The following is a 68328-nucleotide window of genomic DNA, read 5'->3' as shown; positions in this document are numbered from 1 at the left end:
TTCGTCAGTCGGCGCATATCAGGCTCAAACGTGGTGCTCGAGAACGAATGTCTCATCTTTCAACGGTGCCCCATCATCAACTTCACTAAGCCTCGGACACCGAACTCTCGCTGATTTCATCGCTCGAACTAGAGCTGTGGATTGAATCGCTCGCCATGTTTGTTGATGTTGTTGTTCTGTAAGTTACGTCACACTTCCGGGTTCACCGAGGTCGAACTTATCAACTTTGAAAATGGTCCCCAAATAATCATTTTATTGATTCATCCACGAATTCTTGTTCCATATCGAGGATGAATATCATTCTTATAAAAAAAATAATTATTTGAGGAACGTATTTCGTACAAAACTCCTCATGATGTTGGAATTGTTATCTTCCCTCATCAAGAAACCTGAAGCCAATTCAGCAACTTTGACCAAACGATTTCGTCAAAGCTGGACGCAGCAACGTGGTTTCTCAAGAAATGTCTTAGTAAGAGGGCGTGGTTTAATTTGAATATGATAATATGACTACCTACACTTTAAAAACCAACACTTCAACAACCATTACATCAAGGGACTAATCAATTAATCTACTCTTGATTACTTGTATATTCAGTACACTCCAAAATTGGCTAAACTGTAAAACTGATTACTCTCATCGCATCCCTTATTGAAAGTAACCGCTAAAATGAAGGTTATGGTCAATTAGTACACCCTATGAGCTTAACGCTCCCTGTGCATTGTATGTTACTCGTATTTACCGATGTAACGGTATTTTTAGGTAATGGTTCATGGAATGAATATGTATATGAAAAAGATTACCACCTACCTGGTATTTCGTAGATGTGGTTATACCGTGCTCGGATTGGTAATTTTGATACAAGGCGCCAATGAGATCGATATTTTCAAATAAAGAGGAAACAGTGATTCGAAGCTGAAAGATGTGAAGCGAGGAGATAGAGAATGTAACTAGTAGTGATAGTAAATAAGGAAAGCAAAATATGATCAAAAACAGAACAAGTGTTGGTGTCAATTAACTCGTAGAAGATTTTGGAAGGTTGGGAGAACAAAGTAGACGGAGGAAGGAATGGTCAAATCATCAAGGTGCAAGACACGATAGACCCAACAGCAAAACACTGGTGGAGAACACACCGGAGGAAAGGAAAGGAGGAAAGAAAGGAATGATTCAATGAACGATTATATAACGAAATTAATATCATACCCTTTGTCGATGTAGTAATGCCCTCTGTCGGCTGCACGGTGGGAACTTTAAAATCTATGTTTGAAAAAAATATGAATCAATTTGAAAAGAATGTGCTTCTTTTAGTTTTCACACAAAGCAAAGCGGCAATTGACCTATAAACACATGTGGCAACTGATATTTATTCCAAATTACACGAGATCCAAGATGGCCGCCTTAATGTTCAATACTTACTAGGGGGCGTGACAGTTGGATAAGATAGTATCTGCTCATCACCGCTATACATCCAGTCTTCTTCACAATTGAATGTATAAGTGACTTTGGTTCCGTCCACATATCTCATCAATTCAATCTATCGAAAAAAGGGTTAACATCTCAATGGGGAACCGGCTCACCAGCTTTCCCGTCAGATGGCGCCACCGAGATATCAGGCGAACTTGATCAAAATGACATAATTTTCAAGTAATTTTTATCTCAATTTTCGGTCTTCTGATCAACAAAATTAGCTAAATAAACTCTGATCAGTCGTGACACGAATTTCGTACCTCATGCTGAGAATTTGAGAAATTATTGTTCGCTTGCCACAGTAACAAAAATACAAAATGGCGCATTATGTAGATCTAAGTGATCTTTAGGTAATCTGATAATTCTATCGGAATCATGTTTTCTGTAAGGAACGTTTCACGCAAGTTTCATGGTGGGGTCTAAATAAAGCTTGCATTTAGTAAACTCGCAAGCAATAAGTCTTCGTCGGATTGCATTTTTTCATCAGTATAAATCATGTGCTGCCATCTATTGAAGGCTTCATGATATAAGCGGTGGATTCCCGGAAATCGCATCGAAAAAATGGCGTCTCTTTCATTCGGCAGTAAAGTTACATCATTCATGTCTGAACATCGATAGTCGTTGTCTCCAAAAATAGGAAATGATCGGACCGCGATATCGAACTTCCACTAGACAGAATGTGGAATGAAAATTTGTGAATAAGCAGGTTTTTCTGTCAAAGATCAGATCACCCTAATCAACGTATTTATGATCGGCTTTAATGAAAGACATTTTCTCCTGGAATGCAACTTTTTCACGACCGATAGAAACAAACTGATCCCCTCTAAATTTTGGACAAATCCAACTACCCATAACTTGAACAAACTGTTTAACGTAAAACAAAAGAAAACACTAATCAATTGGTGTAAATTCATTAAAGTCTGTACCCGTGTCTAGTGGAAAACCCCTCTTTATATATGTAAACCGTATCCCCAACGACTCCAATGTCGATGCTGCAACCAAATTTAATCTATATATGATAACTCGGTACCGCATTTATTTTTGAATCTGAATGTATTTGTAATTGTTCATTGCAAATTTTCTTTGTGAACAATAAATGAAAAATGAAATGAAAATTTACATAAATAGATACATTTATGAGAGCAAACGGATGCATCCTACCTTTTTTGGCACCCATCCTTTATCAGTCGCACTGTAATGGGATTCCACTTTCAATACCACCTGTTCAGGGATTAGTATGTTCGCGTCGTGCATTGAGCTCACCAAGTATGCGTTCCTCGTAAATGTGACATCTATAAGATCTATCGTCTTTGCTTCTTTATTTCTTCCGGTTATCTTCAAAGAAACATGGCCAGTAAACCCGGCAAAATTCCAGTCTCCAGTGTGTACAGCTATCGTCCAGTTTACTGAAATTGATTTTCATACGCAAAATTCATAATTTAGTCAGCAGTATCAGCACAATGTATAAGATAAATTTATTTGAAAAATGATATCCCCAATAACGCATTGTTGATCTAAATAAGTTGATTAAAGATATTTCGTCGTGGCTGAGGGTGAATTTAAGTTAGTAAGTAACGATGTTATCAAGAATTACGAAGTACCTTATTCAAAACCCCATGATTTAAGAGAAAAAACTAAATTCGAGCATTCGACGTTTCTCGTTCCTTTTGATTTTAATTCTTGATTAATATAATTCGATTTTAATCTTTTGAATTCTGTATATAGCCGATTATAAACTCATTATCTGCCAAGTCTGAGTGTACGGGCTATTCTACTTAAATTGTAGGTTTTAGAACCTACAGTTTTCAAAGATTGTTCCAAGTGAATGTATATATCATTTTTTGATGAATTTTTTCAAACGTTCAGAAATAAATCTTAACGACGTCACTTCCGGTAGTTGTTACTCATCAAATTCCCCCCAAAAAACTCATATGCACTCCACCTTGTTCCTTCATCGACCAATTCTATCATGGTGACTTGGTGGACAGGTCAATCTGCATGCGTTTGTGAGGCGCCATTACAGACAATATGAACAGAAAAAGTGTATGTTTTGTTACGGCGTCGACTGAAACTACGGGAACATCGATATATAAAACAATGCGCTGTGTACTATTAAACACGCGAGGTCGATTGATCAATATTTTCTTCCGTGGCCTCGTGGAACTACGTTGTCACCGATGAAAATTGCTATTGGGGCACAAACTTCCGTTTTTTTCTATCGGATATTTCGTTGTAAGCGATCTCGTTAAAACCGATGGAAATGAGAGGAAATAACGACTTTTTGACGCGGTAATTTATCAGGCGAGACTGCATGTGATGCCTGTATCTTTTAGGATGTAGTGGCTTTGGAGTTGACTTTTCTTTATTTTGGTGGGGGCAGGGTGGTAGAGACCTAAAGGCGAATTTATCCTGTCAAATCAAATTTGATTATGGTCTGAATTCTAATTTAACGCGGCATCAAATTCAGGTCGATTTTATCAAATCATTATATCGCCTCTGGACGTTATTTGATACGATTTAAAGATGGCGGACTCAACAGTTTTTTTTTTCGCATGATGGTCTTGTTAGTAGTAAACCTGCTCTTTGCTGCGTTTGTAAACACGATACACACGGAATCATGAACGGAACGTTTTGAGTCAATGAGCAGTGTTGTTAAATGGATTGCCTCCTCATCAAATGGAAAACTGGCTAATTAATAGGTCGAAACCCAAAGTGAAACTGAAACTCATCCATAGAAAAAGATGCCAATAACCAGGGGCGGTATTTTCGTGTCAGCAGTTTTGAAAAAATCGTCAAATTGATCTTGTTGTGCAAATATTATTTGATTAGTTTACACGTAACTGACTTATGTCAATTTCAACTTGACTTGATAGCACATCAGGTGGCCTATAGTCCAGTCAGTTTTGGTGGTACATACCTGATAAAAGTCTTATTATGACCAGAAAGCACTGACAGTTTACACAAAACATTGATTTTTAATCCACTTTAAACTGTATCGAAGGATATCAAAAAAGTCTTCATTGAAAGGTTTGAAAAGAGAAAAGTTACTCCATGATTTGAAATTTAACAATATGTTTCCATCCTTACGTACCAAACTTCAGTTGAAATCTATTCCTTTCAATGAAGAATTTTTGCAATCCTTCAATAAAGTGAAGAATGGATTAGAAAACGATGTTTTATAGGTCAACACTGCCAGTGCTTTCTGGTCCTAATATCTTATCAAATATGTAACGCTAAAATGACCGAGCTAGGCCACTGTAAATGCTCTCAAGTCAAATTGTAATAGACATCAGAAAATTATGAGAAGGAAAATGAACTGATCTGATTTGACAGGAAACATTATTCACTACACGTTTTTTTTTCAAAAAGTTTACTACAAATTGTATTAGGCAATGACTCGGTCATTGGATCCAACTTGACATTAAGGAACCCCATCGTGGCTGGAGCGACTACCTCAATTCTTAGTAATAAAGGTGGACTTTTCCGGTTAAGATTTTATTCTTAAGAGTTGAATATATGAAAAGTGGGTTGATTCTAAAACTGCTGAGTCAACTCTAACAGGGCATGGCTGGTAGATCATGGCTAGATCATTATGGCTAGATCAGCTGCCCATTCATTCTGGTCCTGATAAGACCTATATATCCAGGTATGATCTTCCACAAGCCAACATTGCAAATAATACATTTAGACATTTAGTACTATGGTAATTTTGACAAATCGGATAATTTCAAAAACATTTCCTCGGTCTTATAACGCGAAAGAAACTTACCGTTGTAACTTCCACTACAAGCTGTTATATTGATAAGCCAAAACAGCAGACCTGCGTAAATTCTCCAATCCATCGCTGCTCTTCCGCGCGGATCAGATCTGATCAGATACATTAATGTACGCATATCACCCAGCAACTACTGATGTTTGGATTTTCACCATTTCACGACTTTACTTCCATGCAATACATTATTCATCGACAAACACGTAGATATGACGCCTGTCAGTACAGCCCAGGCACTGAATGATTTCACTGGATATCGGAATTTCAATTCTACCTGTTTTTATTTTTTTAAATTTCTAATATTTTTTTGATTGTTGTTCTCCCCTTCACGGCCTCTGCAGCTTCACCTCCAAAATCGATTCAGGAATATGTCAATTATCGTAAAAACTAAATCAATTCCCCGGTGACGTCACCTTAGGCCAGGGCCGTAGGAGCCGTAGCGGCAGCCGCCCCAATATTTTACTGAGTTACGTTTTTAATGTAACATAACATTTTTTGGGTTTCCGCCTCGGCAAAGTTATATCGGCGCTGATCGGGATGAATTTATCAAAAAATGATTCGAACATCAGCAAATAAATTTTGTCATTCAATGATCGATTGTGGCCACGCTGGTCATTATTAGATAATAGGTATTTTACAAGAAACTTATATCTAAACGATAGATGAGTCTTATGAGAGTCCCTGACTGGTTTTTATTTGAAACATTTTGATGAATTGCAGTTTATCATATAACTTGACACATCTATCTATGATAGAAATTTTCAGAAAAATTAAAACAGATACTCTGCGAGCAGCACACGCTCAAATGAATAAGAGATTCCATGGCGGTAGAGGTAATACGGGTGTTGTTCGATGAAAGGCAAGATTTTTACTAGCGACGATGCCTATGCGGTCTTCGACCATAAAAACGCTCTCAAAATATTTAACATGTAGATAGATATAGGTACCGCACATCAATAGAGCCATATCAACCAACAATATCGTTAAAGGGTATAAACCCGTTTCATCTTGGACAATTTGGTAACTTTTTAAGGGATATTGCAAGTCACTCAATATGAATCGTAGGTCATATTTGCTTATAAATTAGTTCATAAAATAAAGCCGTAAATGTTCTGAGAATACAGATTTTTTTACTCTATTTATATTTTGCATCCTGGTATTTTGGCGGATTTTAGGGAGATGGCCTCTCCAATGAAAAATTGCTCCATACGGGCCTGTAGGCGTGACGATGTAATCCGATAGATTTGGGCGCGGTCACCTCGTAGGTGACTGACCTACTGACCTAATTTTCTGCTAGATGGCGAACTAGTCGAATGTGGCTGCACGAACTACACTGGCACGCTTCAGAGTTGTCTTACAGTCGTTGATATGGGCACTGATTGGGCGCGTTCAAATAGCTCGTACGGATTTGGGGAGGGGTCAACAAATAATGTACTAACTCCGTACGGGGGAGGGTCAAAGAAAAAATGTACGTACTTTTACGTTAGGCGGTCTCTTAAAAATTCAAATACTTAGTGGATGAGAGATATCCAACCTTTCTAACCATACATAACTTAAATATTTGTGGCAAAAGGCCACAGGATAAATCGTGCTAAAGACTTTAGTTTAAAAAACGATAAAATCTGTCCAACAATGCGATATCTGCAGTTCTGACCGCGTCAAAATGGCGCCTGGTAAATGAGAACTTCTCTATTGTGAATCCGAGGTTCCCGCTTTTGTCGTTTTCCGTAACCCCAAGTACTTATGATATTTTATGTCAACGGCCGATATATGGTTGCTGTTGCTGCGACGACAGATTAACGCGTTCTGCTCTGACACCACCGCCTAATTGGTGGTATGGTTTTTATTTATACAGTAGAGTTCGCCGCTCAACTCGGATATTTTGGGTCCGTAAAATGTGTCCCACTTTCAGAGTGATATCCGAGTTGGTTTTTATGTATTTCATAGTGTCACAAAAATCTTTTCAGAAAACAATCGAGTCGAACAGTTGTATCTGAGTTGATTGGATGCGCCTGTATTTATGTATTCTGCTGGATTTTACCAAATCGCTACGTATTTGCTTAACGCCTAACGCGAGTCTCGACAGTTTTTAGGGCCCACTTCGAGCCGAGGGGTAAAATATGCCGCAAACCAATCGGAATAGTGTTGGAAAAAACCAAAATCCAGACGTAAACAACAAAATAAATGGCTCCGCTGTGGGTATAACATGGTTTGGGGCGATGATGCGATTATTTTGTGTTACATACGTTTGCTCCTGCCCAGACATTCGGCTGGGCCGTCTGCACCGAGATGGAAAACATCATTAGTAAAAATGAACTTTCAGTTGACGATGTAGCAACCAGTTTGACGATGTAGCAACAACACTTTCACTTTTACTTTCAGTAGTCGATTTTCGCGGCAAGAATCGTGGGTTTTTTCCGCGGTATACGAGCTATAAATAGCAATCGGGAATACCATTTACTTCTGCTTTCGGTATTCAGCTTTCGGTATTCCAGGATCATAGCCGCTGGAAACACGGATAGGAACTGAACACTTGCCTTTTTAGTGAGTAGTACATGCCTTATGACAAAATTCGTTCTCAAAATAATAGGACAGGTTGAATAAATCTGGGCAGAAAATAACCCCTGTGAAGCTGGCTACCGGTTCCCGGTTCCTAATTCGGCTCCCGATTCAAAAACATTTTGAATCGGGAGCCGAATCGGGAACCGGGAACCGGGAGCCAGCTTCACAGGGGGTACCCGGAATAAGTTACGTTTCGATAAATTCGCCTTCATGAGTGAATTAGGTCGTCCACCGCTTCATAATGTTGAATGCAGAATGGTGAAATTCTGGTTTTGGTAAAGGTAATTGATATGGTGGTAGATTCGTTTGGCGGCTGATAAGGGCCATAGCGTAAAATTCCTGGAATGCAAAAATTACATTTCCCGAATCAGCCACCATAAAATGGCGAAAATCTATCTTCAGAAATTTATAGATGCATTTATAACCTATCCATTAATGGCATCCATTTTGATTTGTCGCAACAATACGTAATTTTCGCCATCAACTTAGTCCTGTTTTATCTCAGTTGGTTACTGGGCCTTACCCCGATTACTGGTACGTGGCATTTGGTTTTCCTAGTATGCGGTTCTTATATCTATTAAATAGGCCGTACATTTTTCAGACACGTCACTCAACGGCGAAACGGTTCCGGGAGAAATCAAGGAGTATTCATTGCTATATTCACTGATACATATAATTACAGGTACGTAAGGGGTGTGCAACCGACAACCACTGTGGTGCTGCGCGAATATTATTTTCTTGCAGTGAATTGCGGCCGGGAGTAGCGGTTTCAGTGGGGTGTTGTTGACCAGCACCGAATAACAAGTTTGAATGTAAAAATCCTACAATGCACGGGCAACACTCGTTACTGCTCTTTGAAATATGACAGGGAAATCAGTGTCGAGTTGTACATACGATTTGTATTTGGTTGTTTGTGGAAGGAGAACAGAAATTTAAGTGCAAAGGGACGTTATTGCTCTTATAAAAAAAAATTGACAGTCATGTCAGAGCTAGTCAGTTACGCGGAATATGAGCTATAAATAACATTCGGGAATACCGTATTTTGCCTCGAGGAAAATAAAACGCGAATGGTAGATGAACACACGGCGCCTCAGAAGGCCTTGAGCAATGTTCCCATGATCGGGCGCAGAGCTATGTCGCGCTATATCGCGTAGTCGTAAACCTACTAGAATATCCGAATTCTTAATGACATCCAACTCTAGCACACCCCCTTAATCTAGCACACCCCCTTAATTCCTAGGCCGCTCCAATCGAAAATTCCTTCCGATGCCTCAGGGGCGGGATGAAAAATCATCCCCGTAATTTGGTTCAACTATGATGATGACATGACAAAGTTTTCCCCCATGACTTATATGCAGAGGGTTGAACAATCATTCCAATGAATGTTTATTCCTCTTCAACATTCAACACTCTCCCCTCCTTTCCCTTTCCTCCCCTCCTATATCGCAATAGCTACGTGTGTCTAAAACTGGTGGAGAACCCATGCCAGGAGACTCGACAGTTTTAAGACTCTTCGGATTTCTTAAACAAAACATCTAGAATTCTCCACAAAATGAACTGATGATCGAAACTTATTTGCGAAACCGATTTATCCACACACTATTTCGACAGCACTACAACGGACTTGGGCCAAACTTGTATATCTCACAGTGTGTAATCTAAATATGATACTGTGCTTGTGCCTACCAGTACTTAGATCTGCCACAATCCTTCGAAAATGTCCATCTGATGATGATACGTATATCTATACTCATAAGCACCAAGACAGTGACATCTAGAGTATAACTCTTCTAGGAAAAAATCGCCAAGGAAAAAATGGCCACGGAAAAAAGGCCAAGGAAGATTACATAGAAAACAAACCATCATTTCATTGACTTACAAGAAATCAAATGCATTCATGTTTTGACGTGTCATTTTTTTGGAGATTATTACACCTAATCCTGGATTAGTTTAGGTAAATTTATGATGAGCATATCTCACTTCGATGTTATCAGACACTACACCAGTTTGCGTTATAAATTACCACACAATTTCAATGCATTTACCTTTGATAAGACAGTCTGTGCCCTAATAGCTTACTTAGATGTTTTCAAGTATTAATTTAGATAATTTATTAAGTTAAAGTTAATCACTATTAAGTTTATCCATTGCCCACTTGCATGCTTTAATGATAGTTCTTTATATATTCATTATATGTAATGAAATTAAATGTAAGTTCATCAAACTTCTGAACTCATTATACCGATTTTGATTGTTTTTAGCCCCATGAAAAATAAATGATGTCATTAAATTGAAAGCTTAATGTTTATTAACATTGTCAGCAGTTCTCATAAATATTCCTTGGCCTTTATTTCCGTGGCCATTTTTTTCCTGGCCATTTTTTCCTTGGCCATTTTTTCCTTGGCTATTTTTTCCTACATTCAGATTTTATATGTTGTATCGTATTTGAACGGTTTATTGTTTCAGGTATTCATGATGGCGTGCAGTTTGTTTACTGGTGATTTCTTATCGAAGCCGATGAACGACATAGGTAATTAGTGACGTCTTTATGCAACGTTGATACTTGGGTCTTGAAGTGAGGTTTGAGTATTGATTATTCGATTGGTCCTCTATATATTTTTCCGATATATATGCAGGCACCTGTTCATTCTCATGCGAGTGACTTATCTATGCACATTTTGTAGAGCTCAATAGTTACATCACTACCCTAAAGATGCCGACTAGCGAAGGAAGGTGCTTCAGTGATGCAGTTGACGAGATCGTTCAGCTGTTGTACACTTCCAGTTCATTGTCAATCCAAGAAATATATAAGGTACCGTTCTATAAATCTTTTATACATATTGCTTGAACCTCTATAACGATGAGTATATTATCATTGCTAGGGCGGTTCGCTTAAAAAAGGCACGGGCTTGAAGAACAGAAGTGATGTCGATTTGGTTGTCTTTTTGAACGGCGTCGATTCCATAAGTGATCTTCAGCGTAACATGTCGAGTTTTAAAGACCAAATAAAATCCGCCTTATCCTGCTCAGACAAGCCGTATTGTAATCGTCAATTCGAGAAAACAACGAAGTTCTCTGTACAAGTCACGTTGAGACCAAAAAGCTGTTGCAATATTACGGTGAAAGTGGACATCCTTCCATCGTTGGATATTGTCAGAAAGAAAGGAGGTACCTTTTTGGAGTACCATTTGATATGAATACATTATAAGTCCTTTATGATGCCACTATGGGGACAATTGGGAAACATGGCGTTGTAAAATTTGGCGTTAAAAAAATGGAAATTTCATTGCATTCGAATTATGAGTCAGATTAAGCAAATTTTGTCCTCTGAAAATGTTGAAATTAAGTGGGCAGCAGTATCAACATGGATGGCGTCATATTGAACTTGGCAACGTGCGTATTATCGGCATTTTCACAGACGTGTAACGTGAAACAGCGAAATATATTATGTCGATGCTTTTTTAATCTAGGGCTACCAGGTGTATACAGGGAGATGCAGGGCCACGATCCAGTTCTGAGGCGGTACTACTCGGCTGCCTTAACGAAGCAACAAGCCGAATTCATAAAGCACCAACCGCCAGGAGCAAAAGACTTGATCATTCTGGCGAAACACTGGGGAAAAGATGTGCTACCGGTAGGAGATTCCAGAAATATAAGCATTTTTCTAAGTCCATTCAATATGAGTCTTTTTTGCTGAAAGTTTTACTTTTTTGAATATAAACAGAAATGGCGCACAAGTGCGAATTTTACACATACATCACGACCTCGAACTCACTAAGATTTGAACCTCAATGTGTCTGGCGTGAGTCCACTTGTTTTCGTACCTTTGCTAAGTGTTAATCTTTTTTTGGTTAATCATAGAGGACGTCGAATAAATGGTATCCAACGTCTTATTTCTACGAGGTGTTGTCCGTACACGTTTATGAAAAAGCTGCAGGATCCAACTTCGACGTGAGAAGAGGGTTCAAAACGATCCTGTATCTTTTGAGGAACCCACATAATCTGGACGTGAACTGGGACTACTCTCTGGGTATCAACGTAGAAAAGTAAGTTCTAAGTATTCATTAGGATATTTTAATAGTACAATAATGGCACACAGGAAGTTAACTCTCCTTTAAAGCCGTCTTATCCCAAGAACGAGGTTGTATGTTCCGCCGTCTACATGCGGCACTTATCGGGTAGTATAATTGGTTTCACGCCACAGCCCCACAGACATTAACGGAGCAATCGATGAAAATTTTGATTTGATAAACAATCGATATTGTTATCAATTTCAATGAAATATATCCCCTCGCCAAAAGCCAAAACAATCGGCTTGGTAAGTCGTCGGGACTCCAGCGAACTTAGACCGCAAACTCAGCTTCATCCCAGGCGCTCAGGTGGCAGCATAAAACGGATTTTTATGTAAATTCCGACGACGGATGCAGCCGGTCTGGTTTAGTCATTTGCCGTCTTAAGAAGATGAACTTGCCAGCTTCTGATGGATTTCGTTATCATGAAAAACCCTTCGATATCAGTAGCCTGTCGGCAAGCGCATGATTTCGAATTTCTAATTACGGCCGTCTCTCCAATGATTCTCAAATTTGCTCTATAGAAAAAAACACAAGCGTCCATTTTGAGAACTTATAACTTATTTTTTTTTCTGAATGTAGCCATGGCGTAGCGAAGGTTCGATGAAAATGATGCGATGAAAATGCGTTTCATTTGCTTAACTGTAAATGAATATTATACGCTTGATTTCAGACCACCGCGAGTAATGGACCCGGCGAACCCTTTCAACAACCTGTACAATTCGGTGACTGCATGGGATGAAGTTAGATCGGCGGCCAAAAAAGATTACACATGCCCTTTGCTCAAACATGTGGCGCCATACGTATAGCTACAATCCGCTATAACAGGAGCGTTCATTGACCAATGACGCCCAGATGCCGGCCTTAAGAAATTTGATAACAATTTCGAAAGATTCATTCATTGTTAACACTTTTTAATACGTTTTCGTTCAAAATGTGCACACGCTTTCAAGCTTACTCGATTTAAGGTTTACAGTAGCCACACAGAATATCGATGAATGTTAGATTGCTTTGAACATAGACGTATAAGCTAGAGTTTATACGTCCATGTTTTAATCTATATTTGGTGATGGTATTCACATTATTCAACGTTATTCGACGTTTGCAAAAGTAATCACGAGGAGCCTTTGCAATTTTAATTATGCACCAACACGAGGGCACCATACGCATGGATCAATATAAAATAAATTTTGCCCGTTGATATTATCTAATGTAGTATAGTAATATATCGTAATATCAATCGTTTAACCTTGAGACACATTTCACAAAATAAACTATTAATCAAACATATCCTAGTGCATGTTTACCACTATTAATGTTATATGATAAATTGCATCTCATTTACATATTATGAAAAACTGTAATTGACCTATCTTAACTTAGAATTGTGGAACTAGGTATAAGGGATTGACCTAAGTGTTCACCTATCGATTTACGTATTTTAGGAGTTCTGTCTCGTTCAAGCATGTTTATTCCAAATACAAATGAATATAATCTAAAAGCGAACAATTTTTGTACGACTTTCTAATTGATTTCAAAGCGGATCTTTAGCCGTATTACTAAGAACCATGTTCACAGTCTACGCCAAGCATATTTTCCACTTCTTGCTATCCGATTCCTTTTTGTGCGTTCCCTTTTTGCTACTAGTTTTCATCCGCCCTCAGTTTTTCAAATTTCGTGAGTTCGTCAATGTTTATCTCACGAGACAACGAGGTCAACACGCGCTGAACCGAATGCTGACGGGGCAACACCGGCTAAACCGAATAACGGGCTCTTTTTAAGCCACCAAACACTGGCCTTTATTTTACGTGATCCTGTGAACGAGAAAAGTTTAGTTCTAAAAAAGATTATCGCCGGCAGTAGCGCACGCAACATACGTTCTGCAGAAGTCCCGCGTTACTTTGACAAGTCAAGTATCAATTCATTTTCTACTACAGTTCAAATATAATGCGTCCCATTCCAGGATCGACTAGAGTTTATCCTACACTTATCGCGCGTTGTCAAACGTCAACGAAAGTATTCTCCCGCGTCAGAGCGAGCGCTCTGTATTCGCGTCAGTACCAGCGTTACATCGAAGTGATACATTTAACATTTAATAGAACACCGATTATAGTTATAGGTCTAGACAATACACAAAAGAGGATAACAGAAATATCGCCGAAAAAGATCTCTTGGTCGTTTAAGACGGAACGAACGCCTTCTTGGTCGGTATTGAACATCGTCACCGACCCGACAGTGCAAATTCGATCACCGGTGAAAGCTATCCTCTCCAGGGCGTAAACGTGTGTCAAAGGTCTAGGTTATGCGTATTTAGCCGAACTCCATCGATATAAAGAAATCAGTAATTATGACGCGTATAGGGCTGAATATCTGGACAATTGTAATTCTGCTCAGCGACCTGGGAATAGTCATCGCCGAAACACGAGAAATCAGCTTCAAAATGTACGACCAATTCGTGTTGCCCGACCACGATTCATTTCTGGAATTTAACGCAAGTTCGGAGCAGGATTGTGGATTGAAATGTTTGTCCGAATCCGCGTCGACCTTCCAGATGAAGACGAACAGCTCGGACAATAACTGTCAAATAATCAAACAGTGGTTTAACTATCCACTCGACAAGACGTCGTCACAAATACATAAATCGACATTACTGTTCATTAGTAAGTATACAACATTCTTATTAGTAATGGCGATCGCTAGTGCTGACACATTCAGTTGAGTTGCTTTTGTTAAGAGGTGCAAGTTACCCCGACAACCCACGAAATGCTGATACAGACATGTTATTTTGACGGTTTGGTGAATGCGATTCGAACAGTCCCAGACTAAAGTTTTACCATAAAAAGTAGTTTTGCTGGTTTACAGTAGTAAACTATCATTTCTTCTATTTGAGAAATGAAGAATTGATCAATAGATCCCGAATGTGAGTGAAACGATAACGTTGAATTTTTTCGAATTCGGATAATCGTTATTCGTAGTCGGCGCCTTTGACATAACACCGCGACGATCAACACAAACGAAATCCGACAACCATAAGTCAATTCGCAAATAAAACACACCTTCATCTGACTGGAAAATTATACAACTTCAGTCAAACTCTTTCTCAACCTACCCCCCGTGGAACTATAAAAGCAGTATGTTGTTAACACGTACCAATAATTAGAATAGAAAAGTCCATCATATCTTAATTTATCAAACTAACGCTTGGAAATCAGGCTAAATCTCTTACATTCTGAAGAACGATGATTTTATAAACGAACGAATCTCTAACGAATGAATTTCTCGTGTAGAAGTCTTATAGCCAATATGATATGCAATAAGATATACCCCTCACACATGTCTTTTATTTTCTGATGGTTGTGTAAAGGCTCTGACCAGGAATTATTTCAGCTGGAGGGAGTGACGTACAACCTGATAGTCATCGGTACTGATACGACATGTTCAAACGCCAGAAGCACCTGTTCGAATATCGGCTGGTTCGTCAACTATAACATCATAGACGACAAATCTTACGCGATGTTGACGAACGAAATAAAGAATTTGATGCGGAGTAAGACATTTTCTAATTCGTCGTAACAGTTATTTGTTGGATACGTCGTAATACACAATTTATAACAGCAAATCAGGTTATCTTTTGAAAGCACACAGAAAGGTCATAATATACTTATTTGCATGGTTATGCTTGTCAAAATGAGTTTTAATTTTTTCATCTTGCTCGGAAAGCTAATCAGGGTTACGAATGCTTGGTCCAAAATACGTTTATTTAGAAGTCGGCAAACAGGACCAGGATATTTCATTTTTTAGATATGTAATATTTTTCAGACACCGGAATAAAGTACGTCTGGAGCGCTTTCGATGACATAGGCGGTATATGTCAACACGGAGTATACAACGGCCGAACTGGAATCATCAATTTCTACAATACAACTATTCAAACTGGTGAAGCACCGTTACCGGACAACGCCTCGGTTCTCTGCACAGCACCACCAGTGGGATGGTCTTCTGTAGCTTTTTATCAATATCTGTAGCTGCGTTTAAACTCATGCATATGCAGGGACCGAAAGATGATGGTTGTCTCAAAAAGTAGATATTTATCTTTTCTATCGCAGCAATTCCTTTGAAATTTACACATTTCGACACTAAAACCTTTGGTGCCCATTCGTTCCGATGCAGCAGACCACTGGTTCCTTTGTAAATCGCCCAACCGAGTGTAAGGAGAAGCATAATTTAAATAGATACGACGAGTAAAAGGAAGACATCCGTCGTGTCAATATCATTAAACACAGAAAAAGAGAATTAGATCTGTGTTCATTTATCAAGCAGTTAGATTCTACTTTTATTGCATGAACTGTTACTGCTTAATCATTCGCCAATTTTTCTGTAACGTGGGCCTTGAGCGCCAATACTCGATTAGCCAACTGGCCCGGGTAAAACCAGTTGAGGTTTCCTGGTCGACAATTTTTTTTTACAGGTTAGAGATCAGGAAAAAATTCTATCCACATGACATTCTATCTCACATTTTGCTTTCAATTTTTAGTTTATGAACCGCCTACAAGAAACATTTTGACCGACACATTTCACAACACATCACATAGTAGTCGATATCGATATAAATAGACGTTTTCAATGGTGAAGCCTTGGATTCGGAGACCTGGTTAACAATTTCAAACATCGTACCTACACGAGAGCTGGTGATAGATATGGGTAACGCTAAATGATAAACTTTCACATTCCTCACCTACATCCTGGAAGTTCACCAAAAACCGTAGTGTCTGATGTACCACAGATTGGTAACACTAGGATCGTCGAGCGACGGAGATTACTGTGTAGACAACCACTGCCCGGACTGGGTGAACCTAGAAGGCAGTCTTCTTAGTCTCTAGTTCCAGAAAGCGAAAAGATAATGACGTGAACTAAATAAACACTCAATCGCCACCAATTTGTTTTACAACATTTTTTAATGTTCGCTTAAACGTGGCTTTAAAACTATTGATACACTCGATTAAATCTATATCTGTGGCTATGATATGTGCTGATGTATACGGAATCTTTCGTAAGTTTTGATAACATCGACCCGGTTACGGCGCAGGGCTGCACGGAATATGGTTTCGGCTCATGTCCGACGGAAAACGGCTATTTATCCGAAGATCCTTGGACGGACTGGCGGATCCAAGATTGTATTTGGCTCGATTCTGAGTACATAGGCTTGCTCAGTGGCGAATTCTGCACGTAAATTAACAAAGACTTGAGAATATCGCGGTGAAATCGTTTCGAATAGGACAGAAAAACTAATGATGAACAAATTGACGGGGTTTTCAATCCAAGAATTATCTTTCAAACAGCCTTGAACCCAGCAATAACTCTTATTCAGGCCTTTTTCTATAAAAACCTTTGTTGAAAATTGGTTTTCCCCGGTGTTTAGACTACATGTACCATCGACCGATGAACCCGAGCTTAACCGGATTCGAAATCATATTCAGGCTGGGTCACCATTATTGGTGCATGCGGTTATCGATTGTTGACGGCGATTGGCAACAATTAAGCAGTTAAGGAGTCCATATGCAAGAATTTACTGGCGAAAGTAAAAACTAGTTTATGTTTTTTCGGCTAGTTTTTATGGCAAACATTTGATGAATCTTAAGATGTCATCGAAAATTCTAATTATAATCAATGCGACTTTTGTCGAACGCTGGTGGTTGATTAACGACTGTTCGACAATTCGCCGGATAGTTTGATGGCTTCATCAGTGAATACAGCTCATTCCTCGCGTTCGTACGTAAGCCCTAGGTGACATACGAGATATTTCTTTCACAATTTCGACTTATGAATTTTGAGATGATAGGTCGAAATTCAACTTAATAAGTCGAAATTGTGAAAAAATTATCCTGTATGTCACCAAGGGGCATCCATACGTTCGCGCAGTTAACATCAATGTCACAAAATCGCTGTGAAATGTAAGTAATGTTACGTAGTAATGTTATTGAAATATCTAAACGAAGGAAGTTCCTTCTCAGGGACCTCGAACAGTAGTTACCAGAAAATCAATCATCTCTGTATAATGTTTAACCTATATAACATATCCTTTTGTCATACTCTTATTCCGCAGTCGTCAGTAGACTGCCATCTGTGAAACTATTGTTAAAGCATGTTTTCCATCAGACCAGTTTGAACAACTGCGATGAGTAATAGATATATACTACACTATACTATACTACGAGTAAAATAAAATGTAAGTGAAGACAAAATACTACTTCATTATATACGAATGATCAAATTTCCACAGTCGCTTGTTAAACGGCTGCTTAGGCAAAGTGTTCTGCAAAGGAAACGCGTTATACTGAAATGTTTGTTACGGCCCGTATTTCGTTTTCTACCTCTGTTAACGTAATCACCGAATTCCAAATAAACAGCGCATCAATTTCAAATTTAGCTCTATATGCGCTTGGAGAGGTGTAATTTGCGGGCAAACCGACGAAACATTTCCCGTCGATCGATTGAATATTGTAAGAGCCTGTGCCTACGGATTTCACTTCGGTTAACGTCTGACCGATTTGAATTTCGAGTTTCTGCAGTTCTCGGTTCCAAACGACGGCCAACCAAGTCCAACCCTGGCTTTCGATCCCCTTTCCTACGGTTTTGACCCGAGGTGGTTTCAAATTCGAGTTATCGTACATCACAATAGTGATACCAGTGGTGCCGCACAACATGAAGAAATGTCGCGGAGTGCCGCCGCAAAATAACATCGTACCGAGAAACAACGGACAGCCATCGGCGTCGACATTAATGTGCATAGCTATCGCGAACGACCCGCAAATATTCGGGTTACCGAGACAAGATTTGGCGAACGTTCCTAGTTCGATATACCCACCAGACTCGCGGCCGATAGCGATTCCCTTACCGATCGTACCCGTTATGACTTCCACGCCACCTATCGCCCGGACGGGACATGACGTCGATGTGGGTATAGTTGTAATATCGTTTCCGTTGACGGGTGAAATATCGTCGAATAAAATGTTCATGTCTGAAAGTGAAAAATCAGAAGAAAAGATTTAAAACCGATGTTAAAGTTCATTTAAGTTGTCGTTTCCGTGTAAAATTGCAACTGTAAATAATCTGACGTCAATGAAGAGTGAACGGCTCGACAATGAAGAGCTACGCTTGTTTCTCGACAATATATCGAAGAAAATATCGTATTAGGAGAGCGTGACAGGCTAAAGCGTTTTCGCGGGAAGTGTCTGAATATCGGTGTACCCGTACTCTTCGCAGACATCGATATCCAATGAGATATGAAGGAACGATTCCAGGTATTGTCTGCGATGGAACGATGCGAAAAATACTCGAATTTTTATTAACCAGTGCAGGGTGATGAAAAGCTTTGCTCCGCCGCTGCAAACGTTGTTGAACACATAGTTCATAAAAGCTAGGAGTACGAAAACCTTCGTTCCAATCTCGCGGATGTGTTATTTACACAATATTATCGACATCTATGTTACGTCTCCCCGTTACGGAAAGTACCCTCTTTGTCGGAAGTATCGCAGAACAGAAACGAAACACTTAACAATAGCACAAAACGGTCTCTCGTTTTAGTCTGTGCGCTCTTAACTTAAGCCCGCCGCACACGGCAAAACATTTGTTTCGCCGAAACAGAAAACACGTTTTTCACAAAACGTTTTTCGTAAAACGTTTTGCCCGCAAACGATAAAACGTTCAACGCACACGGAACAAAAACGTTTTCGCAAATCAAGCAGTGCTTGTTTCGTGAAAAACGGTTTTTGCTCGCGTAAAACGTTTTTCAGTTCGGCGTTTTGTGTTTTGCCTCCCCCGCACACGGCATAAGAAAAAACATCGAAAACGTTTTTTTTTCACGAGGAAAAAACGTTTTTTCGGTGCCGTGTGCGTTGGGCTTTAACAGCGCCGAAATTTCTACCATTATTACGTTGGCTGATTTGGGCCGTGAACGCAAAATTCCGAATACGCCAATTAAAACGCTAGCAAGCCGAAACAAGAAAAAAAAAACGGCGAATTTTCTCCGTTTCTGGGCGCCCTAAAACAATGAATTTCCCAGCGAAACAAATTTTCGTTATGGCACACCAATAAAAACACAGTTCCATTCAGGCACCGGCACCAGAAATGAATCATTGGTCTTAGCGCGCTTGATTCGACGGGTATGACATGAAATGCATCTAGTATATGATTACGGTAATACCACGATTACGGTAATATTCCACGGTAATATCATGTTTAATCGAGCGCCTAAAAGGTGACAAATTACCATATCGAAAACTAATTTTACCGTGTTTAAGAAGATTTCAAGAGTTAAGATTTATGAGATCTGACTTTTATCGAGGCTATGATATTTCCGCTGTCCTCTCATAGCCATCATCGGTTCCTGGGAGTAATAAGATGATGGTCGTTTCAGATCAAAGGTCTAAAGGTCGAGAGGGTGTATATTCCAAAATTGTAGTTTCATATGATAAATCAATTGTTCAATATCAATTAGTCGACAAAAACCCACAATAAAAAAGAAAAAAACAGTTCAAAAACAGTTTTTGAAAATGGCTCTCAATAAAAAAGAAAAACTGATAGTTTGACGTTTCGACTCAAATCTATGAGCCATTTTCAAAAACTGTTTTTGAACTGTTTTTTTCTTTTTTATTGTGGGTTTTTGTCGACTAGGGTGTATATTCCAAAATTGTAATTTTTAGAATTAAATCAATTGTTCGCTCCACATTTGCTACGCTCACAATTGATTTATCAAAAAAATTACAATTTTGGAATACCTCTCGACCTTTCGACCTTTGTTGATCTGAAACGACTATTATCTAATTACTCCTGGGATTTCGCTTCGATGGTCGTTTTTACTTACGAGTTTGGTCTTTATTCGTGCATCTCTTGTTATCGGGAGGGTCGAGAACCTGCAAAACATGCGAGAAAATAGATTGAGGCAGCGGAGCTTCAAGAACAGAGACCTCCATTCCATTTCCCTCAGTGGCCTTTTATGGGTCGCGGGATGAGAAACAATATTACAGTGAGATTTTCACGAAAAAAAAACGAAATTTATGGTCACGATCTTTTCGACAGTAAATGGAAAACAAAATGGCCGTGCATAAAGTACGTACGCTTGACTTCCGGGTATTTTTAACTCCCTCTCCATGTACTCTCTCTGTACGTTTTTTTCATACCCCCCTCCCTTTGCGTATATTATGGGACTGTTCTCCACCAGTGTTGTGGTATGATGATCTTCACCAGGTGGGACTTAACGATCTATGTACCACCTGTTGTGTCACCTCTCATTTTTCAGGATCCATGTTTTAAAAAAGGTAAAATTCCTCGGAGGTCCGACGACGATGTACGTTTTGACGAACTGAAAGGCTGAGAATGGGGAATTCCCAGGAAATCCCAACAACAAATATAGGGGATATTTGTAAAAAATCACATTATCTTTCGTGCGTACTATAAACATTACCCTCTCTCTTGGAAAAGTACCTACGCTTACCCCTCCCCTCCCCCTGTACGCTTTTGTACGGATCTCTGAAAGCCCTCCCCCTACGCGCGTACGTACATTATGCACGGCCCCAAACTTCTCTTCAATAAAATTTTGTTTGTTGAAGTGTCATCAGATCGATTGTGGAAGCAGCTGCGAGATATTTTCATGAGTTTTTTATGCGATAATTCTTAATCGATTCAACGAGGACTTTATCAATAGACCTAACTATCTACGAGAGTTGTGAAAATTGAATAAGTGATTACCACAACTCGTTAAAACACGGCGCAAAACAAGATTCGATAATTCAGTAATCGCACTGAAATATCTGAATGTCTGGACTGACTTTCGTGAATAAATTGCTTAACGCTTCAGACGGCTTGGTTCGATTTGTGACATTAGGGAAAACATCAAAGGGTCGTAATTCACTTATTGAGATACATGATTGCACGTTGTTTCGTATCCCTGCAAAGTGGAATATCCAATTTCTGAAAAAATGCCATATTTCAGCTAAGAAACAGGAAAACTATGCGCAATCCGAATGAGAAACCGCACGAATACTGCATCATTTTCATTTTACATACGGATAGTTTCAAGTATCTATACCAGGTGGTATTTAGGCTTTTGTGTTATAGCTTCATTGAAGGCAAGACTCCCATCTGTAGACAATGTCGAATTTCAAGTCTGAATTCTATCGGAATTCGATACCATAGATTTGAATTTACATTAAGAATTTGAAAAAATATGAGAAATATATTTGCAATATGAAAATATAGATTGGTCTATCTAGCTCATCACGACAAATACCAACAAAAAATTATTGAACAGTAATTCTTGTCCTGGACTGGAAAGAGATTTGTCATGAAAAGATTCAAACTATCGAGTAAAAAGCAGCGAAAAGAACACTCACCGGTAGTTTTATCCACAATTCCGAGTCCGTAGCCCAACACGATGACACGTTTCCGTACAGTTCGCAAGTAAGTCGATGTTTGTCGAATATAACGGCTCGACACAGTTCGATCCGGAGACAAAGCGCGACACAATGTATTCTAGAAACCGCAGTCGCACTCGACAGAGGAAGCCTCGTGCTCGAGTCGTTTCCAAACGCTTGATCAACCACCACCGGACACAGTTTAAAATACGTACCAAAACCGAGAGCGACGTGAAATAAAAACGCACAGACACCGAGAAAATACAAATTCATCATTTTCACCATTTAATTCGAATATTTCTTTAACTAATTTGTTAGCCTGGTGTCGAATCAGTAAAACATAGACAAATAGCACTTACGGGTAAATTCAGTTAAATGAGTTCAGTTTATACAGAAAGGACAGCTATTATTCATAGCGAAACCTCGTATCCCAAGTCGAGAATAATAACTTTAATTAAACTGTCTGCGTAAACTAATTATTATTTATAGTTTGATGATTATGAACACGTTATTGAAGGATCGACAGGTGAACCGGGTGAATTCTTCACGTAAGTCCAATTATGTAATGTTTCGTCGCCGATCATCAGAGATTCTATGACGATTCCATCGACGCAAGCTCGCCGCACGAATGGATATCTGTATTTCAACAACGCGCAACGATGTATTCCTCGTCGGCCACTGATTTCCCGTTTGTGGTTCCAATGTAGACTTTGACACCAGTCAGTCGGATGGCGAACGTTCTTGGTGAACAGGAAATCCACAACGCGATACCAATTGCGCGGACAAGGGAGCCTTAATTCTTCAAAAGGTACCTTAATCAGTGGGAAGATATCGTGCTTATTCATGACGCGCCATTCGTGTGTTTCCGTCACGTCGGATATCAAACCTCCATTATCCGTATAGAAATACACGTCGATGAACGGCCAGGCCCAAGGATAGCGCCGGAAAGGTATCGAACCAGTTCGGTAAACTTTCCAAAGATGCGTCACTCTCGTGCTCCACAAAGTCAAATTACCGACGGAACCGTGCGCCCGCTCGGAGCAGTTGAAAATACGACGGAAATCGTCGGTTTGCGACAAAGGCATGAACACGTCGAAATCGTCGTCCCACGGAATGAACCCGTGATGGCGGTACGATCCTAAAAGAGACCCGCCGTATAACATGTACGTCAGCTTGTTGTTCGCCATAAAATGATCGAAATCCTTAATCAGACCCATGAACGCCCGGCGTTGTTGCAAATCCAATCCAGTTTCATATTTATCGAGTATCTTGCTTTCAGCGCGTGTTGAAAGGAGATCCTTTCTTACATCGTTTATGTTAGAATCCTTCATCAGTTCATCTACTTCGACAGCAGGGCCGTCTTTCCTAGTTCTATGATCATCACCAATTCCCGATATACTCGTCGCATTGCCTTCAGTTTCGACGAGGTCTGCAGTTAAAGCGGAATCGTTTTGACCGTCTAAAAATAATCGGGTAAAGAATGTCATCGCCGACGTTTGCCTGTCGTTGATATGGGTATACAGAACTAAATACCAGAACACGAACGCACCGCACATTAGAGCTAAAATGTTGGTCCTATTCATCATGCAAATATATAGCAGTCTTTCTAAAGCAGCACAATCGTATTCGTTCTATCATTTTTGTAGCAAAGCTATAATTATATTACGCGTACGTAGCGATTGATTTTAGCACTTGGAAGGGAAATAATCTGTATTACTTTCATAAACGACGCAGCTGTTTTCACCTCCTTCTCATCAATGAGGCATACCGCAAGTGGAAAATCTATACAATAGATTTCAGGAGAAAATCTATGATATACAACTTAGTTACTTTTTTGACCTAGTCGACCATGGCTTTACATCGTTTTTCTTTATTTTTTAAATCCTGCTGGCATATCAATTTCCAATCATTCCTAAATTTGCCCCCTCAAAGTCTGACCTCGCGACAGCCATGAGAAAGGTATAGCGCTATCAAGCTACGAAGCCTTTATTCCCCGGTATAATGGATGATAGATTTATTCTGTTAAAAATGAAGAGCTTTCACAAAAATTCAATTCGATATTCGATCGGTCGAATTTCAAAAGTCTGGACTTCGAATCGATATTTTATATTCGATAGTCGATCTAGAATTTCCCATCTGCGGTTTGTTGGTCACATTTCTTCGACTGAAAGTCCGTGCAGATCGCCTCAGTAGAGTTCACCGAACACTCGTTTTCGCAGGACATTTCGACGGCCCGGTTGGCGCGTACTTCTACGCGCGTGGAGGCTTTAGTTCCGACGAAGTAGAACAGTTCTAGTATCGTAAGAAGGGACGCGCCCAAATACAACCCGGCAGAACCACCTATATCACCTGAAATGAGGGTGTTATCAGATAATATTGATTTGGAGTATATAACTTAATTGAATAGGTCAGCAACTTTTATGATGAAAATATTTATCACGAAGTGTTTTTAATTGCCAAGAATTTACCAGAAGAAAATGAGGTGTTAAACTTAATACTTTCAACTGCAATTCATTTCTTAGCGATCAAATTCTTATTCTTATTGTTCTTTTCTTGAATGAATAATTTTACTCTTACGGACAGCAGAGCAATATTGACCTAAACGGCTGCGCTTCGCGAGAAAATAAGCAACATTGCTTTTACTATCGATATCAAATTATTCGCTTTCTTTATAGAAAATAATACCATTACTCACATATCAGCCCCAGTAAATTGTAGGCTTGCGATTTGATGATTTGTTCGTAGCTCATCGTCGTATAGTATACGTTTAGCACGACAAAATTGCGTCTACGCGAAAAAATAAAATCAAACGAAATGTGAAATGTTAGATAGAAATACCTACGCATTTTGAAATTGGAAACTGATCTTAAAGTTGAGACGAGATGATACACAATATCGATTAACAAATAGAAACCCACAGTAGATATGTAGAAAACTTTTATTTTCTAACAGTTTCGGGGTCACTTCTAAACCCCGTCATCAGAGAAACTAAAATGATACAATATCAACAATAATATGATAATATTATATATATCAAAATAGCATAAATAATATAGTAATATAAATAATAATGATAAAATACAATAATATAACATATTATGATATAATAAAGCGTTATATTATCATTTTCTGATGATGGGGTTTAGAAGTAACACCGAAACTGTTAGAGAATAAAGTTTTCTACATATCTACTGAGGGTTTTTATTTGTTAACTCTACACTGAGATTAATATCAGTTCACTATAGTCACAGTATCCGTATGATGAAAAAAGCGAGAGAGATCCCACGATAAATTCAGCCGAAAATGAAAACTTCTATATCAAAATGATGTCTACATTTCGAGCAACGTTTCGGCTAAACGCTATTAGCCATCATCAGGCGTACTGAGAATAGGATGAGAATAGTAGAATGAAAATAGTATTTAGCCGAAACGTTGCTCGAAATGTAGATATCATTCTTGTATAGAAGTTTTCCTTTTTGACTGAATCTGTTGTGGGAATACTCTCGTTGATCTGTAAGGCGTTTTTTATATTTTAGCAACTCGCTTACGTCGCCGTCAAATTGTCAATTTATTGAACCAACTCGTCATACTCGAGTACCCAACTCGGCACATTTAGTTAGACGAGTATCCAACGCGAGAACTCGTCCGTGCAGGCGAGTTGGTTCGCGTCTCTAGATGGCGCCCACGACAAGCATGTTCGTCGATCGATTGAAAAACGAAATGGCGGCCTTTTCAATCACAGGTTCAGGTTCGGCCGTCTAACGCGAGTTTGCCGAGTTGCTTAGATAACAACGCCTTAAAGGTATTCACTGCGGACAATATTCGTTTTGGAATTCCTTCTATGCATGAACTCTCATCGATCGGGCGAATATGAAGAAAAATCCGCGGGATCCTATTGAGTATCATTTCTGGAGCAATGAATTTAAATATTAATCTGAATTCTGTAATAATGATACACCATAAACCTCGTTTTACTTACTTGATAAAATTTGCATCGATCTGCACACTAGCGTTGAAAGTTTCGAGTGTTGAAATCAGACGACTGTAGGACGAGTCGTAGTCGGACGTGAGCTCCGTCAATTCTACTATTTTCTTGTCGATAACGTTAAAAAGGCCGTTTATGTCGTCGATTGAATCGTGAATCCGCGCGATCTCCGGGCAGTAAGGTTTCAGGTACGCCGTGTCCGTTTTTAACTGGTCCGCTTCGCTCGTAAAATCGGTCAAAAACTCGTTCAAATCCACCATTCCCGTTGCCCAGGTCGAGATCTGTTTCGTCGATAACATACCGTGCACGCTTTCCATTGTCGCCTTCAATTCTAGGAGTTTCAACATCGACTCGACCGCTCCGTCGTCGTACATCTTATTCATGTCCTCGGAAAGTCTGACGAACTGGGCGTCGGTTATAATGCGCTGAATATGTACGATACGTTTCTGAATTTTCGTAAGGGCTCTAACGGCCGCCTTTTCGAGGGGAGTTATTGATTTGTATTGATCGTTTAAGTCCGTATACCTTTCGCTCAATTGTGACTGCAGATTCACGATCTGGGTTATGAGCGTGATCGCGTGCGGTATAACTTGAGTTCTGACGTGCGTTTTCAAAGTTTCTATAGCTATCGATACCCGCGACAGTTTCGTCGCGTTCGTCGGGTCATCGAGTAATTTGTTCACCGCTTGTATAACCTTGTCCAGTAGGTCAGTCAGCTGTATTGATGACGCGTTGTAGCCGCTCAGATCGCGGGTTATATAGCTCGCCTTATCGGGGGGCTTTTTGAAAAACTGCGACATGTTCGCTTGTACCGCTTGCACGTTCGACAAATACACATTCCTCGCGATGTCGTTTTCTAATCGCGTAGATCTGATGAACCCCAGGAAATACAGCTTAAACGGCTCGGCGCATTCATTTTTAGCTACGTCTCCACTACCGTTGTTCTTCAGGCATTCCGTCGCCCGTAGTAAACTAACCGAATATGCCTCGTCGATAAAACCGAGTAGTTTCGTCAAAGGACCGATGACCGTTACGTCCATTTTATCTACCTCTGATATCATATTGAACTTCTTAAGCATCTGCGACACACACCATAGGCCATCATTGAAGGCTGCCTTAAACGATTGCCTCGTCGCGCTGACGTTGGACACGAGGGAATTGTTAGAGAACCATTCAAGAAATGTCCCTTGTCCCACGAGTCGACTGAGTGCGGTGCTGTACTGGACGCTCACCGCGTAGTCGTCGTATCTCAGTCGTTCGTCGATTCTGTGCAAGACGTCGGTTGCGTTTCGTAACTTGCCGATAATCGCCTGGTCGTGCTCGTTTGCTATGGCGTGCGTTCGAGCCTGATACCGCGACATCGTCGAGTAGGTGACCATCGTTGAGTACCTTTCGACGAAGCAATCCTGCGGACATCGGTCCGTTCCAACGGTAACTATAGATGAAAAAAGTCATATGAATTAGCTAACGTCTATACGTGTATTTCTTTGTAGAAATTGGTCTAAGCTGAATTGTAAATAGATATTAAAATGATTCCACATCATTTGACTTACGTAGGTGACGTCAAGTCGGCCGTTATTCGTGCTCATGATAATTTAAAACAGGGACCACTTGTCTGAATATCTTAGACCACATTTTGGAGGAGATCATATTCATTTATGTATTATATACTCTACGACTCATGCGTCGGCATCATTTCAATGAAATATCTTGGTGGTCCATGTGCGGAGACCGTTCGTATTTTTCACGAATAAATATAATTATTACCTGCCATTTCTCGCTCTAGACAGTTATTCGACGTTGTCAGATTACACACGGGCCATTCGGTCAACCATGTAGCGTACCCAGGACGACATCTACAAGTAGCTGCTGCATCCGAAACGCTTAACCGGATCATACAGTTGTTTTGGCTTTCCGAGTCATCCACACACATGCCGTATGGCTTCTGCAGGTTATCAATCTGCATAACGTATAGTGAACTTGGATATACATGATGAGTCAAATCAGTGCCATTGTAAGCTTTTTCAAACTACTAATCAATGCATGCAACGAGACTAAAGACATTTTGGATGTTTACTTACTAACGAGTATCTCAGACCAACGACGCCGTTCATCGAGGCTGGAACGGCCAAACCTAGTTCAGTGACACGTGGAATATCTCCGGGGGAATGCACAAGAAATTTGATGCCGGCGCTCGGGTGCGGTCCGCTCATCGACTGGTATTGCTCGACGTTCAACAACAGAGTCAAACCATCGGTTGAACCTACGAAACAAATTGCGAGATAGATTCGTTAAATACTGACTAACTCGGAGCAAAGCAAGAGTGAAGTCAACTTCTTAAGATTATTACTCAAACGACAGTAATGCTCCCTTAGGCAAACGAACCCGTATTTGTCGTTATTTCCTGCCGGCGCAAGTTGCCGTTGAAAGTGAAACACACCCCGTAATCGGTCAAACGCGTCGTGAAATTCAAGTAGCTGCATGGCGTCGAACGAAATACGCAACTAAAAAAGATAACATTCAGAGATCGAATGAGATGCAATAAATGCAATCCTAACGTTTCTCGGAGATGAGGTGCATTTAATACATGCATGTCCGTATTTCGAAACGCTATAAAGACGAAATCCTTTTATAGGGACCTATTTCATATCATTGCCTTCTATTCATAGATTGGATATCCTTTTTTAATTGAAATTGAAAACCCTGAAAAAATCTGGTTAATTTCAATTCGAAAAAGGTAAGTCCATTTCTGTCGTAAGTAAACCAGCTACTAAACGCTATGACTGTACCAGTAGTGCGAGAAAAGGCAAAAAGTAAAAGTAAATTAAGTTTAAAACAGCGTATATAATTGATATTCATGCTTATGTATATGTTTATGTAAATGATATTCTTGTACATCTGGATACATATAACTATGTATCTACACATATATAGCAATTTATTTCCGCGCTGTAAGTAAATCAAAGATATGCGAAGAAATGATGAAGAAATGTCGACTTTTTATATCCTTCCCGAGAGGGATTCGAACCTGATGGTATCGAGATCCGCCACGGTATGAAACCCTGCCACACTTGACCGGCTGCGCAGGTACATGCGCAGGTTTGACGGCATTGGGGTTTTATAATCGCTGAGGCAAATTTTACGAACAAACTATAATTTTTGGAAAAACCCGGGCGAAAAGAAAACGGGTGTCTGATTGGCTATGGAATTCCAGCAAGTGTGGCAGATTAGGTTCGAATCCCCGCATGTGTGATGGGCTTTTAAGGGACAACATTTAAATCGAATCAATATTAGTGAATCAATCAGATAAATACGGCTTATTCTGTATTTCAAGATCGATTTCAATCGGACCACGAATGCATGCACCCAACATAATGGTTAATACTTTAAATCGACGATAACGTCTAACGTTTGCAGTCTAACGTTTCATACTAGGGAACTTGCGATCGATACGATACGATCGATATATTTCACAGACTCGTTGAGTACATGCAAATACAACAAAACAAACACACACGATCGCGATACAGGTTGCCAATAATCAGCGAAGCGAGTTATCAGCGGTTATCCCGACCATTATGATATTAGATGTTTTATCGTAAATTCTTTGTTGATGTTCGTGTGCTGTACGTAAATTCAGGGGGGGCATAAGGAGGACCAAAGCACCCCCTCCTATTTTTTGCCAAGACAACATTTTTTTTAAAACCGAACTGCTAAAAATGTAACAGTCACACGACAATCTGCGTTGATAATCAGAAATTTCCGATCTCGTCTATCACGATCGGAAACAGGTTCGATCATCAGATGACTATGGAGTTACATGTCTCACATTTCGTGACACCAACGTCATTCCACCTCAGGACAATTGTTAGTGTCCGACGGCAATTGACTTACTCGCAGCCAAACTGTTGGACCAATCACTCATCTTGACAAGAATCGACTGTTGCAGCGCGTGTCTGCCAGTAGCTGCGATATTCACTATCAACAGGCTACAGTTAATACAAATCGCCAACCAGGGTAATCGCTAGGACCCGCACTAGAGAGCACAAAACACCTGCGTTGATTACACTCCATTAGCTCCCAATGCAGCAGCGCATTGACTATAGAGTAATATGTGCCGTCTCTTGCTCATTTTGTTCCAGTAACCGTGTTTTATGTTCCGTATAGGGTTAAGAATTTCGGTATTCAACTTAACTTAGAGGACTTTTACACGAGAGGAATAGAAATGGAATAAAAATTATCTAAAACCTTGTATTTATACTTATCAAAAGCCTCGATGTTTTAAATTAGGCACACCCAACTTCATTAATCCCAATCAATCACTTGCAGGTTGGAAGATTGTTTCGAATGAACCGGAACCGAATTTCCCATTTATGTACTTCGATTTAAACCAAAAATTATGTAAACTGCCGATCACACAATTATATCTGTCCTTGGATTTCCGATTTCAAAATCAAACCACGGTTTCGCTCCCGGCAGGTTTGGTGGGTTTGAAAGGGACACCAACCAACAAAAAAATGAAACGAAATCTACCAATCAAAATAATGAATAATAGGACCAATCCCTAATTTAAGATCTAGAAAAGACTTTCGGTGGAGGTTCCTTCAGTATCACAGCAGTATCCATCTGGAACTCATCGGATGATAACCTCAGACTAGACCTAAGATTTTGCTGTTCAAATTAGCTTACGACCTGTAATAACTCAGCCCATGCGCCGGTGAACATTGGTCACAATGAAATATGCGCTTTACAATACTGCGCTTTACTTGACTGTTTATCATTTATTTACTATTTATAAATGTAACTTTTGTTTAATTTATGCATCCTGTAATGTGTATTACTATTTCATTATTAACTGTAATTTATTCAGTAATAAAGATAATAATGATAATGATAGAAAAGCAAGTAGTGCTTATAGCTGATTTTATTAGAAACGACAAGCTTTCGCTACTAGTGCATAGTAGCTACATTTAAGCCACTGAAGATGTATGCACTAGTAGTGAAAGTTTTTGATTCCTAATTGAATATTCAGTTAATGAACTTTCAAATAATGCCTGTTCACTCGTTAAAATTGGTCATCTTGCATATACTTACTATGTGATCATATCTTTTTTCTTGTGAGCTAACCGAAGTGCCATCTCAGTTGCGTTCAAAGAGTCGAGTTCTGTCAAACTGCCCCTAACGTCTCGTGTCGCGGTGTAGTATCGCGTTAGATTATCAAACAATCTGTCCCAATAAGCCGTTGACATCCTATAAAATACAAATACAAATTGAGATTTTTTCAAGTTATAAAGATGTTTATTCCGAATATTAATATACATTATAATATAAATACCAGTACCAGGGTACAAGTACATTATAGGCAAAAGGGTTATTAAGTTAAACATTTACAAGTTACAAATTCGGCATAAACCAGATATAAATTTAGAAATGTTACATGATGGTTGGGTTTATTTGAAATGGCTAACAGAGCAGATACTGTACATATGTAGGAGTCTAATGTTGGAATTGTTGTTGGTACTGAGAATGAATTTTGAAACAGTTTTTAGCATTAGAGTGTTAGGTATGAAGGTCGATAAGGGAGAAATTGCCGTTAAGTAGGAAGTTTATCTTATTGGTTTCAGTGAGATTTGAGAATTTGAGATTCATCGATTCAATAGATCAAGAAACCACCGGCCACAAAGCCTCTCAAAAATCGATGACCTCAAGAGCCAATGAGAATCCCCGTTAGAAACTGGTGGAAGTGACTGAAACTATCGATGTTCATTTTGAGACTCTCCAACAGCAGAATCCAGCTCAGCATGCAGAATTAGGCTTCATTGCGGAATTAGGCTTCGAGTACCCAGGAAACTTGAACCTCCATACATAGTGATAATTGGGCCTAGGGCTGTATTCCAAAAATGCAGCTGCTTTTAAGCTTTCCCTTCAAATTGGGCAAATGATAGAAACAATCAATATATGATTGATCCGATTCGTCTCTATTCTTTATTCCCTTTAAGTATAACGTATATGAATAATGGATGATAATTGGACGCGAGATAAAAGAAATTCTGCGCATCAAAAATACAATTCTCCGCTAGAAAGGCCGGGCCTCATTTTTTTCAATGGGGCGAATCGGCCGCCATAGTAACCGTATCGACTAATAGAAAATCGAATCCTGTAAAAAATCAAAAACAAATAAACTATAACTTATGGATCGAGACGTTCGCGCACGATTTAGGATGCATTGTTTTTAGTAGAGACGACCTGTCTATTAGGAGATCCGGTGAAGCCGGTGAAATCTTGATGAGGAAGACATTCAAAGATGGTGTTAAAAACGCGAGATCCAAGAAAGTAATCGAACCACACCGTGATTCTTACGTAATTCGATATCGAACCACACCGTTAACCTCTTTAACGACTTAGACAATATATGATATAAACTACAAACCTTGAAAACAACCAGGTTAATAAACAGTAAGAAAAAATAATGACCCAAAAGAAGAAAGACTATGTGAAAAGCGCAACGCACGATGCCTAGGTGATGAGAAACATATCCTCGTAGAATGCAACCTTTTCACGACCGATAGAAACAAACAAATCCCCGTAAATTTTGGACAAACCCATAATCCTAACACGCTTTGTAATATAAAACAGAAAAGAACACTAATTGATTTGTGTAAATTCGTTAGAATCCGTACCCGTGTATGATAAAGAACTAATCTTTACATCTTTATATAACATTTTTACTAGCATAACCCACGTCCCTAACGATTGCATATTGATGCTCCCGCGACCAAATATAACTCGGTATATCGTAATTCTTTTGTACCGCATCTATCATTGTACTTGAATGCATTTATAAATGTTCAGCGCGAATTTCCTTTTTTTATGATTGTTCAGCGCAAATTTCCTTTTGTGAACAATGAATGAAAAGAATAAACCTAATGCATTTTTCCGTTATTCCCCGGGCACGTTTAAAGCCGAAGCTTCGTTCGTTGAATTATCGAAAAAAACAGAACAGGAGTTCTCGCATGTGTGACGTCATAGGTTGTTTGCTAACCAGTGCAGGAGAATTGTTATGCATGACTCAACGAAAGATAAACGGGATCCAGTTCCTCGCTGTTCTCGCTTAGCATTTTAAAAATATTGGCCGCCAGTGATTACTTTAATGAATGCTTTTAGCAAATATGAGGTGACAAACATCTCACCTCCTCGTCAACTGATAAACGCTTGTATGAAAATACCTACACGAAGCTGTTCGTGTTGCAGATCGTCACCGCTGGAAACTTCAGTTCGCTGGCTTCTTCGACTTCGATATTGACTCGGATCGGCAGGCCGAGATAGTACCCGATACGATCCTGAACTTGATAGACGAAACCGGTCGTGGCCAGCAGAAAAACGAACAGCCACATACACCTGTAAACAAGACATGCGCTTTAAATCAATGGGAAATGGATTGGGGAATGGCGTGGATAGGTATTTAGTCGGTCATATGCATCTAGCTCCGTATATACATATAAGATTCTTTCATATCGGATTTAGTTAGTTGTCCAATGAAACAGTCTACAATCTGTTGTCAACTCTAGATAAATGAAAAAGTTCCACAGTAAATTCTTTATGCGATATAATCTTTTGAATCAAAATGAAACGAAAACACTTCGGCTGTTGAATAAGAGCCATTATCATTGAATTTAGTAATATCGATATCAAACGGGCATTGATTATCATTTATAATGATATGAAGAGGGACATATTATATTCGAGGCAGATTTTGTCTGACGAGCAGTGAATCCTGCGTATTTGTTTAAGAAATCCACTCCCTTCTAATCTATGAGGGACTTTTAGCCTTTAGATTGATAGAATATTATCCTTCAAAATATCTATAAGGAAAGATTTAGCTTAAAAGAAAAGGTTCGAAATTTAGGCCTACTTTGAACTTATAATCAAGCAAGAGTTTTTGGTCTGACGAGCAGGGAATCCTGCGCAGTTGAAAACCACTCCCTTCTAATCTATGGGGGAGTTTTGTCGTATAGATTGATAAAAAATTACCCTTGAAAATATCTAGGAATGATTTTGCCTAAAAGAAGGTAATTTTTCAGGTTCAAAATTTAGGCCTACGTTGAACGAATTTTTCTATTCTCGATGATATAAATAACCATCTACAACCTTTAAACAAATTCAGTTTTCTATATTGAGCCTTATTTGTACTGGCTGAAAGAAGCCTCGATACGCGTTAGAACTTTAGAACACCCACTACCCCTTTTGAAAGAGTGTGCCCTATTCGAATTTAAGAAGTACAAAATGTTGACTACCAGATAACGAAGAAGAGGTATTATTTCGTACCCATTTACAAGTTCTGTTATTGCTAGGTTTGAATTTTGTATGACATAAAAAACATCATTGCGGTATTTGAAATTGTTTAAAATCATCTTAAATAACTCATTGATTTCAAACAGTTTATTGATTTAATCTTGAGGAAAGCTGAAAAATTTCTTAACCTTTTGGTTTTTTATCTACCCTTTTTTGCGTAAATAGAAAATGGCATTTTTTGACCTTAACCCCGCCCTTCGTCAGTTCCCGGGATCCGCTCGCGTCACGCGCACTGTTAGTACAAGTCACCATATGTTATACGTATATATATACGAACCTTGCAAATGTAGACGACGCATAGAATACGAACTTCAACCCGTGAAAATTCGACCCTTCGGCGTATTCCATGGCGTTTCTGCGCATCCTGCTGTACCACGGATCCACCATAACGGCAGCGCGCGAGTTCGGTGTTGATAAGGACGGTTTCTTTTTGACATTTATGACAAAAACCGGTGATAGAATTCACCGGCGTAGTATATAGCAGATAATACTTAATGCGGTGTTGCAGGTGTATCCAACAGCCAATACCGCGCGATATTCGTTCGTTTTTTTTCTTCGGTCGTCCCTGGCTGAATCTACGCAGCGCGTCGTTTGTGCAAATATCACTCATCAAGCGTCAAATAGATGAAATATTTTCCGACATATCATTATTTTTTCGAGCGTTTTACAACGCAAATACTTCATTTCACTGATGTTAAATTGGTAACTGATATCGGACGCAGTTTTTAACGACGATTCGAACCGACTAACTCTTTTCAAAAGCTTTATGCGAATGTTCATCGTTCTAAACATGCAAATAACGCAGTAGCATCGATTTGATATTTATGAAGTTGTTAATTCATGCAGAAAACCCGAGCAACATAACATATAAAACAATCAATTCATCATGTTTTTGATTTTGGAATTACGAAGTGATAAAGGGCCTCGAGTTGTCGCGTTCCAACTCGACAAGTCGCCATATTTATGTCGACATATCGCGATATATCGCGTCAAGTCGACGTGAATATGTCGACATATCGTGACGTTTTCACGACAAATTTCGCCCTTTCGTACAGAAGCGATAAGGGGCCTCGAGTTGTCGCGTTCCAACCCGACAAGTCGCCATATGTATGTCGACATATCGGGATATATCGCGTCAAGTCGACATGAATATGTCGACATATCGTGACGTTTTCACGACAAATTTCGCTTTTTCGCCCATTTTCCACGGGAAAAGCCGTCATTTGAAGACACGTCTAAATGTAAGATGAGGACGCCAGTGATATGACGACTGAGTTTCAAGCCGTCATGAATATGTCGACTTGTCGCGAGGAAAATGGTCGTGAAAACGAAATATGTCGTCAAAACGTCACGATATGTCGACATATTCATGTCGACTTGACGCGATATATCGCGATATATCGACATAAACAGGACAACTTGTCGAGTTGGAACGCGACATCTCGAGGCCCCTTATCGCTTCCGTACTTTCGCCCATTTTCGACGGGACAAGCCGTCATTTGAAGACACGTCGAAATGTAAGATGAGGACGTCAGTGATATGACGACTGAGTTTCAAGTCGTCATGAATATATCGACTTGTCGCGAGGAAAATGGTCGTGAAAACGAAACATGTCGTCAAAACGTCACGATATGTCGACATATTCATGTCGACTTGACGCGATATATCGTGGTATGTCGACATAAATATGGCGACTTGTCGAGTTGGAACGCGACATCTCGAGGCCCCTTATCGCTTCCGTACTTTACCGCTTCCAAACGAATGAATAGATATATCGTGTTAGACACTCAGTACAAACATTTTCGAAAAATCGATCGTACGGTTTTCTGTAGGTTTTTCAAATTGGAAATAAAAATTCACGGAGAATAAAAAACACTTGAAGTCCTCATCGATAACGGGGTGAATTAATTTGATGTTTGAATAATTAATGGAAACCCATCATCGTCTCATCGCTGATTCCATTTCAATCGAATTCATCGCCGATAAAACGAACGACAAAAAAACGACTCGATATAGAAAAAAAAACAAAATACGGTTTTTCTTTTATACTCGACACATTTGATACGTCATGATATCTATTTCATTTCACTGATTCAAATATAAGCCCCTGTGCTTCAAGGACCCGGATGTGAGCGCTAGAGTTGAAGTAAGTTCATTTTACAATTCGGTCAACTCGTAGTTCATAACTGCGAAACTCAGCGTTCATTAGATTCCAATTGAAAAACAATGTCTAAGAGACGAAGAAAGGGGATGTTAAATGTTAGTAAATTTGGGTACCCATATATGACCCAGGGTTCAATAAGCGTCTATCGCAGGAAGAGTGCATCGCAGATTTTCTAACGGACGAGGCTGAACGCTGAAAGATATACGATATCTTTCTCACGCGGTACCTTTTCGGTTTTCAAAAGTTGGTGGACTGTGGGGGATACCAATCCAATGACCCAATGGCTATTTGTAGGTGCCTGTGTTTGGTACATCTAATGCAAAATTGAGGTAAATCCGTCATGGGATATTATGTGACACTGGCGGAATATCGATTCAAATCAATTACAATGTAATCAATCTGTAATGTTGAATATTCATCTGTCATATTTTTCTGTCACTACGAGATTTAGCGCTATATACAAATAAATTGTATTGTTATTATTATCATTATTATTATTATCATTATCATTACAATGCCGTAACCCTAACCAATTAAAAACTTAACTGCTAAAGTGATGATCGAATCTCGACTCCCTTGATCACGATGACTTATCGGCTGTTATTGGAAATTCCAAAGCCATTTCAGAGAATGGACAAATGAAACCCAGTGCAAATAGATACCCTTGTTTAAATCAAAAGTCAAGAGACGTACAGTGACTGATTCATGCAGTATTTGTAAATGCACTAGAGTATTTATGGCACGGAATTAATGTACAGAAAAAAGAAGTTAGGACAGGTAAGTTACTTTTAGTAAAAGCAGTGCGAAAAGAGAATATGTTTATGATATAATGATACCGATGATAGCAATCTGCACAATAATGTTAATAGGGTCTTCTTCGAAAGCAGCAGAAACCCCGAATGATAATGATGATAATTATCTGCAGAAAAACAATAATAAACAGTGTTTTCCGCGAAAGCGGTAAGTCTCCGGGTAAATGTGGGTCTTGTAGCCACGGGCTTTTTCCGCGTGACTATGCCATATCGGTGGTCAAACACAATAAATGAACCTCTGAGTTCGTGAATCTCCGGTTATCTTTAGTTGTTTGCATATCTCTCGCACTAGTTGGCAAACACACTTACGTGCGTGACCCCTATATATCATGAACACGTCGTTTCCGTTGCATTTTGTGATCTCGGAAAACCCTCTACAAAAACACCGCCGGCAATGGCATCTACGCGCCACGGGGCCGACTAAAACGACCGAATTTCTCAATTACATACTTCGATTTAAACATTAAATTCTGTTAACTCGACTGACGATCACCCAACTATATCTGTACTTCGATTTCCGATTTCAAAATCGAACAGCCTGTTTCGTTACCGAAAGATGTGGCGGGTTGGTAAGGTAAGGGATGCCAAATCAAAACGAATCAAACGAAATCTACCTATCAAATACATAACAGGGTCGATCCCTATTTTAAGGTAAAAAACGACATTGTGAGGTCGCGCGAGCTTCCCAATCGAATGAATATGGTTCACGTGACGGACGGAAGAAGGTAGCCAGTATTTGTCCAAGATAACGCTATTTTAGTAACGGCGTAATACAAAAAAGGAATAACCACACGTACGTAATCGACAAAATACGAGTATCGCATGTATCAAGGGAATTATGTCAGGGGTTATTAGATGCTTGTTATAACGATAGTGTTAATTATTGTATAATTATACAACCGACCCGCTAATATTTGCACTGATGAATTTTCTGCGTTGTGTCGTATCCGGCGGTTGAAAAGGCTCTCGCCGACTGCTGGTTCTCTCTGCTGCGTGCTGGTGTACATAGCGAGCGCTTAGATGTATCTATTTATTAGCGCTGCGAACTAGTTTTTAAATTCGTTGCACGCTCTCTCGTTACCGGTGAAGGAGTCGACCCGCCGCAGGAGATGTTTGCCGCTGCGAGACCCGGTCTGTCGTCGTCATCGCTGGCTTTCGGATTGTTAGCGACCGCGCTCGTGCTAACGCCTGTTCGGATTATCGAAGCTAGGACTGTAACGGGTGAGTGTCCGTCCCTTGTGTCTCTATTTCAAAATATGTACGTGTTGAGACCTGCTTTCAAAACAACATAACATACTCCGATTATTAACGAAAATATGCAAATCGCTTACTAACACTGTTGCCATTCCTATCTGGGATCTGCATTACAACCCACCGAATACTAAACACCGTCCCTAGACCTTCTTAACCTTTTCCCAAACCAAAAACTCTCTTAATTAGAATTACGGTTTCTAGCCGATTAAGGACGTTGGTTTAACGTAGCCTATAGTGGGGAACTGCTGACGTGACGAACACTCAGTCTAACGTTGTCAAAATTGGTTAATTATCAATCAACTTTGTACTGAATTTTTCACGATATATCATCACAGGACCCAACAAATACATATTAAATTACACTTCATACCCAGTCATCTGTATAACTTTCCTTACTACTTGGTTTGATTAAGAATAGTTCATTCGATCTTGACTGAAGTATAGAAGATTTTGATCTGGATACACTATAACTATATACTAGCGCACCACTGGAGCGTCGAATCTGTTTTTTTTCAGCATAGTCAATCTCATGCCGTGTCACCAAACTGCCTGGATCCAGTTCCACAGTTCTGTGTTACGATTTGACTCTGAGTTAACTAATTGAAAATGAACTAACTTAGGGTTAACCCTAACTCACAAGTGGAACCGGATCCAGACTTTTGACAGCTAGTTTCCCATCGATTGACGGTGTTGCATTAAATGAGCTTAACGGATTCGTTTGAATTATAGCTACTGTCGAAACATCGTAGAACACCTGCCACCACACCTTATTTCCCAATACCTCCCAAGTGATTTATCAACGGCTTGTACACGCCCGTTTTACGCTAATAAACGAGAGTGAATTATAGCGAAATCTATTATCGAAAATTATGAAATATAAACGACACAACGTTAAAAGTATACGGACTATATGAAATAGGCTTTTCTATCGTTTTTTTTGCCCCGAAGCCAAAAGCGAAGATGGTTTGAATGAGTGGGGTTACGTGGATGTCAGAAATGGTGTATCGCTATTCTGGAGGCTGTACCGAAGTACTCATTCGGATGGATATAAAAATCGACCTCTAATCATGTGGATTCAGGTAAACTATACTAGTTATATCAATAATGGAAAGTATAGGAACATGAAATGTCATTTGTAAAATGGAAGGATCGTTGTCGCTTTAAGTTCGGCACTCCAGGTCAAATAGACTAATAGTAAGCCTATGCATAGAATCGGAAATTTGAAGTGAACTTTGAATTCGTGCAAATCGAATGACCTATGTTTAGAATGCGCATGTGAGATCCAAAGTTTTGGAGCATAATTATTAAAGCCGGACCAAATTCCATAGATATTGGTTTACAGCCAGAATCAGTTTATTTCGAAATGTTCTTACTCAAGCGTCAAATCTTGATTCAGTAATTATCGTCAAAACAACACATTTATGAAAGAAAAAAACCTTCTGAGGAAACTGAAATTCCTAGGTCCTTTCCAGAGCATAATTCAATTTGATTTTCTTCGCTCATTTCTTATAGGGCGGTCCGGGTCAAGCGGCCACCGCTGTGGGGGACCGAATGGAAATCGGACCACTGGACGTCGATGGAAACGCCAGACCGACAACTTGGGTATGCACCATGTTTCGACATGTATTTCGATAACGAAATATTTTGCTTTCCGAAAAAAATGCGAGGCAAATCAATACCTCATGAAAAAAAAACGGTTATTTAGGAGTAGAAAAAAGTTCACGTCGGTTTTCGTTAGAATCACTGTCAATCATACAGTTCAACAATTATCATTATAGGCATACTACTAATAGCGCTAAAAGTATGTTAATCACTAAATCCGAGTTCACAATTCAGCGCTGTATGTCTTTCGTGTCACAATATTTCAAAGGCCACCCGTCATAATTCATCGTAAATTGTTCGATCGCTCGAATCGCTATATAGCCAGATTCGGTGCCGAAATGCGGGTTGATTTTGAGTCGGATTCGCGTTGGACGTACAGCCGTAATGTGAAACAACGCCTAGTTAACAAGCTGAAAGCACGCCAACAAACTTAGACAAAGAAATATCTAAAATCTCTAACTCGAAATTCGGAAATCTCAAACTTCTAATCGACATACAAATTATCCGTCATTAAGTCAGTAATTGTTCGATTTGTATATTAGTTCATTAAGTTAGTAGATCTAGTCGATTATAAGAATGCTTGCATTATCGATTTCCAGTAGGATTGACTGTATTCATTTGCAAGAAATTCGTTTTTTTAACTTCTTCGCGCGTAGGTGAAACAAGCGAACGTATTGTTTGTCGACAGTCCGGCTGGGGTGGGTTTCAGCTACGTTACGGGCAACGTCCCGCCGCCGTCAACCGATGCCGTCGCAACGAACGATCTACACAAGTTTCTCATTTACCTGTTTAACAATGGAGAATTACGGGAATTTCAGGTAGGATTAATTTCGGATTTGTAATTTCGAAATGAAGTCCTGACCGAATGGGCCACCTTCGGTTATCTGAGTTAGTCGACTATAGTTGAACTAAACGAAACTGAATGTCCGTTAGTCGGAACTATATTCCGAAAATAGTTCGAAAATCAAGCGCATTCGGTTATTAGTTCCGACCACTAGTCGACTAGATACGAAAACCGAATTTGGCCCAAGCTGCCGTACTGGATGGTGTTACTAAAAATGAAATCAGTTACTTTTCAATCAAAACCTTCGTATATAGATATTATTTCACCTCCTAATAATTCAAGAACTAAGCATATCATATCACACAAGATAACAAGATTGATCTTATAAGGTGGTAATTATACGGTAGAAACCTCTGTCAGTGTTCATTACATTATTGAGAAAATTATTTTGACATCTCAATCGATTTCACGAAATCCAGTGTTATAGTATAGTATTGCGAGCTAGCAACGGACAGAAAATTTAAAATTTTTCCCCGGTGCTAATTGGCGTCTGCCACCCGCATCTTATACAACCCCGGTGAGAATACTAGATGTATACTTTATGTAACGGATCAAATATTTAACCCACAAAATCGTATTCATTATTAGAATACATGTTCGTAGTTGACATGTTACTGAAATTTAGGCGAAATCCAACAATATTGAAGACTTGGAATTCATGAATTGAAAAGTTGATAATTGCGGGCACGATGTCGCGGCTGTTTCTTAGCCCAACGCACACGGCAAAAAATTTGTTTCGCCGAAACAGAAAACACGTTTTTTGCTCGTGAAAAACGTTTTTCAGTTCGGTGTTTTGTGTTTTGGCTCCAACGCACACGGCACCGAAAAAAACTTTTTTACGAGGAAAAAACGTTTTTTCAGTGCCGTGTGCGTTGGGCTTAACTAACAGCAATTGCCGAATGAATAAACACTGAGCCCTGTTGCGCACGAAAGTTTAGCTCTTTTATTTCCATCGTTGATTCAATTTATCTTGAATCGATTCTAGAATTAAACCATTTTGTATAGAACTCGGCCCTCAGTCTTAAAGTTAATCAAAGTTCATTACTCGTAATTATGCTAATTAGTTAAATAACATCGATCAATTATTCATATATTTACTATCACTATTCTGAATATTTTCAGGATACTGCGTTGTATATATTCGGCGAATCTTACGGTGGGAAATTCGCTCCGCAACTCGCCAAGGTTCGTATAAGAATAACAATAATAATAATAATAATAATAAAAATAATAATAATAATAATTTATTTAGCCGAAAATCCATATAAAATATGCTCATTGGCTTTACATCATATGTAAAAAGCGTAAATTAAACAGAGAAAACTAAAACTGGTTTAATTAAAAGCTTTGATGTACAAATGGGTTTTGAGATTAGATCTTAAAATATCGATTGAAGAACTAGATTTAATTGGACTAGGTAAGACTACGCGAAGGCTCTATGCCTGGCTGAGACTAGCAGTAACACGGGGAATGACTAGCAGGGATTGATTGTTAGATCTTAATACTCCAAAAGCGGATGATTTATATATATTGCACAAGTTACTGTAGATATTGTGGCGCAAGGCCGTTAAGGGATTTAAATGTTAAGACTAGGATTTTAAACTGGATACGGGATTTGATACACGACTCAATCGTGCGTCGTCGCAATCGGTATCGTTTTAATACGGATTCGCTTTTCAGAAACTCCTATCAGAAGGCCGCGTGCGATGCAATTTGAAACGAGTCGTTTTGATGTCGCCGTGGACGTCACCTATAGACAATCTAGTCAATTACGGCAAAAAGCTTCACCAATGCGTAAGTATATGATAATGTATACGAAACGAACATAAAACGCAATATACCCCGAAATAGATAGAACGTTTACGAAGGTAATTAAAGGTCTGGTTACTTATTGTCTGGTAAATGTAATCGATCGCGCTTAGATTCTGAAAATCTAAATCAAATGTCACTGAAATAGTTTATCTGCAGACGCGATGCACGTGGAATGAATTAATGTTAATTTCATCGACCGCATCTCAATTCGTATACTCGCACCAGGTGAATTAGGCCTTGTTACTCTTTGATATACCCGGAAATTCCATCGCCCGTGTTTTGGGATTCGTTAATTGCCGATAAATCTTCAAGGTACACCTGTGCGTCGGCGGTTGTAACACGGTTGTAACAAGGTTGTACTTTGCTGTAAAGTGTGTTTATCCCGGCTGAAAAGTTAAATATAGTCCTTAATCAGCGACGTTTCGAAGCGCAACATCAACATGTTGTTGCTACACATTATAGACACGATATTGTTCTCCCCGCTTCGGGAACGTATTATTCCGAATTTCGTATATACATACAGCTCACAGCCAGCTTTGATTTAGTCTGAGACATCGTCTGAGAAATTGGGGGAGGTGGGGCACTTTTAGGAGGTGGGGCACTTCCTGCTTTTAGAAATGAATTCTGATATCATTCCTATATATTAAGTCAGGATATGAGAGGTCAAAATACGTCCGTTGTATGGACAAACTATTTATCGATGAAAAGGCAAAATCAACAGCCATCACTGGGTATGTTATCACCCCTTGGCAACTGGTCATTTTTCACAATGCTGTTACCGAAGTTACAGCGTTGCTAAAATGACGATGATTTCATCATAATTTTTTTCTGGAAATTTATTTCCTTTACAACTCGAAACCGGATTCACATAATGTTGCGCTGCCAACGGCTAGAGACTTACCCGAATGTTTGTCTTTCGACAATACTCGCTTGAAAAGGGGGATGCCGTGACCTGCGCAATCCTAAATCCATTCCGGTTGCCAAAAGCTTGATAGCAATGTTCATATATTCTGAGGTTAGACAAATCAAGCCTTCGCGTCTCCGAATTTAGATTATTGAACTACCATGCCACCGGACAGCCGTATAGAATTTAGAACATGGTGACATTGTTTCTGTATTTTTCTTTTCTGCAGGGTACGATCGACGACCGGACTCGAGTCGACGTCGACGGCAATACGTCGATGATTCAAGCCTACGCGAACGCCGGCCGCTACGATCTGGCCTGGCATGATTTTACTACTAAGCTGAACATCAAAAATGTGAAAACCCTCTACAACTGCGTGTCCGGGAGTAAAGGTGATATATCCGATGAGATCCGCATAGAAATAGTAGTAATAATTCATTGTTGTTTAAGAATGCTTCTTTAAGCGTCCACAGGGAATGTGATCTATTATCTTAAAGCCAGGGAGACTTGGAAGTAACGCAGAAACGCGGAATCAAACATTTCTGACCTCGGAAACGCGTTTCCCGAAACCACAACTTTCTCGTTTCGCGTAAACGCACTTGATACATGGAAATGTTCGGAATGTTTCTGTATCCTGTCTTCACGTTTCTATGCGTCGTGGTTCTTTTGGGAAAAGTATTCTTCGAGCAACTTAGGCGTTGTCTATCAGGCAATGTACTATCAAATTGCTACTAGGTCGAATGAGGCAACGCGAACACGTGTATTCAGAACGTCAAATGCATTAGAATTATTGGCTCAGATCAGATTAACCGCTTACACAGTTCTATGGTCAGATTTCGATCCATCAAACCAATCACTTACTTGATTACTTGAAACCAATATAACCCGATGAAATACTTAGAAACGGATACCAAAGTGTCAAATTTCGCATCTACCAAGGAGTTTTTTACTTAAATCAAGACATTAAGCTATTAGATAGAAAAATGTCTTCTTCGTTGCAGATATCGATTCGGCCATTTACGAGAAATTGACAGAAGAGTTCAACTCCGAAGACTTTCGACGCAAACTAGAAATCATTCCCGACCACGTGAAATTCATCAGTACGGGAATATTATTCTTGCAAATAAAGATTAATTTCGTGACGATGAAATTACAATTCTGAACTTGAAAAATATATATACCTTGCCTTATATATATATATATATATATATATATATAACGACATCCTTTTTGATACCAGTGCTTTCTGATCGACCTCAGAATTTTTTCTACAAAAAATGAAACAATAAAAAAACATACTTTGTTATACCTCGTAAAGGGGCGGCCACATACATATGCGTCTCTTATAAAAAGCAACTTTTTCTCGATCCCATCGATAACGGCATTATAGCGTCGTTACGTTGTAATTAGCATATTCGTTCCAATACTTATTGTTTCAATATTTGATATTCATGGAAATTATTCCACAGGTGCCAAAAAGCAGACATTTATCTCGTTCAAACAAGATGGCCTGAGACCAGCCGTTAAAGAAGGTATATTTCCATATATAGACCACGTACCATTTTACCCAATGAGGCACTTATTTCTTAGATATACCCATTTTCTCTCGTTTCAAATGATGCCTACCGTATATACATAATACGCATGTAATTCATTTTTTCAGTCCAGTATTTATTGAAAAAAGGTGTGAACGTAACGGTTATGGTCGGGCAGTTGGACATCATCGTTAACACTATCGGTAAGTAAAGAACGTAATAAATCCCACAGAAGTCCAGAACAAGGCGAAAAAATGTATGATTTATCGGACATGTTCAGTCTATATTCCAATAATAGTGGTATAAAGTATAATCAAAAATACATAAAGGGGATCGATAATTCATTAATAGTATTATACGGCTAATCGTATTCATATCGAATGGCTTTGGACACAAAATGTTCGTATTTCAAATTCAATAAGAAAAAAGGGAAAGTTTTGAAAGACTTATTGCTACACCGACATGCTCTACAGGTTTTCTCAGTTTGGGTAGCAGGAATTTTCTACTAAAATTCATTGGAAGTCGCATCGCGCTAACCGTGACTGTAGCCGATGTTTTGATTGCGCTCTGCAAACCAGTAAAATAAAAAATGCAAATGGTTTTTAACGGGTGGTTTATTTATTTCTTTAACAACCGCCTGTGAACCCAGTATCTGCGGTATACAAACTTTCAACTGAGCCGAAGTATCAAGTATCAATTCCAGTTCAATGAGCGGCTTCATCATCCTCCCCGGCATGGATTCGAACCTGATGGCATCGAGATTGCCACGGTACGAAACCCTGCCGCACTAGACCGATTGCGCCGCTACACGCGCAGCTTAGATGATGTCATTATCAGCCAATCAGATATCCCGTTTTATTTTAGCCCGGGTTTTCCCATTTATAGTTCTTCCGTGAAATTTACCTCAGCGATCATACAACGAGCAATCTGATGGGTGCCGCAAGTTTTCGTGTGGTCTAGTGCGGCAGGGGCTCGTGCCGTGTCTGAGTGTAGCGATGCCATCAGGTTCGAATCCTTGCCGAGGGAGGATGCGGTTTCATAGATAGGCAACTGACCATAACTGCGTGAGTGAAAATAGCAATCAGAAGAAAGACGCTGTTTAAAAAGTCGATTCCAGTGAGTCGAAACGTTGATACAATTTTCATATAGTTTTTCTTCCGATTGTGACCACCTCTCACTAAAACGTGTAGATTGGGCGAATATATCTTTGGCGAATCATTCGCCGTATAATTCACCTGCGGCGGTCGTATTCCGGAAGTCGAGATTGATACATTTTTTTTCCGGCGAATTCGTTGCGAAGACTGATTCGTCGATCAAACGATCACATGATTCATGATGTATTTATTTCGCCGGATTTGAGCGATAGAGGTGACACACACCGAGCGAATTTAGCAAACGCCCGATTGAAATGCGGTTATACATGGATAGTTTGGCTACTAGAAAATTCGCAACGCGCCCCTCGGCACACCATGCGAAGTCGAGCAGATGCGCAACATCACAGTGTAAGATGAAAATCCGAGGGATATCCCACCTTGGAGTACAACATCCCACGATAGTCGTCGAATAAACACTATAATTCGTGTACACTGTAGATTAATGAAGAAATCCCACACTTCGAATTAAATTACAGAATAGAATTTATTATTTTGAAACCAACAACGTTTCGGTTGTTGACTGACAGCCGTCATCAGGTGGAATGTTAGTCAATAGCCGAAACGTTGTGGTTTCAAAATAATAAATCCTATCGTATGATTTAATTCGAAGTGTGGGATTTCTTCATTTATCCCACGATAACTGGAAAAGTTCTTCTAGTGTTTTTTTGATTATGGGATACTTTATATATCGTCAAAACAGGGGCAAAGTGTTTCGCCAATGGTTATGATAGAAAGGCACCCGTTTTCATAGATTTCGCATCGATATTTCAGGTACGGAGAGATGGGTTTATAACATGGAGTGGGCCGGTCAACTGGGTTTTAGAGAGGCCGAACGTAAATCGCTGTACAGACGGGACGACGAATGGAACCCGGTCGCCTATCAAAAACGATATCAGAATTTCGATTTCTTTTGGATCGTTGGATCGGGGCACATGGTACGTACCGGGTATTCTCTATCATTTTCTATCATGATTTATGCGCGTTTCGTCGCACAAGATGTACGTCTAAGCAGTTTGCGACTCAGCTGGTTTGATTACATCCCTTTCATTAGTTTACATCCTCCCTCGGTCGGGTTTTGAACCTGATCACATTGAGACTGCCACAGCCCGAAACCCTACCTGACTAGACTGAGTCCACAGGTACATACGCAGCTTAGATGATGTCATTATAAGCCAATCAGAAATAACGTTTTCTTTAAGCCCGGATTGTCGCAAGATATATATTGAGCAGAATTTGCTTCAGCGATTATACAACAGATAATCTGATTGGCGCCGCAAGTTTCGTGCGGCAAACCCACAGCGTATGTACGTATCTGCACACTCAGTCCAGTGTGGCAATAAGCTATTCAATGGACGATGTTCAACGGTCGTTTCTTTTCGCCATTGACGCAGTCTTTCGCATTCGCGTATTATTTCTCTAGTCACAAGGTGATTTCCCGATAATCTTCGCGGAGCGCTCTACTCTTAAACCATTCGAAATTGATTTGCCAAAAAAATGTACAGCAAAATTTTCTATTCGTTTTCAGATACCGAGGGACGTACCCGAAACTGCTTACTCGCTGATGAAACATATGCTGAGCGCGAACGCCGGTTACAGCAAGGAGTCACCTGCCGTGTTAATAGCAATCCTGTTGTTAGTTAATGTAATAAAACTATCTATCGATTAGTTGAACGTCCAACTTGCGTTTAGTTGACGGGAGTTTTTTTGCCAGTAAACATCAGGACCCAGTTCCACAGTTGTGAGTTAAGAATTGAAAATGAACTAATTTTAACTCAGTTAACTCTAACTCACAACTGTCAAACTGGATCCTGAGATTTCCGTCTTTTTGACTAATTAGGCATTGAATGTGCTGGCTTAAACCTAGCGACTTTTTTTTCATATCGAATAGATTAAGTTTAATTTATACATGAATATTGTCTTACAGTCGTCGTTTTCTTCAAACTGACCAACAGGTGCTAACGCATCTCGGCGTTATTGAAGATAATCTCAGGTCCATAATCGACATCTGAACCATTTTCTGAGAGATTAAAAAAAACCTTTAGGGCTTGGGGATCTAGTGGTGCAATCATTTTTCAGTTGAAAATTAATTCTAACACAATCACCACTGTTCAGTCACGATTGATAAAACACTATATCCATGTTGAAGCGATGTAGAGAGAATCCCACAATAATTACGAAAAACAGTCCGAAAATGTTACTTTGAGCTAGTAGTTTATTCAACGTTTCGTCTATATCCTAATAGTCATCTTCAGGAATAATGTTCCTGAAGATTTCCTCATTATTCCTGAAGATGACTATTAGGATAGTCGAAACGTTGCATAAACTACTAGCTCAAAGTAACATTTTCGGACTGTTTTTCGTAATCATTGTGGGATTCTCTCGACACCACAGTTCAATGTTTGGGCATTAAAACGACTGTAAGATATCCGTTTGGCATGTTTACGCAGTTTGAGCGGCCAGGTTCGACTAGTTTGCCAGCTTGTGGAAAATTAGGTCAGTAGGTCAGTCATGCGTTACAAATGAATGAATTGAACACTATTTTACTGTTCAATTAACTCGAACTCACTATGAAAACCATGAGCCAGGCATAAAAAAGACCTTAACTATTGGATAGTAACAAATCGAAGACCTCCAGCTACGAGTTGATGAAGCTCGCTGGAAAATCGTTGTTAGTTTCTTGGGTCACGAATAACCCGTGGCCGGGGCCAGAAAAATGAACTCATATACGCAATGGCTACCTACCTTGTTACAACCCAATCAGATAGCAGGGATAGGGTTGTAGGCTAGTATGGGAGATGAAAAACTTGGTAATTATGCGATTGATACAATCGGTAAGCTGTGCAGACTTTCCCGGTACCGCGTTGGAAAGAAAACATCTCGGGCCTTCGCACGCTCGGCGTTGTCACTCTGACAACGGTGGGAGTGTTGCATTTCGGCTATCAAGGTGACGCCGGTGCTTTCCAATTTTCGGTTATATTAACCTCATTTTTGAGCATCGTTAAAATCGCAATAACTTATGAACTATGGTGTGCAGCCTTAAAATTAGATGTTACATAAAGCCGATTGTCCACGGGCATTGTTCATTCTTATCGATGATTTTTCCTACCCTCCCTTCCCCGTCTATTCGGCCGGATCGTACCCAGAAATCGAAGCAACGAACGGTTTTTTAAAAGAAAAAAAAAACTTTATTCAACATCAAGACCATTATTATCACACTTTCGAATAAAACGTACGTACCCGACGAATTTATTTATGTCTCAATTACTCGACAAACAAATCATCAAGATAATAGATTTAAGTAGTTTACGTGAAAAATGCCACTTTCGACGTGGAACGGGGTTCTTACGAGTTGTCCAATTCGATTTTCCATACCCAGATTACAAATTTTCCATAACCTAAATTACCAAAAAATGGCCGACCAGAACACGCAATGTATAAGGCCCATTCAAAGTAAATAAGTGCCAATAAAGATTGTCCTCCGATGCGTAATGGCTGCGAACAATGTGTTATCTGAAATGTGACAACTAAGCGTTGTTATCAAAATTACAATAGGCTTAAAGCCTTAAATCCCAAATCGAGGGACAATTTTTATTTTGAGACCATTTTCCATACTGTTTCCAAAGCCATAGAGAAAAAGTTAAAAAATTCCCAAAGCTTTTCAAGGGCCTGAAAAAAATTCCCATTTTCAAAAATTTCAAAAAAACCCGTAAGAACCCCGGTGAAAAGAGCCTGCCACAGCAGGTTCGACTCGACAGATTAAGGGACAGCATTGGCCTTAAAACGCCGAACATCACAGAAACCTGAATGTACACAGCCAATCGACCAGACTCTTGTTACCGGACACGTGGTTTTACATCGAGGAGGTTCAGTTGCATATAATTCCAACGCGCGCAAAACGGTTATTAATATATCAACCGCTAACGTTCGATCGTCACCGATAAATCCAAGATGGTTTAATTTGTGAACAGGCGTGATGGGTGATTAAACGACGAGAAAAAATCGTGACGTTTCGAGAGCAGCTTCATCCACATCCGCGCACCGGCTATGTATACAGCGTGATGATAATTGGATTTTTATATACAAGTCTACCGCGTTTTGAAACGAATTAGGCCTAACCGTTTTGAATAGACGCTTGCATATATTTCAGGGAAATGCAAAATTCAACGTTGAGAATCTTATGGTCAAATTACGTTAAATCATTGTCCAATCGCCAAAATACATACTCGATGAACGTGATTTTGAGTAGACTGTGTTTTTGTCGGTATGCACAGCGACGGTAAACCTCATTACAAGGCCTTTATATTCTAGATAGAAGTAACTACTTCGGAAGTAGCATTGTCCCCTCGTAGCGGGACGTTCAAAGTGACGGAGTACGTCCCGGCCGTGGCTGCCGACTCCCCACGACCTTTGAAAATACGTTCTCGCCAGCTAGGTCTTTTCCTGTTGGCGACCGGAATCTGTCGACGGTTCGGGCTGGCGTTTAGCTCGCTGTTCGTATTGTAACCGTTCAGGTCACGCGGATGCCCGCGCAGCAGCGACTGCTTGCGCGACTGATGGGGCGCGCTGGACGCGTTCTCGTCCGAACAGGAATAATATTCCGAGTAGAACCCGCTGCGGCCGTTGTAGAATCTGCGATTGCGATTCTGACAGAACACCTCGGACAGGCCGCGTTTCAGTTTGATGTTGAAACAGCCGTACAGAATCGGGTTTAAAGCACTTTGTAACAAGGCAACGGTTTCCGCGAAAGCCATGACGGCCCTGGGCGGTTTGATCGTATATTCGCTGTATATCCGTACGAGATGCGTGATAAAATACGGCGTCCAACAAGCTATGAACAGTATGATAATACATAAGGTCATTTTTATAGTCCTCAGGCGAACGCGCGGAATCGCCTTTTGATCGGAAACGCATTTTCTCATCGTGTACGCCGTCGAACGGGTCGACGTCGATGTGGACGACGTACAACTTTTCGGCAGCCCGAAATCCCTGCCCTGTTGCCAGACGACGCGCACTATATTTATATAACAGAATGATATGATGATGCTTGGTATAACGAGAATGTACGACGCCAAGAAGGTGAAGTATACTTTCCTTTGCCAGAAGGCCGTGTATCCTTTACTGGCGCACTGGTACGTAACTACTCCGTTGTTAGTTTTTTGAATTTGCACGAATATGAATAACTGGGGCAACGCGAAAATCAACGCGGCTACCCACGACAGGGCGATCATCCACTGGCGCACGCGGGCGCTGCTGCAACGCAAAGAAAGCGGCTTACACAGCGCCAGATAGCGGTCGAAACTCATCGTCGTCAAAAGGAATGTCGTACTGGCTAGGGTCACTATTTGGCCGTAGAGGATGATTTTGCAGGCGGCCGCGCCCAGCACCCAGTGGTCGAAAGCGGCGAACAGGATTTCCGTGGTCATGGTCACGACGCACACGCACAGATCCCCGATGGCTAGGTTTATGATGAAGATGTTGACGCGGCTGTTCATGCGACGCGTTTTGCTACACGTTAAAATCACCAGAATGAAACTGTTTCCCAGAATCGTCATCACGACGATGATCGACAACGTGACGATTCTCTGAATGACCTCGGCGCTCCATTGTCCGCTTCCCGACGCATCGGACGCCGTCGTCGCGTTGATGGCGAAGCTGGCATTGTTTCGGTAACAACCCGACGGACGGGCGGTGATATTCGAAGCGTCCGCGCGCGTCCAATTCAAACACGCTTCCGATGAAAGGTTAACGCCGTCTAGTGGTGGAAAGCTGCCGTCGGAGATTTGGGTCATAATGACTTGCTCCAGTGCGAGACGAGCATTTCGTTTGCGCGCTCAAATTATCCGACCGCGTTCGTGCATCTGAATTGACAAAATGAAAAGAGATCATGAAAACAGAATCGACAAAAATACTTACACGTAATACGATGAATCCATAAGTTCAAAGTTGATTTAATCAAAAACGAAGGCGATGATGACCTGAATATCAAAGCCAATTAAGGCCGAGCTGGAATATTGATTTCTAACTGGTAATCAAAACGCTATCAAAACTCGAATACTTTCTGTTACTGATCCTGTTTCAACCTACACGCGTGAACTATATATACGATATAAAAATCCGTTGTTTGACGGAGACAACGCCAGCTTTCATAGTCAATCTGACGTCATTTTAGCGTATTACTTATGGAATGAATTCAGTTTTGTTTTGAATATACGCAGCTGTGACTATGTCGTCTGAACCAGATGTCACCGTACTGCTTCGTCGTAAATTACCCGCTCCGTTGGTTGGACGTCGAATTTGCCGGGGGAATAGACCAACACGTCCTTTGATCAACGTTATATCGCTGGTCAACACGTGTCTGCTATGGACGCGAACGTCTCTTTTAAGATAACAATGATCAATAACAATATCAATTTATTCAGCCTAAAATCCATACAAAATATGCTCAATTTAAAATTTTCGATAAACATGGATTTTGAGATGGGATTTAAAAAAAAATCGATTGAAGGACTAGATTTAATAGGAATAGGTAACATATCCCATAGTACTGGGGCTGAGTACGCGTAGGCTCTATGTCCGGCTTAGACTAGATGAACGCGAGGGACGACTAGCAGAGGGATTGATTGTTAGATGTTTCTTATCTTATCATGTTTGTATATAGACTGCTATAAATTGTATCTCTCTCTCTTTCATCTCCTGATATACTATACATGTACTCTTCTTTTTGACACTCGATTCATGTTCTCCTATTTATTGTAAAAAGCAAATAATGTACGTATTACGGTGCAATAAAGATTAAATTGAAATGAATTGGATTATCAAAAAAACCCGCGGGCTCAGTTGTACATGACTTCCAAAAGCATTCGTTAATCACGACGTTAACTTGGAATAACCAGTCTCGTTCATTGTACCAACATCATGTGTCGTGTTCTCAAACAGTGTATCCTCAAATCTTCCTACGTTCAGTTTTTCTTTTCAGTTTTTTTTATGCCAGTTTTGCCATTACGCACTTAAATCTTTCTGCGCGCGAGTGGCACGCGAAAGAAGGCGAGTGTGTTTGGCTGTACGAGGGTGGCCTGGACATTTTAAAAACATTTATGGCCTTCCTCATACGTCCCTCCATCTTGAATTCATGTTATTTGAAATAACTGTAAAATAACCACATTCAAACGCGGAGAACAGATACGAACCCATTATATACGGATTCGTCAGGTGTCACACACGATCAAGCTGAGTTCATCTAGAAACGCATTATATACCCGATATCTAATGTTCGATTTTTAAAACTTTAAATCTGAGTGAGTTTTTATCTTATCCATTATTTTGAGTAGTCATAGCAAAACTCGGGACTAACCCCCCCCCCCATTGTTTTAAACCACGCTGATGAACGTAAAACCCGGAAAAAATGAATTTCATTTAGTTATGAATAGGCTTCAACCAGTTTAGTATTCGGCGAACGTTTTGAATAATTCAAAGAATTCCACACGAATCAGAATTGATAATATCGACATTCAATTTTCGGTCATCGATTCTGGCATCGGCTGTTAGCCGTTACCCGGGTACAATCATCCGAACCGTAAGCAACGAGTGTGTAATTATAGTTTCTTATATGCTCCTCGGATGACAGAATGACGTCTGCGTGTTTCACTACCGCGCAATTGAAAAGGTCTCTTCTTATCGACGTCGAACAGAACGGACGGATAGCAATCATCCCCGATGACAAGGCGCAGCAGCCGTATAACGGCGTTGTTTCTTACTAGTTTCTGCGCTTCGCATCCGCCACTCGGTACAGCGATAAACAGTCATCGTCGTTGTACATGTGACATGTACGGCTTAATAAGCGTCGATGAAACACTCTATAAACAAGAAAACTAACTTGAAAATCTATTGACACCTTGAAATGTAACACATATAATATTCTTAGTCGGAGGCAGATAAACCCAAAAAGGGCAGTGACATAGTGCAAAAAACATATTTATATATCTATCAAATCATGTATAAAACTGGGTGTTATATTATGTTATAATTTCAATGTAAATAAAGATTATTATTATTATAAAGGGCGCTTTTCCAAAGTTCCTCGGGGCAACTACGCCCCCACCCCTTCACCAAGAATCTTAGTGTCTGATGTACCACAGTTGGATACACTAGGATCGTTAGAGCGACGGAGATCACTGGTGTAGACAACCACTGCCAGTGCTGGGTGAACCCACCCCGGCCCCACTTATTGCAGCCCTGTTAATATACATGCCATAAGATGCCGTATTGTGTCGACAATAAATGATATAATATGAATTATATAATGTTTAGGATCGATAAATGTATATTTTTTATTTGGATACATCGATAATTCGAAACGTCAATACTGATGTCGACTGTATAACGACATTATTGTAACGGTTTTTAACTCATGCAGTTTTATCCAATCCAGCCCAACATGGACGACGTTCAAGGGTTAAGATGTCTCACTGTTCAATGTTGTTACAAGTCGTGTTCGTAGTGTAAATAGGTTTCCATCGCATCTTGAATGAACACAGGAAACAAGACGCGAATAGCAATTAATTCATTTCCTATTCGATACCACACCAGACAATCCCTAGTTGTTTAAATGTTATACACGTCACGGTACGTAATGGTTTTATGGGAAACCACACCGCCGACAGATGGCGTGACAATCACTGAGTTGTTGTTTTGTAAATATTTGTATATAAATGTTTAATAGTTTTCCTCCATATACCATGGAAATGGTTGGAGTGTAAATAAAATCGTAATCGTAATCGTAATCGTAAAGTTCGATTTAAAAAGTTAGAAAGTACACAACTTTCGATCCAAGTCCAAGGATCTTAATCGATATACTACGCATGCTTATTATCCCAAACATGGGGAGCTGGTATCTACCCTCACAGGCGGTGGGTCCTGATTCAAATGGCTTCCCTGACGCCTCACTTAAACAGTTTGGTTCCCTGGGACACGTCCTGTAAATCTATGCGATTTGCAGTCGTGTTACATCGATAAAGTTTCATCGACCTGGCGAATTGTCTGTAAAATTGCGTAATTTGTAACGTTCAAAATCTGCCCTATTGAACGCATTAAAAAGACGAATTCGCTTCATATCCACTGCACGTAAATAACTCATCTAACATTCATCTAGACACAAGTAATAGATTACGCTCTGCCCGTAATGTCTTAGGAGATCAATAACATTTTTGTTTTGACTGTTGTGGATCCCTTTTTGTTTTTGTAGCAGCTGCGATTTTCAATCTATGAACAACGACAAAACTTTCGACGGTTCCAAATCCATGGGTGCGGCAAAATCATAACACGGAGTACTAACCGGACTATGCTTGATCGATCAAAACACGGGCACGGAACTGGGCCAAGTAAGGCGGGCTGGTACGTTTATAGTAAAGTCACCCGGCGATGATCAAACCACGTCGTTCACACCGAAGATGTATAGTCTAGCCGCTGATACGACCGAGCTTACCATTTCGTGACGAGGGCTACAAAATAAGTGATAGCTATTTGACGAGGAAATTTACTGCAATCGGACAACATCATCGGCTACTAAGTAACACCTTCAGCTCAAGAGCGGCGTAAATAAAGATATAAAACAAAACTAAAAATCCGTCGCACGTACGTAATCTTATCGATCCGTTACGACGACTTACTACGTTTGCAATAGGTTTTCGGGTCGTAAAAAGCATCTCGCGATACGAGAAATCGCTTTTTGGCGTCGTGTCGCCGACGACACGATATTCGCGGTCGTTACAATTGGCAAATAAGTCGCACACTGGTGATCCGACATATCGTATAAACAAGCCGATGGAAATCACGCTGTTTAACACATCAGGTAGCACGATAGCGCGTATTTCGATTTCCGAATTCAGCGCCCTAGAAAATGACGTCGATACGATACACTCTCGGTTTTACAGACCGCAATTTCAACGAGGAACCCGTACCACTAATTAATAGCGCGCTAGATTGCGTTAGTTTTCGTATCTGATCGAAATTAAGTTCGTTTCAATGCAAACGTGGGCCGCAGTATACAAGTAGGATGCTACTACCTATCTGAGGCTTCGCTACGATAGCCGATGCTTAGTTCTAAAATCCGAACCCAAGTGTTAATGCTTCATCCCAGTCCTTAGCGGTGGTATCGGCAGTGCGTACGATGCTCGCAATTAACGGTTTTTTCAGATTTTCGTACGAAATCTTCGCATATTTTCCGCTGATGCTAAGGTTCTAATAGTGAAGTTAACGCCATTAAGATTGAAACTCATCGATATAGAAACGAACGCTTAATAATATACGCAAATAGTTCATCTGAAATCGATACATTGCATATACCTTCAGGTGGTTCCTGTCATTGTTCATTAATCACTTTGAAACTAATACAGATAAAGATGTTTCTGCAACAAGAACTGTGCGTGAGCTTTTTTTCTACATTAATAATGGACGATCCTATGGTTGTCAGTAATCGGGCTGTGATTATAACCCACGGAAGTCAAAACAATTCAAAACGATTTTAATTCATCAATAATTGAAATTAGAATACACGACGTTTCAAACTTTCAACTAGAGATCATCGTCAGGGGCCAGTTGCACAGTCGTGACTTAAGTCCAAAAGTGGTCTTAAATCTGAAGACTCGTCTTATGTTAGATTAGCTATAGAACTAAGTTGGTCTTTGACTGGTCTTAAGTCTAAGCCATGACTATGCAACCGGCCTCAGGTGTATTGAACCAAACCAAATCCAATTCTTAAGTTTATAATCTTTTTTTTTTCAATCTAAACAACACGTGACGATGATCTCGAGTTCTAAACCTCGTGCATTTTGTTTCTAATTATTGATAAGTTGAATTCATTTTTATTCTCTTTGATTTCGTACATTTTTCTCGTGACGGAAATTGCTTGAAAATGTCACCAATTATGAATGTCATGTACACACTACGTTAGAAGAATCCCATCTTCGTAAAGGGAATCGAAATCACCTAAGCTAATGCCGTTCCCCGAACCGCTTGACCTTGCGACTCGTTGGAATCGTTAATAGCCGACCAGAATCCAGTCGGACCAATCACAGTGCTTGTAACAAACGATATTTAGTCTTCTGTTCGATTTCCAGTGAAATGGACCAATCAGCAAACGTTTTAGCGAACAAGGAAGTATTTCGCAAGTTGATATAATGACGTCATGCGCTAAAGTGCCATCGATGAAATTACGCGTCGCGAAGCCAGGAGGCTGGTGGAAGCGAGTTCGGGGAGCGATACCGGACCCCTGGCAAGCGAGGATGTGTGAACCCTGTATGATCGGGAACCAATATGACGAATGGTGATTGAATACATTATGAAATGTCCTCGCGAATACAATGAAACCCTCTTTTTTCAAACAGAAATATTCAATATTCTCCAACAGTAAGGTAGTTCGCCCTATCGATCTACCATGACCGATGACCGTTAAAAAAAATTACCGTAATTCGCTCATTCTGTCGCAAACGTTATCATAACTTTATAAACGGCTAATTTCCTGATATCCTCGGTCACTGTCATGGCGTTCCTGTGTGCTGACGGTGGTCGAACGTTATTATCTCCAGGAACCATTATTCAACCGTCTCCATTTCCTCTCGAACGTCATTAGAAAATGACTTATTTTCGAATATGACGAAACCCGAGAAATGAAAGGGAAATAGCGTACAAACAATACTATACCGCAGCTCAGGACGATAACAGATTGGGTACGAATTGCGGAGAACCCATTTCCAGACGATAAAGTGTTTTCTCCTTTTTCTAATAGAAAGCTTTTCTTTTAGATTTTTGAATCAATCGTCTCCATTTTCTTTACGAGAAAGAATATGAGATTGATTGAATTAATTCTAAGACGAACATCCACATAGATTACTGATTAGTAAACCGTATGATTTTTTTTGCTCATTCTTGAAAATGACTCTAGAAATATCGATGGGTGGATTTAGGAAATCTCGGATGAAAAGTCTGCATGAAAATAGTGGGGTATTCCCTCGGCATTACATATTTTCGAGGAAATAGACGAAAAAAGATGCAAGTTCCGAAGGATCGAGCGTCAAACTTTAAATTTCCACGATCTCTGTCTGGATAAAAGGGTCCACCTCGATGGGAAACAGGGTCTGAACCCTAGAGATCATCCCTGATTCCGCCCCTGCAAAATGAAGATGCTAGTAACTTTCGGGATAACATTTTTGGCGATACTAAGATTGCGACTTACACTACGAAGACGTATGAATAGAACAAGAAATGGTAGCCACATCCACTCTTACATTCTTGAATTCTTGCCCTGTGGCTATAGTGTTTACTCAGTTCTTGACGCGACAAAACGGCCAAACTCTAGCATTAGATAGACATACATAATAAATGCGCATAATGTTTATACAGATATTAGAATCTGCAACGCGAAATCTCGACCGCCACATACTGGAAAAGCCCTCGCCGGATAAATTGCTGCCGAACCTTTGATATAACAACTCGCGGTTAATCAGATTCCATCTATACTTGAGGACAATTCGATCGAGAGATGTCACGTCGGCGTTGAAAGCAACATTTAATTAGTGCGCGAGTTTCGCGTGTTTTATCTAGTAGCTCGATATTGTGTATATATACATCGAGAGAAGGCTCTTCGTTTGATGTTGATATATATTAATACATAAGATGTAGAAAGTACCCACTTAGGCTATCGCGACGTTGTACTTGACGGGTGAATATACAGTAGCGCTGTCACACACTGAAGTATTTTGTTAGGCAATTCTATGTGTAGTATCTTCTTAAAAGGGATTGAGTGGGTTCTTTTATGGAAGTACTACCGCGTCAAAAGCGATAGATAACAGACCGTATAAAGCCGACCGCCGAACAAACCTTAGTTAAGGGGCCTGGTTTAGTTTTGTGAGCGAACCAGACCTAAAAACCTCCAAAATCTTCATTTTCTTTCATAAGCAAGACGGTATCCAAACAGTTTTTCCTTCTGTGTATGACTAGTTAAATTGTCTTTGGGAAACAATACGAATAAATTATTTTTACTTATTCATTTGTGAAATACTTGCATCGATATATGAAAAAGAAATCCCACGATACTTATTTCTATCCAATTGAAATGAAACCACGTTCTTTCATTTTGATAAATTCTTTCATCGCTGGCACTGGATGCTTCATAATCATACAGTGCACTTAAAATGATTCGCTTTATTAAATTTTGCGTATGGATTAATGAAAATAAATATGCTATTACTACACTTGTATACAACTATCGGGTACAAATTCTATTGCGGAATTTGTTCATTTTGACACAGTGTTGGGATTAGAGCGTTTTTATTTGACAACTATGATTTGCATACAGTGTATAACATCATATTACGGATATTTGAATGATTATGTTGAGAAGATGCCGTTTGGTGGAAAAGTTGCCTTCGGGGGTGAGAACTGCATTTTGACGGTGGTTGTGCTGTTTTAATCCGTAGCGTTTAGACGTTGAGTCGCTTGTTACAGCATAACCATTGATGCAATACTTTTTCTATATGTTGTGATATTGATGGTTTCCACCCTGAGAAAAAAAGAGTCTGAAGGATTTAGTTTGATTTATATACGATGGACGTTTCGACTACGAATATCCCAATAGTCATCATCTTCATCCGTTCCCGTAACTGAAAGAAGATATTTCGTGTCCATATTTCTTTTCCAAGCGAGGGATTTTCTATATAAAAGCATCTATCATCATTAACCACGGCCCCGAATTCGTCTCCAAGACAGAAGTGATCGAAAACATTAGAACCACCACATAGAAAACTGCCGAGCCATACAAAAAATGATGGCCTTTGCGCGTTGGCAATCGTTCTTCAAAAGTCGGTGTTATTTAGAGGCTATTTACGACAGCGATTACATAGGAATCGCCTACCGCGAACACCATCCATTAGGATCTACGTTCATGCTTTATACGGATTTACCACGTCAAGCTTGGCGTGACGAGCCTTTTTTTGTTGTTGTCGAGATGGTGGATGTTGACGACTGTGTCATACGGAAAATGACCTGGGACTGTAGATCCTCCAAAGGCAGAAAAATAACTCCAACACAGCTAGATACAAACGAAAAACTGAACCCCACTTTATTGCAGGAAAAGGTTTATATACACAATAATATACATGGTTGATCACCCGTGAAACTGTGATCGGTGAAATATAACACGTTACATAATACACGCTAGTACTGCGTGACAGACTGGACCTCGCGCCTTTTTTACAGTCAATCTACTTCTACGTCGCGTTTAAAAAACACAACCAGCCGATACCTCGGCACTTATGGCGCTCCTCGCAATCCCACTTCAGATTTTCAGATTCGAAACAATCAATCTATACGAATCAACGCGTCGTTTGGTATTCGAGGACGAATATACACGATTTGCTTCGTCGCTTTTGTAATCGATGAGCTTCACGAAGTGAACGCGATCTTATGATAGCGTATAGCAGCATCGAAACTACGGCTAATTCCACCGCGCTCTTCTTCACCGAAAATAATAAAACTCCGATACATTTTTTATATCATTGACAGCAGCAGCCTTCCACACAATCGTCCATTAATCAAAATATATCGAACTGTTGAAAAGTTTTCGATCGGAACGCGGCATAATTGAGATAAATAGTGTCGCCGATTTTAAGCTCGATTATTCCTGCATCCAATATCCTGTCTGTAATGCATTTTTCGTGTCTACCGCGCTTCGATAGGTGAATATGTTCGTTAGAAAATGTAATAATTATTTACGAGCGCTTGCCGTACATAATCAAACGAATCTATAGCGTGATCTGTTTGTATTCGATGTCAATTATAGCCGCCGCCATCGATCTTCTACGTATCACTATGCAGTTGAATGCGGACTTGACGTCGAATGTCATGTGTTGCTTCCGGTTCGCTCGAATGTCTTGTAATTCTTCAAAAGAGACCGCGAGCATGTGATACGGCCAATAATAAACGCTTGAAAAGCTAATGCCTTTTTAAGTTCTCGTGAGGTTATTTTTGTACGTTCTTCGTGCTCTATGCGAACGATATGTAAGCAATTACGGAGTAACTGTCATCGCATCGCCGACGGATACAGTACAGAACAAACCGCTCCTAGGACTAATGGACGAACGGCCACGTGGAGGTTTCAAAATGTGTACTTTTTACTCGGAAAAAAAGGAAAAATGATGAACCTCGTGTCTAACAGCCCTATATTCGTCCTTGAAGGCGCAGGTTTTTAAAATCTGTACTTACATCAGAGAAAAGTGAAATAATCTAACTGTCAAAATACATAACAGTCTGATAGAAAATAGTGCCATGATCTCGTATCTGGGGGTATGGCATCAGACCACAATTAGCTTAGTAGCTTGAAGATGCGTAGCGTCAGATCCCAAAATAGTTCCTAGAAAGAAGAGGTCCCTCATAAATGTTGCCATAATTCTGCAAACTGGATAGGTAACGAATTTCGGTTATGAAATCCATTTGGTCTAAGAGACAGATTGATGATGAAATAAGGAGATGAAAAAGGTCTTAGTTTCGCTTTTGGTAGAAGTCACGAACTCGGTCGAAATTTGTTCACTTTCAACGATTCAGCTCAGCCAACGTGAAATGTTAAACGGCAAATATCTGTATCTGGGTCGCCCGCATTTCCGCTTCTATTCGAGTCAGATTCGGATATAATCATGTCCCATTACTTAATTCATCATTTTCAGCACGAGTCCTAAGACAAATTCGCCTTCTTATCCGATTTGGAAGCTGTCAAATAGATTTACGCACTGGGCCATTTATTCTTCTCTTGTCGGAGAAATAATCGGCGAAGTCTCGTCGAGATAATGCGTAAATAATGCAATGGAGATATACTTATACCATTAGGATAAGTAGGCTGCCATTAATGTATTTGTGTTGATAAATAGATAGTTTGACAATGCTTTTAAAGGCTGCCGTCGCGTCGAAACATGATTTACTTCGTGGCGCAGCGATTCCGCAGTAGACGGAGCGAACTAGCCGAACAAGTCCGGCCAAGATAAAAGAGAACAAATACACCATTGGAAGGTATGACGCGCTTGCTAGAATAGAAAATTAATAGTAGGGAGACGCGTGGCAGAGGCTAAGACGCGCTTTTTCTTTATTGCATTTGTCTTTTTTTCTTTGTCACTTTTCTCTTTTGAGGGACCTGTTTTATACGAACTATTCCTTTATTTCTACAGGCCCCTCCAGGTCTAATTTACTGTATTTTGTATTATGCTTTGTACACTATGCTGTAAATTATATTTGAAAAATAAAGTGTTCAAATCAAATCAATCAAATCAAGACGAACCGCAAATAACCCTAGAAAGGTCCCCTTATGATAAACGCTGGTTTTCATATTTTCGTCTCCTGTTTTCGTATTTCAAGATACCGTATGCGTTGAGCTTTTTACACTTTTTGATATTCTGATGCACGACTTTGATACGTTTAGCGATGACGTGTTGTATCCGTCCAAGTCAGGAGGCACGTATCGCTATCTATCAGTTCTGCTCATCGGTAAACAAACAGTCGACGTTGTTATTTCCAGCTATCATTATTGACAGACGGTAATCAATTTGTCAGCTTTTCTCGATAATTGTTTCGCGCGACGCTTCGTCGGCTATCGATTCGTGACACCTCCGCGACCTTGTTAACGCCGCATCGTCGGTTACACAGATCGCAAAACGGCGCACGCGCGCGCGCACGATGATGCGATATCGAATATCATCCCCCGTTGAACTAGATCAAAGAACGCGCGCGGAAAGCCATTAGGGCAGAACAATGAAATCGTGAATCGTCTATAAACGCTACAATTAAACCACGCGCGTAATGTCAATAGGAAGTCATCCGCTATCAATTAGAAAATGTCACGAAAACAAAATCGTTTTTTTTTGCTGATCGTCATTAGGATGCTGCGATACCTGATTGTAATCGTTATGCCAGCGATAACGACGAGGGGTCGAAAAGTCACCGATTTGTGTCAGTTCACCAGGAAATGACACGTTTGGACAATATGATAGATAAAATTCGCTTCCTCACTAAATGTTTGGTATAGATTTCACCGAAAATTTATTTACTTATGACAACAATTCGAATTGAATTGTGGCAGGCATTGAAGCGCGGTAAACCACGTAACCATTAGCGAACCTAGCGGATCATTTTGGAGTCACTGGCCACGTAGATATAATCAAAACAATAGTAGTTTCATATTGGTTAAATGTAAATCTCTCTTTCATTTCATGATGGAGCTGTGCTCCGGGGTTGATAGGTAATAAAAAAACAAACCTCTCGTTCGCGCAGGTATGCACTAACTTCATCATGGAGGGGGGGGGGGGAGGGGGGAGCGGACCGACGTCGGTGGAGAACATTAGAATTTTCTGACTAAATAGTTGCCCCAGACATACTATACGCAGAAGCTTCGCCGCCGATCGGTTTTAACGAACGATCCAGGCACCGAAACGTCGCTTGAATACGGATGAATTCGAGTGGAAAAATCACCGGAAATATCGTCTGGCGACGTCTTCTCGAGGAATCGCATTCATTCGAGACGATTACGTAGCGTTTTCCACGCAGGAGATCGCACTCCATCGAGTAAAAGTAAACAGTTTGCAAAGCCTACTCGAAAACTGTCACAGTCTCGCTCGATCTCTAGCTGACGTTATTTTGTCAGGGTACATTTTCTGTGTGGATTTTGCATCTGTTTTTTTTTTTTAGTTTACCAGGCCTGAGCCTATTCGGATATTCATTTAATCCCACGACGAGACCACGGCCTTTGAAGTGTTTCCCGCACTATATCTAAGCTTGGAGTAATCAGACTCTCTGTCTGATTACTCCAAGATCCAAGCAGCCAACAGGACTTGCCACGAAGATTATGTCCATAAGAATATAAAAGAAAGATTCGACAACAAACACATGGCGTTCAGCCGGTCGTTATAAAGTAGCTGGCCGTCAAAGTAGCCATGGACCATAAGTCCTTTGCTATACACGTGAGCTAATTGAACGATAACCACGCTCAAACGTGGTGAACGGATAATAAGATTAAAACCCACTATGTACAAATTAAGAGAATTTAAAATCGAGAATTTATCTATTCAAGCAGTCTAAAATATAAAATACACTACGTTTCGACCTCGCCCTAGAGATCAACGTCAGGTGTAACACCTACGTTGTTGTATGTTGACTGCGCCCTCTACCGACACCTTTATAAACGCAAATCTCGACTGTTTGTCTGTTGAAATATTGGCATTCGTAGAGAAAAGAGCGAATATACCGCGCTGAGTCCGACGACGAACCCGATAACAACCAACTACAAATGTCACGTTTAATGAATGACGTCTGGACTTCTCAACGAGCCGCGAGCATTATTTGACGAGGTTTTAGACTAACAGTGAGCAAAGCTGATAACTAAAGGGTCTTTTGGGCCAAAAAGCCTCTACGCGAAGAAAAATAGAAAATACCGGACAATTTCCCTGTTTTTGGCGTAGATTCAAAAGTAGGCGAAATGAAGGCCAGTGAAAGGGCGCATCGGACCGGGAGATATGGCGGCCTTGAAAAGACGCAACGACAGTGTTTGTTAATCAAGACACACGGCGCTCTGGCAATGTTGTTACCTTCATTAGCTAAAGTCGTGGATACATTTCTAAGTAACGTTGTAATCGGTCACGAAGCGTCAATTTACGCATTATGCAGTTGGAAATCTGTCTCCGGGTTGTTTTTGCGTAAAATTTTCTGTTCACGCCGATCTATTCCCTGAACGAGACATGACCACCATCACTAAACTATAGAGTAACCTTATGTAGATATGAAGTTACGTTTTTGAGAAAGAGTAAACAAATTCAAAAATACAAATGATGTAAACGTGCCCTGAAAATCTGTCTCCGGGTGGTTTTGACCATCTTCTAACAGCCACAAATAACCAGACAGACCGTCAAGTATTCCAAGGTTGAAGTGTTATACGCACAGAGGATTTTTACATTGCCGTCATTTTACGTAATCGGCGGTCGTATCTAAAAACTCGTTCTTGCCTTAGTCGTGGTTAATCTCAATAAGTGGAAACATTCGGCTGTTCCCAAACACGCGAGACCAACATATCAACTTCGACTGATCCGATCATATATATTCGATGTAAAAACTGTTTCATTTACGCTAATTCGACCGATCATCGGACTATATCTTTGCATCCATTTCCGATTTCATAATAAATCGCCCTGTTTCGCAAGACATAACAAACGAAATCTACTAATCGAATTACTAGCAGGGTCAATCCCGATTTTCATATCGAAAACTACTTTTTCTGAATATTCTACCGTTACGTTCGTTCTTCGAAGGCTTCGCCTTTTGAGCAAAGTGGACCCCGCTGCGTTGGAACATAAAGAACGTCCAACCAAACAGAGAAAGAACGTCCAACCAAACCAAAAAGATCGGTACTGAAAATAGTTCTGAAATTATACTTTCAATAGTGTACTATTTCGTCGATTCTGAGACGATTTGTTTGAGAGTCTGCATCACAATTAATGAGAAAAACCTTTCGTTTGCTTCCAACTGACTCAAAAAAACGATGCACAAAAAGAAGGCGTCGAAAGAGTTTCAACGAGAACGTATAGATTTTAAAGCAGGCGTTTCATACTTAAATGAACACACACACACACACGCACACACATTTGAAGTATACAGACGATTTAGTTTGTTCATTTAGTGCGTGTGTCTTCAGCAGAAATGAAACGTCGAATTTACATAATTTACCACTTGGGGATAACGGTCGTTGACCGCTGATAAATTACCTCGTATTCACGTGATTTGATTGCCTTTGATCGGTTTCTGCGAAGCCACGTCAAACGATGAATTAAATCATGTCACGGTAAACGCGGTCGCTCTCTCGATGCCGCATGTTGTCAGACGATCGCCATCTCAGGTCGAACGATGATGAAATTGCAAACCTTTAACGCCACACCGTGACCACAGTCGAGCGGTGACAAACAAGCATTCGAAATCGAACTAACCTTCTCGTAAACGTGTATAAATCAAATATTAATGTAAGCTATTACAAACATCGAATAAAAACGTTAATATGTTACGTTTTTTCGCAGCTCATAAGCTAATATTTGGATTCGTCCAAAAGATGGACATAGGCAGCGGAACTGACAATAAAGTGGTTACTAAAATCCGTGGCAAAAATTTAGCAAGGAGTATTTCTATCTTTTTATCCGTTCACCACGTTTGAGTGTGGTTATCAATCATACTATTATGTTTTTATGTTTCAATATCGTAATAAATATTTTGCCAGGTCATTTGTATGCTAAGAAAATATATCTGTAGATTTTTCCTTTGTCCATTAATGGATCTAAACTCAGCTTTGTCACTTTTACCCGGATACAGTTTTGGCAGCTCAAGTAGGCTGTCTTGTTTATTGAGTATTTTGTATATGCCCTGCGAACTGGCACTTTTTTTAAAATAAATGATGTTATAGCAATATAAACAACTCTCAACTCACCTGCCCTCGCAACTAGTTTAGCTCTCATCAGGTAATCAGTGTCTTAATATGTCATTAAGATTTGGATGAACCAATCGCTAGAAGTTTTGGTCACTAATTTCTTGGTGGGAGTGTCTTAATCAACTTGGTTTTTGGCAGCACAGATTTGATCACTCTGTGCCTGCTATCCAACTGATTAAGACGTCAAATAAACTGGTATTAATAGATAAATTCAATCGTTCAAATTTTCAGGTGAGTTACCTCCATTTTACAGAGTTAAATCTTATATATGTTTTGGGCATAAATGTGTACCTAGGCTTAGCTGAGAAATTAGACCTTTATGTAACACGTAAATTAGGTACTGAGAGTCAATTTTTATAGATTAGATATTTAATCTAAAATGACAGCTATGATTATTTGATTGTAGAAATAGGCCTTTATATTAAAGCATGTAGTTAAAGAAAAGTCATTTTAGGACAATCTCAGTTACGATCTGATGTAGTATGATTAATCAAGTAATATAATATTCGATTCTATTCTGTGTATACTGTTAACTAATTATCATATCACTCTGAGCCTGCTATCCAACTGATCAAGACGTCAAATAAACTGGTATTAATAGATAAATTCAATCGTTTGAATTTTCAATTCTGCGAAAATTAGCAACACCCGTAAAAAGTCCGTTGCTAAAAAACAGATTCGTCACCACTTTGTTGCCTTTCGTCTATCGGGTTTTTTTACGGCTAACGATTCTTTTATGCGCATTGCCTCATCGGGTGTACCGGTTCTAATGGTATACCGGTCGACAGCGTACTTATATCCGCGTTGCTTTCTTCCCCCTTTTTCTTTGAGAGCGCTTTCGGTGAGTGATCGCGCGCGAAAAAGGTGGTTCTCAACGAGTTCTCTCTCAAAATCGACATAAGTAGCTTTCCACGAAACTGCCCGTTTCCCGTCTCCATCTCCCTCTCCGTCCCCTTCTATGTCCCCGGCTCCGTCCCCGTCTCCATCTCCGTCTCCGTCCCCTTCTATGTCCCCGGCCCCGTCCCCGTCTCCATCTCCGTCTCCGTCTCCTCCAACTGACGAGATTGCTATTGGACGTGTCGTGACTGTGGTGTGAAAGGGAGGGAATATAGGATAAATCCAATGCAGGATT

At 39.9% G+C, this 68328-nt stretch overlaps 4 protein-coding genes across 6 annotated transcripts; 2 read left to right on the top strand and 2 right to left on the bottom strand.

Annotated features, from left to right (window-relative positions):
• Positions 1–7680: 7680 nt before the first annotated feature.
• LOC141912696 (2'-5'-oligoadenylate synthase 2-like) lies at positions 7681–13378 on the top strand. Of its 2 annotated transcripts, none has more exons than XM_074804029.1 (8): positions 7681–7781; positions 8401–8481; positions 10266–10329; positions 10484–10611; positions 10682–10967; positions 11270–11433; positions 11661–11845; positions 12543–13378. In XM_074804029.1, exons 3-8 carry the CDS (start codon positions 10272–10274, stop codon positions 12676–12678), a joined length of 957 nt encoding a protein of 318 aa, XP_074660130.1. In that variant the 5' UTR covers positions 7681–7781; positions 8401–8481; positions 10266–10271; the 3' UTR covers positions 12679–13378. The 2 variants fall into 2 exon arrangements, with proteins under 2 accessions (XP_074660130.1, XP_074660132.1); XM_074804031.1 differs by having other exon boundaries at positions 7711–7781; positions 8385–8481.
• A 10901-nt stretch (positions 13379–24279) lies between these two features.
• Positions 24280–27627, bottom strand: LOC141913015 (uncharacterized). Its single transcript, XM_074804453.1, has 3 exons — positions 26261–27627; positions 24977–25068; positions 24280–24630 (listed from the first exon to the last, which is right to left on the bottom strand). Exons 1-3 carry the CDS (start codon positions 27625–27627, stop codon positions 24404–24406), a joined length of 1686 nt encoding a protein of 561 aa, XP_074660554.1. The 3' UTR covers positions 24280–24403.
• Positions 27628–38516: 10889 nt separating this feature from the next.
• On the top strand, positions 38517–48377 carry LOC141912705 (retinoid-inducible serine carboxypeptidase-like). 2 transcript variants are annotated; one of them, XM_074804049.1, is made up of 12 exons: positions 38517–38815; positions 39797–39927; positions 40361–40450; positions 41107–41268; positions 42417–42479; positions 42975–43088; positions 44240–44402; positions 45012–45110; positions 45480–45542; positions 45674–45748; positions 47471–47634; positions 48225–48377. In XM_074804049.1, the coding sequence occupies exons 1-12, from the start codon at positions 38704–38706 to the stop codon at positions 48363–48365; spliced, it is 1377 nt and encodes a 458-aa protein (XP_074660150.1). In that variant the 5' UTR covers positions 38517–38703; the 3' UTR covers positions 48366–48377. The 2 variants fall into 2 exon arrangements, with proteins under 2 accessions (XP_074660150.1, XP_074660151.1); XM_074804050.1 differs by having other exon boundaries at positions 38683–38815; positions 39768–39927.
• A 2626-nt stretch (positions 48378–51003) lies between these two features.
• On the bottom strand, positions 51004–52723 carry LOC141913014 (gonadotropin-releasing hormone receptor-like). The gene is made up of 2 exons (XM_074804452.1): positions 52675–52723; positions 51004–52557 (listed from the first exon to the last, which is right to left on the bottom strand). The coding sequence occupies exon 2, from the start codon at positions 52486–52488 to the stop codon at positions 51004–51006; it is 1485 nt and encodes a 494-aa protein (XP_074660553.1). The 5' UTR covers positions 52489–52557; positions 52675–52723.
• Positions 52724–68328: the final 15605 nt, after the last annotated feature.

Source organism: Tubulanus polymorphus, chromosome 11 (genome assembly GCF_964204645.1).
Source record: "Tubulanus polymorphus chromosome 11, tnTubPoly1.2, whole genome shotgun sequence".
Taxonomy (NCBI): domain Eukaryota; kingdom Metazoa; phylum Nemertea; class Palaeonemertea; order Tubulaniformes; family Tubulanidae; genus Tubulanus; species Tubulanus polymorphus.
The sequence above is the reverse complement of the archived record's forward strand: the minus strand, read 5'-3'. Positions and strand labels throughout refer to the sequence as shown.

Bases quoted from the DNA above. Each gene is read 5' to 3' on its own strand.
- LOC141912696 (XM_074804029.1), top strand. From the start codon at position 10,272: ATGATGGCGTGCAGTTTGTTTACTGGTGATTTCTTATCGAAGCCGATG. The intron at 10,612-10,681 runs GTACCGTTCTAT...TATCATTGCTAG, and splicing joins CAATCCAAGAAATATATAAG to GGCGGTTCGCTTAAAAAAGG. The intron at 11,434-11,660 runs GTAGGAGATTCC...GGTTAATCATAG, and splicing joins GGGGAAAAGATGTGCTACCG to AGGACGTCGAATAAATGGTA.
- LOC141913014 (XM_074804452.1), bottom strand. From the start codon at position 52,488: ATGACCCAAATCTCCGACGGCAGCTTTCCACCACTAGACGGCGTTAAC.
- LOC141912705 (XM_074804049.1), top strand. From the start codon at position 38,704: ATGTTTGCCGCTGCGAGACCCGGTCTGTCGTCGTCATCGCTGGCTTTC. The intron at 41,269-42,416 runs GTAGGATTAATT...GAATATTTTCAG, and splicing joins GAGAATTACGGGAATTTCAG to GATACTGCGTTGTATATATT. The intron at 43,089-44,239 runs GTAAGTATATGA...TCTTTTCTGCAG, and splicing joins GCAAAAAGCTTCACCAATGC to GGTACGATCGACGACCGGAC.
- LOC141913015 (XM_074804453.1), bottom strand. From the start codon at position 27,627: ATGTCGCGGTATCAGGCTCGAACGCACGCCATAGCAAACGAGCACGAC. The intron at 25,069-26,260 runs GTAAGTAAAACG...TTTTTCGCGTAG, and splicing joins ATCGATGCAAATTTTATCAA to ACGCAATTTTGTCGTGCTAA. The intron at 24,631-24,976 runs GTGAGTAATGGT...CCCTCATTTCAG, and splicing joins CAATTTACTGGGGCTGATAT to GTGATATAGGTGGTTCTGCC.